Source organism: Cydia splendana, chromosome 1, assembly GCF_910591565.1.
Source record: "Cydia splendana chromosome 1, ilCydSple1.2, whole genome shotgun sequence".
Lineage (NCBI taxonomy): Eukaryota > Metazoa > Arthropoda > Insecta > Lepidoptera > Tortricidae > Cydia > Cydia splendana.
This window is the reverse complement of record NC_085960.1, coordinates 20277296-20349384: the sequence shown is the minus strand read 5'-3', so window position 1 is coordinate 20349384 and position 72089 is coordinate 20277296. Positions and strand designations below refer to the sequence as shown.

Below are 72089 nucleotides of genomic sequence, written 5' to 3'. Positions count from 1 at the left end.
TACATCAAATGGCTCAAAGAAATGCGGAGTACGCTACTAGAGGAAGCTTTCCAAATGCATCGATGAAGATGCATGAGACTTCTGTTAAATATTTAACAAAAGCCTGCTTGCTTGTGAGAGCTATGTCATATGCAAAAGGTAGGAAATTCATTTTAGATGTGCAGGTAATATCTAGGTAGCAATCGGCAATAAGTAGCTATCCGTATGACGTAGTAAATATGTGATTAAACTGATTAATGTAAAATTAATGCAAATTTAAACACCTATTGAACTATTATACCATCACAATTTTTGGAGTGAAAACTTCTTTAGCGGCGCTGTGCACTTTTTGAGGTGCGGAAAAAATGTTAAACTCGAGACAGCGTAAGGCGTAAGGCGTAAGGTGTAACCCTCTCTTTCTACCGCGCGGCGAAAATGTATGCCTGAGCCTGCTGTTTCGTTTAGGCGGCGCAGGGCGCTTGCGTGACGTTACGTGTGTCGGACAATGTCATTGTGTTTTTCATTTTTGATTTAAATGCCATCTAGTGAGTTTCCCTCAAACTGGTATTAATATAACTGTAGTACTCACAGTGATGTGCTTAGGGGTTTCAAGTAAAGCGACGAAATAACGCTAGATGGCGTTAACCTCAATTATACATAGTGCTGCAGACATTTTGCACTAGATGACGCTGTTATTAATATTTTGAGTTACAATGTCGTTGAGTTTTCACTTCTGCCGGCACTCCCGGAGTGCAACCCGTTGTTTTTTTTAAACAATAATAATATGTGCTAAAATTATTTCCGTTGTAACTTGTATCATTTTAAGCACAGCCCAAATATTTTTATATGTTTTTAAATGGTGACGTTAAATAGTCAAACCTTGGACGCGGCTCCCGTGTCTTTTTACTGCCAGGTGAGTAATTTGCATGTATCATCACGCGCGTTACAGACATATTATGATATTAAACAAAACTGTGTTTTGTGAAAATTATTCCGTTAGTTATACCTATGTGCATATCTACAAAATAGTTAAAATTATAAACAATTACTAAGTATACAACTAAGTGAAAATTTATAAATTCTGCTAGGTTATTGTAAAGACCTTTTTTATTACGTTTTTGTTTCATTGAAGTAAAAAAAAGAAAACATTTGACTTGGTTTTAAATATTATATCTGTCCTATCCCTTTTTTGATGTGATATGGTTTAGCATCGCAAATAAGGACTCCGGCTCACAAAGAAAGGCCGATTATGATAAAGTTTTATATGCATTAAATCACCTTGTAACCAAAACAAACTATTGTATTATTTATAGGTATATCAACTAAAACCACATACTAAATAAAATATAATCTCTCCGTGTTCCTACGTCAAAGATGATAGTTGTGATTCCAAACAACTGAACAACAATTAACTTAAAACATTTTTTTGTTTTCCGTCCGGAGATGATATAAGTATTATAATTTTGTGCAAATTTCTACATGAACGGAGAATAACGTCACGCGCAAAGACCCTAGAGTACGTCATGAAGCTCGTGAGTTTGTAAACGTACAGCCTGAAATACCAGGCGTTCCTCCTCTTAATTAATTAATACGTTTAGAAAAACATAGTTAGTAGGTACGTTTCAAAGTATTTTGTTGTACTCGCCCTATCGTTTCGTTTTCCATAAAGGTGACGTTCGGATAATGACTGCAGCTACGTTACTGCTTCGGCATTACTGATGCGTACTGTCACTGTACATTTTCTGAATAAAATGAGTGACGGATTGAAAGTTTTAATCGTAGCAGTATGTGGCTAAAGAACGTCATAAATTGTATCAAAGAAATTGACAGATACAGCGGCGGCAACGTCTGAACAGTAACGTCTGAGCAGTAATGCCGATCAAATGTCACCTTGGCATACCTAATTTTATTCCGGCTCATTTCCCTATTAGATTTCAAAAGTTTATTCCCATCCGAATGAAAGCATAAAACATGTATTTCATCATTAAACCAAATTTAATAAGCAAGCTAAAATTTTTGATCATTACTTAGTTTCATTAACAGATTTCATATTTACATTAAGTTCTTGACACACATACACGTACCACTCAACATCCTAAGTTCTATTCGATGTTTATTAAATAGAAAATATTGTTAAAATGAATAAGTTCGTGAGTGTCTAGATACAACAGTGACCCGGTTTGTTAACGCTTTCTTTAACAACTTAAGATGTAACGTCGGTAAATCAAGGTAATTGAATAAAATTCGCCTTAGACCCGTCTATAAATGTGAGTTAATATGTGTTCAAAACGCGAAAGTTTAAAATATGTAGGCTTAGTTTGAGACATTAAAAAAAATATTGTTATTGTATAATGAAAAAACATATATATTTTTTACAGCCGTGTGCTCTCAGAATAATTTGACGCGATTATCGGCAGAGTGTATTCCGGACGCAGCCCATTCGTTCCTCGGACGTTATCTCGTGGGTCGCACGTCACAAGTTCGTTTGTCACCCGCGCTGTCTCTCCCGTTACTCTGTCTTGACATTGTAAGCGATTTGGAGGATTTATCTTTAGACTGACTGCAGGTATTCTGGGACGTGTGAGATCTTTCAATGCTGTTGATAGGACTTAGGTAGGTACTTTCCTATTTAAAATAGGTTTTATTTTGGCAATTTTTCTTTTAAGATTAAAGCTGACATATTCGGCACTTTCACTCTTACTTCCCCTTAATATTAAAATGCCTTAAAGGTAAAGCTACCTATTTGAAGTTTCAATGAGACGCATTCCGACTCTGTCATCCGTACATTTGGGATAACTGAATGTAATTTTTTAGGGTTCCGTACCCAAAGGGTAAAACGGGACCCTATTACTAAGACTCCGCTGTCCGTCCGTCCGTCCGTCCGTCTGTCACCAGGCTGTATCTCGTGATCTGTGATAGGTAGACAGCTGAAATTTTCACAGATGATGTATTTCTGTTGCCGCTATAACAACAAAATAAAAACAGAATAATACAAAGATATAAGTGGGGCTCCCATACAACAAACGTGATTTTTGACCGAAGTTAAGCAACGTCGGGCGGGGTCAGTACTTGGATGGGTGACCGTTTTAATAGATAATGGTACGGAACCTGCAAATATTTATTTACCGCCACTGTAATCAATTTGACATATACTCACAAATAAAAACACTTTGACTTTGACTTTGACTTTGAACCCTTCGTGTGCGAGTCCGACTCGCACTTGGCCGGTTTTTTATGTTACTCGATAGTGATTTACAAAACATAATTAATTGTGTGTTTCTTTTCTAAAGACCTAAAGTCTAAAGATCTTTCTAGGTAGTCAATAGGTATTAAATATGTAACATTATTGATGTGGCTATTTCATCATATTCGAATGTTTGCCTTCAATTTATTATTCACGAAGAAAATAATATATTATATTCTTCGCCGTCGACACCTTGCATTGTTCACTTGAAAATAGTATTCGTCGAGTGTCTGAAGGCTGAAATGTTGTAAATGTACCAGTGTATGTCTCTGACAGTGCCGGTTATGAATTTCTCATTCATCCTGGCCTCTTTTCATTTGAGTGAAATGCCAGAGTTGCAGTAATGAAAATGAATTTAACTTACTGCAATATTGAAAAGCAAAAAGATAACATTATTATTTCTATAGCGTACAGTATATGTTATATATGCGGTTGTATTTTATTACGTTTATGCTCGAATAAAATGATATTTCAAAATTGTAGGTATAAGTACCTAAGTATAATTGTACGTTCTATACCGGTTTCAGTTATATTATGAATCAAAATATAAGTAAGTACCTACCTATTTACAGCCTAAGATGTATTAGTTATATTTTAATACCCTACAGTCTTTTGTTTTTTATAATGATTGTAACGATTTTTGTTCTCTTGGAGTCATTCAAGAGGACAAACATTATTTGTAATAATGTGCTTAAAAAGCGTGTTACGAAATCTTATGAAAGGGACTAGGAATATAATCTTATCAATAATGAGTAGAAATTAAACAAAATAAAGCTAAATCAGAACCCTAACATTGACAGTTGTCTTGTCAAACAGTGTGATTTAAAAGTTCCGTACATGTTCTTATTTTTGTTACGCTTACCACCCACCAGCCAGTACCACCTGGAGGGAAAGTACTCTAAATAATGGAGATAGCAAATTTCACTTAAAAGAAACATTCCTTTATTTTCGAAAAAAAAAAACAGGGATCGAACCGGCTAAAATTAAATAAAAAAAACAACAGCTTGTAGGTACTTTTATGGCACGAATCAATAAGGACAATCATATGGATCGAATCTCTCTAATAACCATGGTAAATTAAATAAAAGGTGACCGAAGAGCTGGCGGCTACCTCGCACAACGTATCAGCATTGCGATACAGCGAGGAAATGCCGCCAGCATCCTAGGTACAATGCCTCAAGGGCCTATTTTAGATTTAAGCTAGTTATTAATTTATTTCAGTAATACCACTGTATATATATTGTTTGTAAATAAATGATTCTCATTGGACCCTGTTGTTGGTTATATAAGTTTATTTTTTTAACAAAGTTATTTTGAGTAACTTTTAATAATAGCGTGTTGTGATGAATAGTCAAAAATTTGTATTGCGAACCTCAGTTCTCAAGTCGTTTACAGTTGCATATGCTTTTTTATAAATTTGATTCCTGCCTTAAAAGTACAGGTTGTTGTTTTTTTTTTTAATTTTAGCCGGTTCGAGTCCTGGGTGAAAGAAGAGTATTTTTAAAAATCTTAAAATGCAGTTTTGTTTCTTTTTGAAAATAAAGGAATGTTTCTTTAAAGTGAAATTTGCTGTCTCCAATATTCAGAGTACTTTCCCTCCAGGTGATATTAGAATATTCCACCCTGTATGGTTGTCTTCCCAAAAAATACAAGGCTTCAAAATATTAGTAGGACATTTCGTGCAAAAACCTACTTCCAAGAAACATTGTCACTTGGTTATGCATGCACGACTCGTTTCTAACAAAAGGTGTCACATTTCAGACAAAAAGGCTCGGCGGTGGTGCACGTACGCTCTTGCAGCTCTAAACTTTGAGATAAAGATGCGGTCTTACGTGTTGGGTAGAAAAATTTGAGGTGTTCCTTTGAGGAGGGGAGTTTATGCAGGGTTTGCCGTAAATTGGCCCAGTTATACTGACACGTGTTAGCTGAATAAGTAATGGTGAATGTGGCCGTGGTAAGCGTTTTATTTTTTTATGTTAAGCATATTATATGAATATGGTAATATGCCTTGCTTTCGAAATTACAAGTGTGAAAATAAAGAAAGTTTACGTTTAGTTAAGTAAATGTTACATAAAAACTTAAATGTGGCCTTCCACCAAAGAAAGGTTCTGATAAAAAAAAATACCATTACAAAAATTCTGATAGAATTCTCTGGTGAAAACCCAGAAATTAAAACCTGATTAAATCTACTCAAAAAAATACCCAAATTAGTCTGACACGTTTGCTCTTTGGAATTAAATACCTACCTAATAAACATCTCTATACGTTTTTTAATTAGTTTGACTGAATTGAGTCCCAAACATTCGACGCAGTCGTGCCGAACGACTTGCAAACCTCCAACTGATGAGTTCTACGTGACCTGTATGTGAAAAGAAAATGAAGCTGACTACAAAATATGCACGCGCTATGTGGATTTCAAGGATTGTATCAGATCGGATTATTACGTATTATTTTAAATCCAAAATCTAAATAAATCTACCCTAGGCTAAAATAAACTTTAACAGATTTTGAGTCTTTTAATCCAACACCCATGCAGAGATTTGCATTACCGCATGTAAAGTAAGTTATCCAGGACTTCGACATTGATTTTGACATGTCATGCAGCTTTGCTACACATGATAGTTGCCGGCTGTACTTATTTATGCAAAATGATAAATTCAATATCTGTCGTTGATAAAATATGCAGTAGGCAGTGTAACTGATGTCGACTGTAGCTTGTTGCTATTGGAACGATAATACTACAATTTTGCCGTGGGCAATGTCACTGGTGATGTACATGAGTGTACCTATGTAGGCAAAAGGTGAACAGTGTCATAATGGTGTAGTTTCTTGTTAGCTATGCTATGGTAGAATTTTGTTCTCGTTGTGTCCTCTAGTAATACATATTATCTCAGTGCATCTAAGACCTAGACGGCATTTGCAAGCTACGTTTAAGCTACCCTTTGAAGGATTGAATCCGAGCTCAAAGGGACCGTAGTCATCGAAATAGCTTAGAAGATTAGCAAGCGATCACCGCCGCGCCAACTACATGTATGGGAAACAGAAACACACGATATCCTTCGAAAATCTACCTCTTAAATTTAATGTCAATCAATGTTCTGCAGTCTTGTCTCTTTCACTTGTATCAAATACTACTGTTGTAAGGAAGAGACAGACAGAAGTAAGGTTCAGTTTTAAATGTGTATGCGATGCGTGTTATGCACAAGCTATAAAGGTCCTTTGTAGAAAAACTTAAAATAAATCGATTTCTAGGTACCTACTGTAAATTTATTGTTGAATATTATGTATTTTACTGAAGATTTTAGTTATTTACAACTAAAGTAGATGTTATTTTAATTTTGTAATAAACTACTTAATGCAGTCGATCTTTTATTAAAACGTCAAAAATATTTAACCTTAATCAAATAATAATATTTGATTAAAATTAAATAAGTACTATTACTCGTACAGTGATTAGGGCTCGTACAGTGATTAGGGCTCGTCCAGAAATCATGTGATCGTTTACAGTGTATGTTAAGACATCACGTGTAATTTTTTTACAGATCGGGAAAGTCAAAATCAACGAAATTACTCAACAATTTTCTCATGTTTACACAAAATAAATATTATTCATCGTACCAACTTTTATTACGTTAGGTACTGCTGTTCTTTGATTACCTAACTTACTTAACATCTTGATTGCATGTTGTTGTAGTAGGTATTCATATTGATATTTTGTTACACAATGTTCTTACACATAAGCAAACTTCACACCGAAACTAGCACATTGAATATGACCTTCGTTGTGATTAATGACGCGCATGCCATTCCTCAGCTCTCATGCCCACACACTGAGATGTATCTCGCAAATTAACTTTTTCCTGAATTGTTACTTGCTTTTATACAATCGTTATATCTTTGAAACAAAAAGCGTTTCCTGATCTTTTTTATGCGTCATTACCAAATTTCTACAAGAACAGAAAAAGTAGACAATTGTCTACTTTTTCTGTGATTGATATGATATGATATGAGGTATAATTTCCCGCGCTACACACAATAGGTATTTTTCATCACATTTACATTCAAGTAATTACAATTAAAAAATACAAATGCTAATAACAGTATAGAAATAATAAATATTGGACCACCACTTTTAAGACGTAAGTACATAGATGGTAGATATTGCATAGAAATACAAAAATTTGGTAGTTGTGATGAAAAAAATAACTACTTAATTTATAATCCAACTTACATTTCCGATATGATATTTTTTGTAAAATACGAGTAAGTACCTAATTCCCTCTAATTTTCGATCCGCACTAACAGTCTCGAAGAAAAGGATTGTATGTATACCTACTTGTAGTTGCGCCTTATGCACCGTGAGCGCACTTTTCATGATGTAAAAAAATGTATTAATTTAAGTAAATGTTTTCGTGTTCCCAGGCAACGCATTTTCACAAAATAATTTTATAAACGAGTAATAAAAATCTAGACACACGGTACCGTGTCAAGAATTTAGTTTAAATTTGGCATAGTGATAGTTTAAGTCCCGGGGAAGGACATAGGACAGTTTTTATGTCAGAAGTCATCACTAAAGAGGGTAAAAAGGGGGGTGGAAATGAGAAAATTAATGAAGTGCCTGTTAATTGGTGTAAACAATTAAGCATATTATGCTCGAATTGCTATTAGTTTATATCCAGGCGCTGTACTTACTCTATCTGCTGGTACTAATTCCACGCAGACGAAGTCGCGGGCAAAAGCTAGTAATATTATAAAGGCGAAAGTGTGTCTGTCTGTCTGTTACCTCTTCACGCTTAAGCCGCTGAACCGATTTAGTTGAAATTTAGTATAGAGATAGTTGGAGTCCCGGGGAAGTACATAGGATAGTTTTTATGTCGGAAATCATCCCTGAAGAGAGTGCAAAGGGGGTTGGAACTGAAAGAGTTAATGAGTTGCCTAATAATTAAGTAAGCAATGCGCGAATTGAATGATTGCTATTAGCATTATCCAGGCGCTATACCTACTTTAGTTGCTGTCACTAATTCGACGCAGACGAAGTCGCGGGCAATAGCTAGTATTTTATGTAGGTAGGCATTCTACCTTCAACGTATATAATTAGACACTTCCCTAAGTTTGTTTGATAGGTGACAACTAATTAGTTCTACATATGTCGCTACTACGTGAGTATGTACACCCTTATGAAGTTTAGTGTGCAACAAGAAACTTTGAAGTGTGCATATTTGCTATGTATAAATACATATACTTACGTATGTCTCTTCACTGCCAAGTTAATATATTTTGATCTCACGTGCTTATGAAGCCTGATTCAACGCATTCAAATGCATATTGTAGAATTTCCATGAGCTTAAATATATCTAAGCTAATATTATTAGCTCACTTTGAGATATACCTACTTTAAAAACAGGCATATCTTAAACAACTTGTTTAGTGACATATAAATTTTACAGTTTAAAAAATAGTCCTAATTTGCTGTTTGAACCTATTTATGATTAGGGTGATTATTATTAATAAAATAGGCACATTAGATCAAAATTACAATCCCTCTTTGAACCAATACAGCTAGGTTTCGGCACGAAAGGTGGGTGCGAGGCAGCCGTCCATGCCCTAAGGACCTACCTTTCACTCGATGATTGCGAAATTGTTGTCAAAATTGACGTTAAAAATGCTTTTAATTCGGTTAGTAGAGACACCTTGCTGACAGAAGTTAAGGACAAAATTCCGGAACTATACAATTACCTTTTCTTTTGCTATTCAGACTCATCTAAATTAATGTACAAGTCACATGAATTATCTTCTGAGGTTGGCTGTCAGCAGGGTGACCCTCTCGGGCCAGCAATTTTTAGTTTGGCTATAAATCCAATTATCAAAAATTTAAAATCAAAATTCAATGTGTGGTACTTAGATGACGGAACCCTAGGAGGCGACGTGAATTCTGTGCTCTCTGATTTGTCTTTTATTAAGAGTAGTTTCGAAAATATTGGTTTAGAACTGAATTTCAGTAAATGCGAACTCTTTATTCAAAAATCTTCTTGTACTTTGACCAACTTACAACCCAAATTTGACGATCTGACTCCCAATATCAAATCAGTAGACAAGTATAGTATTGCCTCCTGGGTTCTCCTATATTCGAAGAATCTTTTCCCGATTATATTTCTAACTCCATAACTAAATTCAAAAGTCACACAGATCGCTTACTCGAAATTAGCCCTCATTATGCTCTTGTGATTCTTAAATTCTGCCTTTTTGTCCCTAAATTTACGTATGTGCTCCGCTGTTGTCCTTTCTGGAAACATCAAAATTTATTGTCGCCCATAGATGATTTGATCAAAATTAGTTTAGAGACGATTCTAAACATTCAGCTAAGTGAGCCATCCTGGTCTCAAGCGTCCCTCCCTATTCGGTTTGGAGGTTTAGCAAAATTTCCAGTGTGGCTTCCCCAGCCTTTTTGGCGTCCACTCATAGCACGTCTGGTCTCATAGGAAATATCTTAAGGGCTTTGCCCACAAACTGTGAGATCGCGGGCTTTGGGGACGCCAAAAATGCTTTTAAAATTGCTTGCCCAGGCAAACAATTTCCAGACAACCCAAATTTACAAAGGAGTTGGGATAATGTTTACTGTGATTTAACTTACAATACTCTCCTAAACAACTGTACAGGTCCAGACCGCGCGAGGCTTTTGGCGGTCGGAGCCCGGGAAGCCGGTTACTGGCTACATGCCCATCCTTCGCCCAATACTGGTACTTTCTTGGATCTGGCCTCCCTTAGACTGGCGACTGGTTTGCGACTCGGGGTTTCGGTGTGTACGCCACACGTATGCTCTTGTGGCACGGACGTGGACCGACTGGGACACCACGGATTATCTTGTCAAAAAAGTGCAGGCCGTTTTTCGAGACATGCGTCGCTTAATGACATAGTCCGTCGGTCTCTTGCCACCATCAATGTGCCTGATCTTCTTGAGCCGACTGGCATTATCAGAGATGATGGCAAGAGGCCCGATGGGGTGTCTTTAGTTCCTTGGAGCTTGGGACGAATGTTAGTGTGGGATGCTACCTGCGTAGACACACTGGCACCGTCCCACCTCCAACGGACTACTGTAAAAGCGGGCGGAGCGGCGGAAAGCGCCGAAATTCTAAAACGTAACAAATACAAGAGCCTCGGTAGAGAGTACCATTTTGTACCAATTGGAGTTGAAACTCTAGGTCCATGGGGTCCCAGCGCGCATAAGTTGTTCGCAGAAATTGCGAAGCGTCTGGTTGACGTAACTGGTGACCGAAGAGCTGGCGGCTACCTCGCACAACGTATCAGCATTGCGATACAGCGAGGAAATGCCGCCAGCATCCTTGGTACAATGCCTCAAGGGCCTATTTTAGATTTAAGCTAGTTATTAATTTCGTTTAGTAGTACCACTGTATATATATTGTATGTAAATAAATGATATAAAAAATAAATAGGTACCTTGTATGTACAAATAGTACTTTAATTACGCATTATGTCTTATTCCTATTTAATATTTTTTACATATGATTAGTCGTCACGTCGTAAGTGTCGCCCTTGTAAACAAGCAAAATATATTATCTATGGTCAGGGGCCAGTTTCTCAAAAGCTCTTTTGATAAACAGGGCACAGTCTTTAATTTTATTGTTAAACTATTCAGGGTTCAAGTTAATTTGGCTGTTCAGTGTAACACTATAAAATCTCTAATAAAAACAAAAACTTTAAATTAAATGATTCGACAATTAAAGTCCGTGACTGTATCTACTAGGTACTGTATACTTAATATGAACAACTCAAAGTAAACATTAAACTTCCTCCTAAATTTATTTCCATTTGCTTGTGCCTGCGGGTTGCGTACGCAAAATATATGATCACAGAGAAGCCCAATTAAAAAAAAACTTTTCAGTCCGTCATTTTGATGCAAGCCGTGTTAATTGGCCTGGTATTTGGCGAATACTCAATCAATTTGTTTTTTTTATTTTATTATTGTTTTTAAAATTATGTTGAAACATAATTTATAATTCACTTGGTACCTCCTTTATTTTGGTCGCTTTGAGAACGAAGCTTGTTGAAATTATTTTGACATCAAACAATTGAGTTGATTGAATAAATTAAGGCTAACATTTTAAATTTATATACTGGCAAATATACCGAGTGCCCTACTGTTTCTCAGACAAACAGTAACCGACGTCCCGCTTTATAACACTTTGTTATTTAAATCGGTTAAAAAATAACTGTCATTCTAAAGTGAATAGCTACTTATGCAGTTATGTTATTTTTTAATATTGGCATACTCCAGACTCTTTACATACTTACAAATATACTTATGCATTTATATTGAATGACTTACTTATGTTAGACTAATAAACGTTTTTATTTGCGAGTCACGCGGTCATAGTTATATAACAATACGAAGTAATAAGACGAAAGTGGAGGGCCCGCGCGAAATCGCCTTTTCATACAAACGTAGTTCTCATTTTCCTCTCTGGATATTAACATCATTGAAAATATTTTTACACAATTTGTTGTATATCAACTACAGCTATCCCTCTATATTTGTGTTTTTCAAATTTTTTATTATTACAAAAGAAGAGCATTTAAAAACTCGAAACTCTTTGATTAATTTATGAATGAAATCAGTATTTCATTCATAATTTTTACAATAATGAAAACATCGAAAAAAGTCAAACAAAACTTTAAAAAAGGATGATAGAGTCTGTGCGAAAAGAGAAGAGTCGTGGAATGTAAGGAAGCGCATACATTCTATGACTCTTCTCTTTCCGCACAGACTATTTACTATATTTGAATTAATGGCAAACTCCAGACACCTTGCATACAAATACATACCTTCTTTCAATGCAAAATATACGAGAGGCTGCTCTGTACTAATCTACTTTAAGTTAGGTACTCGTACTTTTATTTCACACACTCAGAATTCAAAGGGAATCCGCAATTAATCTAGCAATGTTTATATGGCGTGCAAATAACGATGGAACGATATGTGCAAACATACGCTATTTACATATTGCTTTTAATTAGTTATGAGCAAAACCAAGTTCGCGCTTTATGAACAACTTGCTTTCACAATTCTTTAAGTGTCAACTAAAAATAACTTAATTTCTTGAAATATTTATATTAGTTTCGACGTAAGGTTGTCTTCCTATAAAAGACTTACTACATGTATGTATATTTTATTGCGATATTTATGACAGACAGAATAACCTTTATTTATGTTCCGAGTAATATGATAGTCTTTTTTAATGAAGTACCTACATCCATTTTTTGTCCAAATATTTCAAAAGTAGAGGCCCGTTCAAGTTCATATAATGCCGGCCGAACAGTGGCACTAACGAACATGTGCACAAACGCGATTTGCGAACCAACGAACTGGCCTACTAATACTTCGCAGTGCCCGTAAGGTCCGTCTTTAAGACGTAATATATAAGTCAATGGTTTTGCCTTCGTTCACGATAAATTAATAATAAATTACGACCTGTTCACTTATTAGTGTTCCGTAGTCAAGAATGAATAAATATCGTCACAAATATACATATTTCTAATTGTTTTTCAACACAAAAATGTAAGTACATTTACGAAATCGGAAGTCTCAAGCTTGTCCCTAGCCTACTAGTATAGTTATCTGTAATATTTAGTAGTCGTTATTATTCCGGTCAGGCATTGTTAAAAATCTGTCGCTGCCGGTCTTGGTCACGTAGTATTGTGGGTTCGAGTCATTCGTCAGGCTTACCTAGCTCCTTATTGTCACAGCTTTGAAATAGGATTGAAGCAGTATTTTTTCAGCAAAGATCTAATCTGAATAAATTATATATCTATTGTACGTCTATATCTGAAACAATCTTTCAAAAATTCACCATATGAAATATCCTGATCCCCTATAAAATATTTTAAATCCGCCAGGTTATTTGCTGTGAAATAAAGATCAATATAGGATGATGTAAAGTTTTTATTCTACCCCTATGTGATATGATGAAAAGGTTAGTGTCAACTGGTTTCACGCTACAAAACCCCATTGAAATATTCCTATATTAGTTATTTCAAATAGCCTGCACATAACTCTAAGCAGCTATTAACTGAAACTATAACCGTTGTGCCAGTTTGTGTACATGCAGCTAATTTATGGCACGTAAACATTACATATTGACATCGGAATAACCGCATCCAATAATTGTATCGGCTGATGATAATGCTTATCGTTAATATTGAATGATTTGCTAGAACATCAATTGATGCCTACCACATACATTCAACTTTTCAGTATACAAAATAACGATAAAATATATATTTTTAAAAAGTGCTACAATGCTACAAAAACTTCTGTCTAAACGCATTGTACCTTTTAAAAACAAATGGTACTTAAAAGTAATGCAAATAAAAGAACTGCAAATTGTTCATAACTTAGATACATACCTACTGAAAGAGCGCGCTTAAATGACTACTCACTTTTCTCAAATTACTTACATCTTAGCATACATAGAAATGCCGGGACTCATAGCTACAGTATTTGGAGCACCAAGGCCGCATGGATCAGGTGATAGCCAGCGTGACAAATGACGTCCGAATATGAGGGCCGTGGTCGACAATGATAATGTCGACGGTTATAAATGGGTAGCTGCAGCAAATGGCGTGATCTGCGCTAGTTTGTAGCACGGAGAGTATTGCAGTAGTTCTATGCGTTGTTATTACTACAACAGTAGTATATAATCCCATCAAAAACATAATTGTGAAATGAGAGCCAAGTTCAATATGAAGAATTTGCGTCGTTGTTGACTTCGCCGGAAGAAGAATTGAGGTCTATTTGGGTGCCAAGTTCTAGTTCGCATGAGATGTAATTAAAGTTCAGGATTTGACTTGGCTAGTTTATACGTACACGCTATATTAAGTATATTTGTTTATGTTATTTTTCTAATATTTAGTTTGTTAGTATCGTCGGTTAGCGTTCGGCCTTCGCAATTAAAATACTTGGACCATTATTTTGTGTTTAAAGACTAATCTCCTGCAGCTCGGCGTTCGTGCCTCTGCCGGACTCTTTGAGCCTTCGGCCTTCACATTTTATTTTAAGATACTTTCAGGAATCATGCGAAGGTCGGACGCCCCGGGCCTTTCGTTCTAAATATGCGGGGCTCGGCCTTCGGTCATCGATTCAGATTGTAATTTTATTCTTTGTCTGAGTACTAACCTCCTGCAGCTCGATCTTCGGCCTCGCCGCAGGTAGGCACGCCTCTTCGTGACGTTTTAGGCCTTCGGCGTCTACACGTTTTGGGTCTAGACCACGATTCACATTAACCATTGCGGCTGTGTCCCTAAGACAGCCTAACCGCGATTCGTCGTGCACCGCAGCTCCGGACGAAGATACGGAGCAAACCGCACCATCGGACCGTCGCCGCCGAACGCGAATTCGTCGCTCCGTACTCTCGTTAAACATTCAAAACTAATCTGCACGTATCTTAAACCAGGGTTATTAAATTTACCAGGAAAAACTCGTGCCTTGACAAGAAATTGCTAAACGAAATTCAATTTCCGATACACAACAAATTTAAAAAAGGGACCGTGCCTTTCCCGCATTATCCATGCTTAACATTAATGTAGAATCTATTCTGGGTTGAATGGTGATTCTTTGGCATCTATTATAAGGTTCGGTCAGAAAGCTTTATAAAGATGACAAAGATGTCGTCGATTTATGTTCGCAAACACTGCGGTCAAAATGTACCTACTTCAAGTAGTCTCTTCCTTGTAACAAAATATGTAATATTAACAAAAACATTGAACTGTGAGTTTTTAAATACTTAAGTACAGGTTAATTTATATAATCAATAGTATTTTTTCCCAATTATTTGTATCGATTCAAAAGTTCTTAACAAGGTGTCATGAGTTCAGCCGGCCTAGCCATGGTGAGAATCGCTTGCGCTGCGACAACGAAACGCTTTGTGTCTCTCTATCACTCTTCCATATTTGTGCAACAGTGACAGCGAGGAGGAGCGTGTTAGGTTGACGGTGACCAAACAGCGTGCAGCCCGCGGAGCCGAGCGACTGAAGCGAGCGTGCCGCGTCAGCGACAACTAGTTTTCGCTGAAATATATATTTTTTTAATTAGCAAAACTAGTATTCACCAAGGTCTTGCGGTAAACTAGCTTTAACTAAAAACTGGTTTGTGCGGTAACATAGCATTATAGGTAGACACATACCTACACCGCTGCATCTTATTGCTCTTCGAATACGCCCTAACACTCGAGAGTATTACATGTTTGCATGATCTCCATGTTTGAGGAAACTTCGTCAAATGGGGTTGACGTAGTAAATACAAGATCATTTCGCAGCGAGTAGGCACTCGGTGTACGTCAAGTATTATTGGCGAGATTGGATAAGATGAGATACGTAATCCATACTTCCATACTAATATTATAAATTATTATGGCGCAAAATTATCGGTACCTAAATAAACATCAAAGTATAAAATTAAAATTACTTGCAGCCAAACATATAGAACCCTCTTCTTTTTAAATTTAACAAAAATATAACAACTGTATACACAGCAGATGCTTAGCACAACCGCAACAGCTGAGCAAACTTAGCCGTATTTAGCTTCATATGCCGAGTTCCTAACGACTTTCGACAAATAGTGAGCACTAGGATATGGGTCAACTAAACACTAGCCAAATCTTAGTCGAGTCTTATAATTACCAAGCGAGTGTTTGACTTTGTTTTACCATCGTGATGTTTGAATAAGGTTGAGTTATTTTATATTGAAATTAAGTAAAGGTTTTATTCTTAGTGCGTAAGTAAGTTCTATAGTACATTAAAGTATGAGTAAGGGACAATTTGCTTTTGCTATGTCACTCTTAAAAAAAATGTTAATAATATATATATAATAATAATAAAAATATGTCTTGTACGAGTTCGTTTAACTCGGGCACCGAGGGTTCCGAACAAACTTTCAATTATCTCATGCAACTATAAACCATGAAAGATTTTTGACAAAAAGTATACTAAGTATAATTGTGTACAATGCCATTCTATCGGAAAAGCGGCGACCTATTGTATGTACAAATGTAGTGCATAATTGTTTCCCATTTTCGCGGAAACTTTCGTATTTGTCATGCTACTTCAGTCAACCATCTCGTTAAGCCGCAATTGGAAAAAAAAATGTAAATCATTATAAAAAGGTAAGCTATTGTAATATAACATTTCAGTAACTACCTAAGCATATTTATTACCAAAACGACCTCAAGGACGATGAAGGGATTATGCTTGTATATTAATAAATACGTTTTGCCACATTAATCTTAGTGGACGTAAGCTCTTTTGTATCAAATGGCTCGCATATGGACCCTTCGCCGCTAATACCGTGATGGGGACTATTTATCATAATAATTTTCTCACTTGCACGAGAAAGGACGCGCTTCATTAGGCGGAGATTAATACATCCAAGGATGAGAGGAAATGTTATAATACAACCGTGCACTCACATATTGGGCGACGGGAAACTCGGGCAAGAAATTGCATTGAAAGATTAATTCACTAAATAAATACATATGTTACAGACTGATGTAGTGCATAATCCTTTGCCATCGTATTGTCTCGGAATCGCTCGTATTTGTCATGCTAATTTAGTCAACCTCAGTACTTTTTTTAGCTATGTAATGTACTTACTTTATCTTTCGGTTTATATAATCTTGTTTACGGTAACATAACAGCAGCGACTAAAACAATGGCTGTGTATTTCAAAACTACTTTTCTTAGTCTTCATTATAATAATATTAATGTAGGTATAAATGTTGCTAGTGGTTTCAACTTGCAGGAATAGTTTGAATTTAGTTAAAGATGGCGGACTTGTGAGTGAATTCTTCCGCCAGTAAATGCACGACCGCTGCACTGGCAAACTTAGATCTACTTACACAAATCTAGACCGTACCTTCCATGTACCTAAGCTGCAAAATGTAACTTAATTTACATAGCTTAAGGTATACTTTTGAATGCTCAGTCTACTAAAACAGGTAAATGAACGTTTTGCTTTGACTTGTTTTTGTGAAGGAATGACAAAAGAACGCAATATATCGTTGTATTACTTAAGTATTATCTGAAAACGCATTGTAAACCGAAAGGTCGATGACTCGACATATGAATAACTAATAGATAAATAAATAAATATTAGGGGGACATCTTACACAGATCAACCTAGCCCCAAACTAAGCAAAGCTTGTACTATGCCTGCTAGGCGACGATATACATACTTATATAGATAAATACATACTTATATACATAGAAAACACCCATGACTCAGGAACAAATATTTGTGTTCATCACACAAATAAATGCCCTAACCGGGATTCGAACCCAGGACCATCGGCTTCGCAGGCAGGGTCACTACCCACTAGCCCAGATCGGTCGTCGATAATAAAGAACATAATATGTTGAACGCTGAATAGTACGTCTAGTGTCCTAAATATTCAGAAATTTCCTCGAGTCCGTTTGGGTAACCATACCTGTCTCTAAATCCATCCTCTGTCCCACCGCTGACATACTCACAACCTCTTAACTCCTGATCACTGAACCCACCGATCTGGAACCCCCTACTCCCCAACTGCTAAACCCCGACCCCTCAAAGACCCCTTACCCCTAACCCCTGAACTTTCAACCTCCGACCCCTTAATTCCCAACTTTCCGACCCCTCAGTCCCCAACCCATCAACTCATAGTCCCCACAGCCTTCAGCCCCACAGCTCCTCAAACCCTGACCCGCCAAGCTCTAACCCGTAATCCCCAGGTTCCCCAACCTCAGACCCCTCTCAACTCAAAACACCTTTTGCCATCACTAGTTTTCTAAAAGTTACTTGGCAAAAACTACTTTAGACAAAATGTTCAAAAAAATATTTTAGGTAAAACTATTATGCTAAAATCTTTTACCCATCACTTATTTCGATGGGAGCCACTAGGCGAAATTCTTTTGGATTGAATGCAATACCAACGAATAAATGGTGAAATATTATTGTTGGTTTTGTATAGCAGGCCAACTTGAGACCCGAGAACTGGGAGAGTAACGGAATATTAATTTTCTACGAGTTTAGTTTCATGTTATATAGGAAAATTATAACATCTATTACAAATAGTATTTATTTTTATTTGAAAATGTATAACAAACCAATTTTTTCCCGTAATCCTACCTACTCCGCAATCTTGCATTTTATGAGCGCGATCATGGTTCCTACACACTTAATTTTTATATCAAAATATGTGTACTTAGGTATATTTTTCTTATTTCAATTCAAACAAACTTCGTCAAATATTAAATTACTTACATCTATTTGTAGGCTTTTACTTTTTAGGTAGTTTTGGTTTAATTTGTTTAGTTCTTAGTAACATTTATATTTATTGGTCCTAATTAGTTTTTAGGTCTAATTAAGTACTTATCTGAATAATTAATAAAAATAGAAAACTTACCTACATATTATTATTAAATATTTTTTCGATTCCAGTGTTACTTCGTCACTGTAGTTTATTGCTCGAAACTTTACTTATGTAAGCTACATTGCTGACATCAGACGCGGTCAAGTTAAAGACTAAGTTGCGCCCAGAGGAGCACTGTCACGTATTTAGTGAGTATTGCTTTGCTACTATTGATCCTTTTGTCTACTGACTTAAGTTTGAAACCTAAAGTTTATTTGATTGGTGTAAGGTTTCAATACATGTAGAATATGTACTTATACTAAGACAGTTATGTACACTTCAAGAGCAATATTTGCAAGACTTGCAGTGCCGCCTTAAATAGTTTCATAGGTACAAGTAGGTTTCGGTACATACACATTCTTATTTCTATAGTAAGAAAGGTGTGTTACGATATATTTTTGGCCACTTTAATCGTCACTATCTATTTGATGCTAACTGTAACTACAGCAGCTGCTCTGCTAGCCTGATGCCGCCCAGTGTGTAATTAAGTACCAACGTACAATCAGTTTCAATGAAACTTGAACCTTTCTTAAAAAATACAAAAATAGAATTTATTTTGTCTTTTTAAATTTTCCCAATTAACAATACAACCAGATTCAAACTTCTTTAGGAAATTTTTTGCATGGTGGGCGACGAAGTAAAAACAGAAATATGGCTGGATTGTATTATTTCAACAATCTACCCACACAGATCTATCTTTACTTAGTCAAGTTCCAAGTCAACACGAATCCTTATCAGAACATGATACCGAATATGCCCGTAAACGGACCTCCACTATATTTGTTACACCCTGTATAAATATCTAGACTACTATTAGTCTAGATATTATAACAGATTGGGATATTTTTGATTTTTGATTCTAAAGGTTTAAAAGAAAAAAATTAAATTGTGTGATTGCTTACACTAATTTGTTAATTAGCACTCAAATCAAAAAATAACCCCGGAACAGTTCCTTTAACCACGTAGCCCATTCAATACACACACGCTTGATTACATTTGCCGGTTAATACCTTCTGTAAGATATGTTAAGTGGGTTCAGAAAACGGAGTTTTTTAACAGCCGTAGCTCTTTTTTGGGTCACAATACGGCTGCCATACTTTCAATTAGCAATCTTGAGGGCTTTTTCTAAGGAGTTCCGCGATTCGAATCCTAAGTTTTTGACTTTTGCTCGATAGAAAACAATCACGAACATAGGTCTAAAATGGACTTTAAAGATTCGCAACAATTTGTGCACAAAAGATAAAAATATGAAAACTGCTTCTAATAACGCGCAATTTTATGCTTGAGGGAATTCCGCGATTACTTTTTTTTTTAATTTAACATTAAATAAATAAGTTCAAAAACATGATATCAGCGGTCCCGTGCACGCAACTTCTTTGATCAGATGCCCGCTGGGCTCGGATCAGAGCAGACGTACGGCTTATCGCAATTTAATGACATTTCGTTTTGGCAGTTATTTCGACATTAATTCTTAAACGTATACGAAAAAGTATACCAGTAGACAATTTGTATTAAAAAAAATAGGGTAATTAATTATCATCACGTGGAGCTCGAGTCTCATTTTAAATTTGATTTGTTGTTGTTTACGGGGCATAATGGTTGAAAAACGTAGTAAACTATCTTAAAACACCACGATTACGATATCATTTAAGTAATTTGCTCCTTGAAACCCCGCTTAAAATGAAAAAAGTTTGAAGGCTCATATTTACTGATTGGAATAAATTTTCGTTATGCTGGTATTAAATATTACGTCATTTTAAAAACGTACCCATGTGACTTCTGTACGTCAATGAATTGTGATGACAATTTTGTGATCTTGTATTTATGTTAGAGAACTTTTGATCTTCAAATATTACCTATTAATACGGAACGTTATGTAAATATTTCGTGTACTACTTGAAAATCTTGCAGTGGTACACCTATTTTGTTGCTGATGGATCCGTCTCTAGATGTATAATGCGGTTACGTGCTGTTCTGCAAACCTTCATGAAAACAAGAATAAATAAAGGTCTATGGTCTAGCCTCAGTCCTAGCGAGTTTTTACGGCTTTTGAGACCGAGATATACTTACCTACGAGGCTTGCAATACCGCTGCGGCCTGGTTTGTATTTTTTGTCTATGTATTGAATGTTATACAAATTTACTATCAAATAAAACAATGTTTTTAGTTCAGTGATATTCTGTGCATATTTAATTGTTTTTTATACCACGTCGATGACAAACGAGAATACGGTCTGTCTGATGGTAAGCAGTCTCCGTAGCCTATGGATGCCTGCAACTCCAGAGGTGTTACATGCGCGTTGCCGAGCCTAACACTCCGCAGCCTCGTTGATAACTGGCGACGTTACTCACCGGCAGGAACACAACACTATGAGTATGGTATGGTGTTATTTTGGCTGCGGTTTTCTGTAAGGTTGGGCTCTGCTCTAGATCTGTAATGACATCCGCTGTGCTGTGCCCTAACACAGTACAAAATAAGAATAGTATTTATTTGAAAGAAAAAACCCATGGTATAATAATATACTCCGCCTGGTACTCTATTCCGAGATTCGCGTATGACCTAACTGACACGGGCCTACGTCATCATGCTGTTTACAGGTTCTCAAACAGTAAAATGTGGGAGAATTTTAACGGCATTCATTTTAAGTTATTCATGTAGAAACATAGTAAAATAAAACAAATCTAATGTATTAAATTAAACTTTATTTATCTGTACAAGACAAACGTTTGAAAAACTAATTCACAGTTACACATTAATTACCAAGCTTACGACGTGAAAAGTTTGGAAAACACTGCGACTGCTGACACTGAGCGAGAAGGAAATAACAATTGACACGCGTTCGACAAGGATGACGGTCAGGGCATGAAGTTATCTAGATCCGAATTGTCAAATGTGACAGCGCTATCCTGTGTTGCCAGTAATGTAAACAGAATTACCCGAACGTCTGAAATTTCTTTCGTGATTCGGAAGATATTGCTAACGAATAATTAAAAATGACGTGTTATTGTAAAATTTAAGATAAAATACATATAAATGAAAATTATAAAATTATAAAGAAATATTTTAACTTATTAACCATAGGTATAATGTACCCATGTAACATGTTATGTTGAAATAGAGTGGCAATGTTATTGTGACGTAGGCCCGTGTCACTCTGGGAATAGAAGACCATGTTTTATTAGACCATGAAAAAACCTATATGTATTTGATTACACAAACGGGTTTACCGCGATATAATATCATTGTTTGTACCTTTAATTCCGACGTTACAGCTGAGTTGCACCAGCTGTGGTCAGTGTGGTGGTGTGGTCGGAATTAAAGATAAAAACAATGAAGTTATATCGCGGTAGACCCGTTTGTGTAATCAAATATGTATACAAAATGCAAGAGTTTGAAGTGTTATATAAGAAAAAACCTCTTGTTAACAAATATCAGTATCCTGTGGCCCCACATTTAAATACAATTTAAATTTTGATAATAGCATTTTACCAAAATTTAAATTGTGCATGATGCACAGGCGTTTTACACATTGTCGTATAGAAAATTTGGCGTAGCTGTACAGTCAGATGCAGAGAAAATCAATCCGCCACCAAGATGAAATTTCCACCCTGGCAGGAGCTGCCAGGACTTTATTTATTGATAAAGATAAAGATATGTTTATTTCCAAAACTGTAGTGATGAACATAGGTGGACAGTAGTTTTGGATGATTTTGGTGGACGTACATTTCACTTGAAGAAGCATGCAAATTTTTCTTATTAGCTAGTAGGAGATCCGGTATATTATGATCGACCTTCACCGATACGTCTGACGGATGAAACATATATTTTATGAAAGAAAATATGTTCCAGAACAGGTCAAGGCTATTTTTAATTGATTTTTGAAAACAAAAATTTTCTTCAAATTTCACCGACTTGTCTTGACGAACGAAATAAGTTCCTATAGAAAGTATACAACTTCTACAACATGAATCAACTAGGTTGCCTATCTTTTTCCGGTCATTATTATGTGGTTGCCGAGTTTAAACAGGTGAGTTTATATAGATAATTGCACTCATATGTCTGATGCTTAAATTATAGGTATATCAAAATGATGGTAATTTTATTGCGAATACAGTGGTATAGGGTTACTCGCAAAAATCTGGTCACAAATAAGGGTTTCCAGGATTTTAAACAAAATAAGAGGGGAAGACTTGTAGCGATACCGTAAAACGGGGTGAAAAGACACGATTTTCAACTTCAAAGACGATTTTCGCCAATAATCCAATTTTTTTTTAAATCAGCAATCAATTTTGCATTTGCAAAACCATATTTTAACCACCCAATTCAGAGAAAAACAAAGAAAATGACCTGTTTCTCCATATTCTTAAAACGGGGTCGATAGACACAAGAAAGGTAATATTAAGTATTACTTATGTCATAGGCATCATATTTGGTTGATATGATACTCTATTGGCAAATAGTATTAATAATATGTATGTGTTAAACAGTTATTTAATTCATATATATTTTTTCGTGACCCCTTTATCACGTAAAATGGCGTGTTGATAGTTTTATAGCAAAAAAATGCTTCTTTATAAAGAAAATTGGTGATATTATTTATTATTTAAGTATGTACTATAGACATTATATTACCCGGTTAGCTAACTTTTACTTTGTTTATGTCACTACATTTACCGCTAGAACTAAGTTCAGACTGACTTAATTTCTTACCTTGGCATCGGTAAGGCCTTACTTTAGAAAAATAATCTATCTTTTAAGCAGTTTGGTGTCAATGTAGATAATAAATAGTCTACTATATACATATTCCAAAAAATATAATTTTAGAGATGTACGTTTTTAAATATAACAACTTGAAAGAAAAAGTACAAACATTCTCTATTCACCCCGCGATTTTTGGTGAACCCGTTTTACGGTAACTCATAAACGACTTAACTGATCAAGATTGTTTTAATTTTATTTGAATGAGTTTTTTAAGCATTATTTTGCGATTTTTTTCATAACTTTTGGATCGATGGTTCAAAAGTTAGAAGGAAAAACCTTGCTCTTTCTTACTAAAAGATTATTTCTGAAATGTTTCACTTTATCAAAAAATGTTGTTTAAAGATCCGTATTTATTTTTAAAGACCTATTCAACGACGTTCCACACTATAGGGTTGAAATGGTAAAAAAAAATCACATACATTTTGTTTCTTTTAAAACGGTTATTTCCGAAAATATTCACTTTATCAAAAAATGACATTTAAAACTCCTATTAATTTTAAAAACGACAACGACATGTTACACTATAGGGTAAAATCGAAAAAAATGGTCACATACATTTTTATTCGTTTCATACCTATGTATGTTGTGAGATGTCGTTTGATAGGTCTTGTAAAATGAATATGGTTTCTTAAAAAAACATTTATTTATAAAGTGAACATTCTCGAAAATAATCGCTCTAACGAAACAAAATGTATGTGATTTTTTTTATCGTTTCAACCTTTAGTGTACGGTGTTGCATTGAATAGGCCTTTCAAACTAAATACGGGTCTTTAAACAGTGTAATTACACTTTAGTGCTTAAAAACGTCATTCAAATAAAATTAAAACAGACTTGATCAGTTAAGCCGTTTATGAGTTATCTCTAAAAGTCTTTTTATTTTATTGAAAATCCTGGCTAGGTACCCTTATTTGTGACCAGATTTTCGCAAGCAACCCTATACCACTGTATTCGCAATAAAATTACCATTATTTTGATATATAATTCAACCGTCAGACAGATGAGAGCAATTATCGATATAAACTCACCTGTTTAAACACGGCAACCATGTGATTGCCGTGTTTAAATAGGTCACTATTATGTAATAGTGACCGGAAAAAGATAGGCAACCTAGTTGATTCATGTTGTATAGGTTGTATACTTTCCATCGGAACTTATTTCGTTCATCAGAGAAGTCGGTGAAATTTGAAGAAAAAATGGTTTTTCTTTTCAAACATTAATTAAAAATAGCCTTGACCATATTCTGGAACATATTTTCTTTCATAAAATATAAGTTTCATCCGTCAGACGTATCGGTGAAAGTCGACCATTATATACCGGATCTTAGACCATAACTAAATATATACAAAATCAAGCTAAGGTAAGTTATATAATAATAACATCATTGGAATACACATATGACTTCGTTGAAATTGTCATTGAATTGATTTTGCGCCTTATCGAAAGCCATATACCTACTTTTACCTAAATAACGTTTTACATCTGACGACTTCTGTATTTATTCGGTTTATTTAGTACGCGTATCTCAACAACAATCAAATGAATTCGATTATTTACATGTACCTACGTCACGTTTGACATTAACAGACAAGGAAAGCAAGATAAAAATGTATTGTTTCTCTTTCTTCTTTCAATGGAACAGTTTTACGTTCCTCAAAGGAGCCCAGTGGTTAACACTAAACTCATAATGCTCTCATTTGAATCTTAAAAAAAAACAGGATGGGTCACTGACCTGTCCCAGTAAAGTGAGGTAGTGTGCGTGAAGTGTGCTTGTGTGTGAAATGGGGTAATTTGACAGAATCTGAAATTTTTCCTCGGGTATACCTCGCCTTAATGACATTTATTCATACACAGTAAATGAACCATCGAACGTATACTATACATAGGTGTCTAAGTGTGGGTACTACATGTCATGTGCATACATCGAAATGATCCTCTTTTTTCAAAAAGCTCTTAAGTTTAGAAATGATGGGAAAAATTCACTTCATTTATTTTATACATTCAGTGTTCCGGGTTTTGTGGGCCACAAGCACGAGTGACTCTACGCACTCAGCTAAATGAACCCAGCTATGAGCAACGCGGGTACAAGTAGGTTCATATTATGCGAGTAAATACTGCAATAGACGATATGGGTACACAATACACATTATAACACTTTAAACTCTCGCGTTTTGTACACATATTTAATTACACAAACGGGTCTACCGCGATATAATTTCATTGTTTTATCTTTAATTCCGACAGTTCAGCTGAGTTGCACCAGCTGTGGTCTTTCCGTGACCACAGCTGGTGCAACTCAGCTGAAACGTCGGAATTAAAGGTAAAAACAATGAAATTATATCGCGGTAGACCCGTTTGTGTAATTAAATACAATACACATTACTTAGGTACTATACTTTATTGTATTGTAGAGCTATAAAAACATGGATACATGATGGAATGTTTTAATACAAAAATCAAAAAATATAATAAAAATACCCTTTTAAAAATGAAAATGCTTCAAGATTTGCTATTCATATTTTTTGGCAACCCTATTAGGTACCTAAATATGTGTACCTGTTCGAACTTATTCGACATCGATGCGGTGTAACAAATCAGTGGCAGTCCAATATCTTAAATAATAAATAAACCCGCCTACTAAGCCCCGTCTGGTTATTGTTATTGTGTTATTCCTAAAGGGGCCCACTGATTAACAGTCCGCCGGACGGTATCGGCCTGTCAGTTGTTCGGAACTGTCAAAATTTTGTTCTAACTGACAGGCCGATACCGTCCGGCGGACTGTAAATCAGTGGGCCCCTTTATATTTATTCCTCATCTCACAAATTTTCCAACGAGATGTGGTCAGCTGATAGTTTTACTTACTTTCAATTTATATAATGCATATACATATATAATATAACAGTTCTGTTATACTGACAGACACCTCACAGCCTTCTTTAATCTATAACGCAATACTAAATGTGACCAGTTTATAATTTTAGGTATGCCCAAATCCACCTCCTTATTTGATTGTAAACAACTAAATAGGTACAACATGCAACTAAATTTGCATCATAACGGACAAGGGTTCAAAGGCAGATTTAATCCACTAACTAGGCAATCAGTAAAGCTAATAAATAATTGGAGCACCAAGCTGACACAAAGTCGGAACAAACTTGAAGATTATTGGCTAGTTTGAAGCACGATTTATTGGACGTCTGCAGTAGAAGTCAAAGTAGTTACAAAGCTTAAACACTAGAACAACAAAGTTAACATAAATATAATATAATGCTACGTTTACATGCTGGGCCAACGTAGGCCAATCTAAGGGACGCGGCTATGAAAAGTACCTTTATTATCGGCCATAGAGTAGAATGAAAATTTAAAAGTGAGATGGATGTAGGTGTGGTTTTTAAGGGACAAACGGATCCCGCGTACGCAACACGTGAAAAGCGTTATAAAATGTTAACCCTGAAATTTATATGCTTGGAAACATACTTGTCATACGCAACGAAACGCATGGCGATTATGTTTCCAAGCATTCAAATTTCAGGGTTCAGATTGTTATAACATGCCAACAGACTAATATCACAAAGGACTATACATATCTTTAGATGTCAATGATGAGCGCTCAGTTCCGGAAAATAAATAATTATAATATGTATGTCATTGTCATTACGTGGTACATCTCTTCCCTACTTTCACAACAGACCTTGCTTATCTAAGCCAGATGGACCTAGAGGTCAGACACAATAATGCTTAATAAACACGACTCCCGCACGTGCGTAATAAAAGTCTTCTAACCATGGAAATATTGTATTCCGGTTGATATATTGGTTGGCGAATGCGTGTACCGTCCAATCTAGGTGATTTACAGTACCAATAATCTTCGGTGTCACGCCGACCCGTCAGGTAAGCGTAGCCAGCAGCTATTGTCATATGGATGAACTCTATTACATAGATACTGAATAAGTGCATATTTTTTTCTAAAATATATTCTATATGTTTGGTTAGGAAGTTATGTGTGCATAAGATGGTGAAAATATATACGCAACTTTCGCATTGTAAGATAGTGATTGTGAAAGACTGTATTTACATTCTTTCCGCACAGACTCTATAAAGTAAATAAACAATACACTCTCAATAATAGTAAAGTGATGTGAGCCATGGTGATGTTTGAACTAATTGTCACTCTAGAATCTAGATGTTGAGCTACCTATTAAGATATTATATTAATAACACCTGATCTAATTCCATGTCCAGCGCTCTGCCAGAAGGCCAGGTGCAGCGGCTGACGACGCCCAGACGGCAAAGTGCCGAAAATACGCATTTCTGAAAAATAGTTACGAATTTGCGGCACTGGCGGTCGAGACTTTTGGGCCTTGGTCGTCAGACACCAAAACCTTAATAAAGGATATTTCCCGAAAACTTCTTGGGGTGTCTGGCGACCTACGAGCTGGGTCATATTTTGTACAAAGGCTGAGCTTAACCATACAGCGGGGAAATGCGGCCAGTGTGCCTATGCCCCAGGTGACATTAGGTTTCGTCAAAAATTCATAAAGTACCTATGTAAACATTGTAAATATATGTATATTGTAATTAAAGAAACACCTGAACAAAGCAAAAAGTAAATAGAGTTAGACCAAGTAAATTCTGCAGCGATTTTGATAGCACAGTGCGAGTGTTATTTTAAACGTCAAACTTCTAAGAAATTATGACGTATGACACTTGCACTGCGTATGGTATCAAAATTGCTGCAGTTTATTCTTGGTCTAACTCTAATATATCTCGATAGAGTTTATATTTAGAGAATAACGTTTCTTGTCCGTTCGCATTCAAAGCAAAGTTTTTAAAATATACAAGCAGCACGTTAGGCAATTTAGGCGTACCTAATCCTCAATCAAATTAAAAAAAAAAGTCGTAGCGTTTACGCCTAAGCTTGTTGTCTAAGAGTTTCCCAGCTTGCAAGCACGCGGCAAAAAATGGCGGATTAAGGTCAGACAAACAATAGAGCAAAGAAAAGTGTCGCGTAGCGCTTGTTTTGCTTGGCCTGGAGTCAAATGCTGCATTTACGAAATTAGACTCGCTTTTGTCCTCCAAAAATATTATTCGATGTCCCCCTTTCGCTGCCTTTTTTAGTGCAATCGAAATGAATATGGAACTTAATAACTCAAATAACTTTATTTTATTATGCTTGAAGGTAAATACAAAAAAAATATAAGTAAATATTATCATTAATTATACATGATATTTTTTTTTGTCATCGACTAGGGTATTTTTTACAATATCGATGTATAAATAAAATTCAAAACAATACAAAATGCTTATAAACATAAAATAACCTAACCTAAAATAAAATTATTGTTGGTATAGTTTTAAACTTAATAAAGGATGTATTTTTACGGTTTTATACCTCGAAACAAATAAAGAATAATTATATTATTTTTCCGTATGCATCCTACCCTACTGCACCTTAATATCAAGTACTCAGGCCTGCAGTATCTTGATGCCTTAAAACAATAAAACCTCTTAGCAAGCACGAGATACGACCGTTTATGCTGGCATTTACCGTCGAAAATTTATTAAAAATAAGTTTTTGGCAAAAATTTAATTTTTGGTCCAAGCTTTTATCGCCGACTGTACTTTTCTTTCCACAGGCAACTAATACTCATCGAGACAATTCTAAAAACCCCAAACACAATTAGGTTTCGTTGTTTTATCACAGAGTTCCTATGGCCACCTCCGGTCTCCATCATCAGACCAGCTCGATGACACCATAATATTGCATTGTCACCCGACTTACGTATGTATACAAAATTTCAGCTCAATCGGAAACCGGGAGCTGGATCAAATTTAACTTGCAAGATTTGATTACACACAGACAACGGTCAGGTGAAACTAAATAAAAGCTTGTTAAAAAGTATTATTATATCGACAAAATATAATAATAAAATACAGATATTTCACACGATGTTTTTTTAGGTAAAGACATAATTACGGTTCCCATTATTATATTTTCTTAAAAAAAGACATCTTGGTCACACAAACGAGCGTGAGCGGGTTGTAATTATTTAATTGAAACCAAAAATCGTAAAATATCCTGTTTGTTTTTGATTCAATTTGCCTTTGATTAGGAAATAATTCCTAAGTACCGGCATTTTACGTACCTACCTATTCTTATCATAGTGATGTTGTTTTAAAACATGAAAGCTTTAGAGTCGTAAGAATGAGAAGTAAAATATTAATTAATTAATTAATTTAACCTTTATTGCACACTATTAAAATCCTTGCAGTAAAAAGGCGGACTTAATGCTATAAGGCATTCTCTAGTAGGTATGCTAGTATTAATTTCGTTAAATCTGCAGTGGAGGAAGCTAAATTTATTTTTGATGAATGTGGAGTTACTTATCTAAATAAAACCTGTACATTAAAATGTCTATGTACCAAAATTACTTCTGTTGCATTTATTTATTTAATCTTTATTGCACATAAGGAAATACACTGTACAAAAGGCGAACTTAATTCCATAAGGCATTCTCTACCAGTCAACCTTTAGGCAAAGCAGATAAGTTGTAGGCAATGACAAAATCAATGTTAATACCTATGTAATATTGATACAAAGTATTACTGCAATGCAATGTTGCACAGCAACGCTGCAGAAGCGCAGCGGGTACGGTCTGAACCCGAGTGAACTTTAAGGTGGATAATGCTTGTGCGAATTTCACACAACTTCCGTGACATATTGTCTCGTAAGTATCCTGATATTTGGGCTATGTATAATTATCCTTTTGTTTTCGCATAAATCAATTATAAAACAAAACCATTTAAAAATGTAATGCGATGTGGCCAGCACCCTTGCTGTAAGGTAAACCGTGCATTGTAGTGAGGGAAGTAGTGTCACCCAATGTATGGGACGTGCAAATTTTGGTATCGGATGAATTCACTTGGCACAGATGTAGTATACGTAAAGCTAAGCCAATCCAGCCCGGTAGCTATCCGCCACCCCCTGGTGGGTAGGCAGGGGGGCATCCAAAGTTACACGCCGCCGCGCTTTAGGTAAAAAATCATATCGGCTTCTATTTACCTACCACCTCGAGTTTAGTATCATTTCCAGATAAATCGGGCATGAGGAATTCATTTTTGAGACATTTAATGTACAGTTTAATAAAAAAAACTAAAAATATTGACGCTCGAATCAAAATCGGTTTGCTATATTTTTTATTCAACTATTACTATTATCAGCCGAAACTACAAATGCTAGAAAGTTAAAATTTGCACACCAGGTTACATTTATAATGTGTACAAGAGATAAGAAGCGATATATAAAAATTCAACCCCTAAGGGGGTTAAAAAGGGGATGATAGTTTGTATGGGGTTCATGTTTTATTTTAAGCTAGGAATTTCAAACTTCGTTAAAAGATATATTATTGAAATACAAGAAAACTAATTTCAGCGTTTTTGAAAATTCATCCCCTAAGGTGGCGAAATATGGGTTGAAAATTTGTATGGAGTTCAAATTTTTTTTCGAGTGTGGGGCTTGAAACTTTTTATATGCGCATATTATTAGAATACAAGAAAAGTAATTTCAGCGTTTTTAAAAATTCATCCTCTAACGGGGTTAAAAAGGAGTTGAAAGCTTGAATCGATTACAAATTACTTTGACTACCCCCCCTGCCTACCTGCCAGGGGGTGGCGGATGTCTACCGAGCTCAATGAGCTTAGCTTTACGTACATTACATCTGTGCTAAGTGAATTCATCCGATACCAAAATTTGCACCTTATGATAGGAAGTAGTGCTTCCGGTACTATTCCTGGTTTACTCGGGTGATTCCGAAATTCGGATAATTCCGAAATTCAGATGAAAATCACCCAAAATTCCATCAAAATAAAAGTCTCTTTTCGGAATTATCCGACAGTTTTCGACATTCGGAAATACCCGAATACACCTTACCACATATGACATAGGTTCGGAGCGATACCAAGAAAATGCGTGATGAAAAGCCTAAAGGTCTCATTGTACCTACTAAGCAGGGTGCCTAGATTTTTTGGAGGGTAAACTGAGTTTAAATAAGTACAGTGACATGGCTCACTTAAAAGTGTTCGGTGAATAATTTCATAACAGTGTGAGGTAACATTGCGTTGATATAAAGATACTAGAAAGAACAACATATTTATTAAATTACTAAAATAAGTGCTCATTAAACAAAGTTTTTACGGAGCACTAAAAGGAATTTTGACAATTTTAACTTTATCACACTAACGCTTTGAAAACTTAAGTATCAGTACTGCTAGCAACAGGTTTCAGGGAGTCCGGCGCCTGGCTGCACGCCTTACCGTCTGTGTATACTGGTACTTTCCTGGAACCGCACACTCTGCGCGTTGCGGCCTGCCTGCGACCCGGCGTCCGGGTCTGCCACGGGCTCTCCTGCCAAAGGAACTCCAGCGCTTCTCTAGACACGGCGCGCTTAACGAAATTCTCCGCCGGTCTTTTACCAGCGTCAACGTATCAGGTCTACTCGAGCCTCCTGATATTGGAAGAGACTGGACGGAATGTCACTAATTCTGTGGAAGATGGGATGGGCGCTGGTATAGGACGCCACATGTGTAGAGTTGTAGACACCCTAGCCCCGTCTTATCTCCACGACACATTACAACTGCAAAAGCCGGCGCGGCGGCAAAGGTGGGCGAGAAATTAACAAAGACCAAATATACGGGTCTCGGCCCCGCATAAGATTTCGTACCTACCTACCTTTTGGCGTCGAGACCCTTGGTCCGCGGGTCTACACTATTTTAGAATGATCTAAAAGAATAGCAGACGCCACCTGTGATCGTAGAGCTAGCCTCGCACAAAGAATAAGTTTTGCGATACAGCAAGGAAATTCTGCCAGCATCTTCGGCACCATGCATCAGAGGGATAGCTTTTAGTTATTATTTTTTTGATTAGTTTTGTTTATTTTTAGATTTAGATTTCATGTACTCAATATTTCAATAACTACTTATTTTAGTATCATAATAAATGTAATAATTACACTTATAATATATTATGAGAATATAGTTATATGCTTATAATATATATTGCACTTATATTAATTTAGGTGGGACAGTATTTTTTTTATCTTAGACCGTTATAATATTTCGAACTACCTACTAGGTAGGTACATTGCGCAATGGTTACAAGATTGCATTAAGTTTGCACCATAGCACATATTTTGCGATAGGTTTCTTCCAGTAGAAATGTATAATCTTGAGGGCCAGCATTTCATATCGGAGTCGAGCACGCCTTGGCATTCCCCGAACCTCCAGGGAGTAGGCGGGTACGTGACGAGCTTTGACTCCTGAAATATTTCTACTATTCATCGTCGCGAGTATTAAAATTCGCGTTATGCGGCCGCTTTATCTCACTTTATTTTTTGAGGTCAGTGATGTTTTATAAACAGTTGTGAAAGATTCATTCCCTTGGTAATGGATTTATTTAAACTGTCATGAAAGATAGAGTTTGAGACTTAAATTTTTTAGAACAATTGACAAAAGGCTTAATTGACATATTATGACAATTTTATGCCATTTTATAAAGCGTTAATAAAAATTAAGGTTTAGATTTCTTATACATACTAACCCTGTTATGGTTTTATTGCTTAGCTTTTTAGCTGCTTAGCTTAGGTTTTAGTGTGGCTACAGTACTAGATATTAACATCACAAGTTAATAGCCTCTTTCCCTCTTAATTTTGTCTCTTAATTTAAAACTCATACATTGAAAATACTATAAACTCTACTCTCTCACACTTCTGTTGCACTTGGTTCACGGAGGTATACAGTTTTGCTTCCTTGAAACGCAAGATCGTCTAAGTCGTCTTGCTCAAACGTCAAGAGTGAGATCGCGTGTGTATGTATTTGTCATCTATGTATTTGCTTCTGAACACGCCCTTTTATGGAACGGCCTGCTTTCAAATTACTTAAGAGCAATTTCAAATTTTCTCAAATAGACCAATTTAGAAATTAAATTACACGGCTAGTGGTTGGATTATAAATAACAAATTGCGCTAATTGGTTGACGATAACAACAGACCCTGTTGGAAGGAAATACCCCCAAAGTTATTGTTTAATCCTCGGCTCTGCTAAAATTTTATTCCGCTGTACAGACTTTATGCTAATTTTGCCGGTCAATTATGAGATTAAGTCGGGTGTGAATTACTGGGAAAGAAAAAAGGTAGTTCCGGCTTGTTGTTCCGGTGATTACGTTCTGTGGGAACATCCCCTGACGACGGGCTCTTTATCCTACCTTCAACGGCCGGCGGTTTCGCAATTTAGCTGGTACGGGTAATGAGAAAAGTGTACCGAGAAGCGTGTTCGTGGTATGTACTACGACGCATGCGCGCTGCGCTTACCGCGACAAGCCCCGCAGTCCGCCGGTAACGCCACGGGACCCGCCCGCGCCGATCGCTTCCCCCGCGACCCCGCCACTTGTCAAAATAACTAATTGATTTATACCCCCAAACATTAGCCAAGTAGAAAGCGAACTTCACACTTTGAACCCGAGTCCGCAGCAATTTATACCGGAAAGTTTTGACGGAGCACAATAATATGTTGAGAATTAGTCAACGCAGTGAACTCTCGATTAAGTTGGTGATAAGTTTCAAACGTATGTCGTAGGCGGGAACGGTTGCTCATGTGCGATTAGCTTTAAGTCGCCGCCGAGCGGCAATCTGTCACGGTAAAGTGACAGACGAATGAGTGATCGTAAATATTAGGCGCTTCTTTGTAGTATTTCGCTGCCGAGTCACGATGACATACCCGGCCTAATGGATTCTCCTGGTATAAATAAAATGGTCCTAATCTGAAGAATTGCTGTTCTGTCGCGGCATCTTAATTAGTTTTGCCTGTGACTTGTCATTGCTTCTTTCCATTATCTAAATTAGATAAATATTGCCAAACATTTTACTTTGAGCACTTACACGACATTCATCTGAAGTTCCGTAATAGCCGTCGTTAAACGCAGCTCAGTACGTTTTTAATCAAGTAAGTACGAATCTTTCATTATTACTATCTACTTACGCTGTACGTTTAGCAACCGTTCACCTTTAACGATGTTTATGCAAACTAGATCCAGTTGTAAACTTTAATCTTTATGTAGGTACTTACTGCTATTTTTTTTGAGCATTGCGTTCATTCGAAATGAGCACTTTAAGCAAATTAAAAGATGATAAATATTTTGAATACCTAGAGCTTTATATACGTACTCAAAATTAATAAAAATAAAATTGCTTATAATGCTATATGTATATGAATAGAAAAGTTAAATTATAACAAGGTTCGAAAACCTGTATTTATAGGCTAGGTATGTATACCTATGTATATTTGACAAGGTAATTTTAATTTAGAACTCCCTTCTGGGGGAAATTTACAGTGCGCTACGTTTACAGGTAGGTATAAATAGGGATGTTTCCTCAACTTAAAATAAATTATTTCACACTGTGCACGACATGAAGCACCAGATAATTATTAGAAATACATTGATTGCAGTTATTTTTAAACACAATTTCTATTTAATAAATCGGATAGAAATATAATAAGTAGGTGAGTTGATGGTGACGTCACTATACTTGTTTTCATTAAATTCCTTATTACCAAATCGTTTTGACAGTTCTAAATAAGAAGCTGATTTGACTAGTAGGAAAGTAGCCTATTCTATCTATTTTTAATCTACTAGTAGTTGAACCGGCTCCACACGACTAATAGAGAGTTTTGGAATCATTTAGACATTCGGACACGTTTGAGTGAAACACATCCGGCATTTCAATGAAGGCCAACAGAAACGATCAATATACCACCTACCAATCACTTTTTAGGAATCTGTAGTCAATTAGGAAGTCTTATAGTTTCGCCATGTCTATCTGTCCATCTATCCATCACAAAGTTGGCAATTAGAATCAATACTTTAAGAATTATCATATAATTACCTATACATTAATTAATTAATCTCATACATCGAATAACTACCAACATACGCCGATAAAATGACAAAATAAACTCTGTGAAAAATTTGGGTTCCTCCCCTACACATGTAAACTGACGATGTTTTTTTTTATGTTTCATTTCTATGGTGTGGGATGCCCGTGGGTAGGTCAATAAATATTTCTTTTAACGTAATTAATTTCCGGAGCAATCTCTCCAAAAGTGCAAAACTGTCCTCACCCCTCGAAAAAATACATGACATATTTGATATTATTATTGAAATTTGTTTTAAACATTATCGGTTGAGACATTTCTGATTTATAATGTATCATTTACGTGTCAGTATAAAACTAGACTAAATGAGTACCTATACAAAAATGAGCTTAGACCTAGACCTACTAAGAATGTCTTCCAGTTACTTATACCTATCGGGGCTACGATAACAATAAATCAATACTCCTGTCAGATTAAGAGACGATTCGGAAGATTGAATACGATCAGCACATCGAAGTTTCAAGCAGTTCTGATGGGACATAACTCAGAAAAAGTTTCCAAACACGAATATAATTTTGTTCCGTCGGTCGACCTACATACTTCAAAGCTCAATAAGACGCGCTCCCTCCCTTCATATGGCGAGCTACCAAGATTAATCATACAATCTAAATACATCCCTTAAATATGACGCATCAATGAAACACACTTGTAACATTTATGGAAGAGTTTTTTTATGACGGATCTCATAAGAAAGTAACTTCGCGTTGCCTGCGGGGACCGAGTCAATCTTAAACGATACGAACCGGAAAAAACTCGGAGATGCTATGCTACGTTGTTTATCCCTTAGAGAACTCTTATTTAAAGATGAAGAATATATGAACTTGTTTGCTTTCAATCTGATAGCAGGCATGTTACGAGTTTTGTTCTTAAGAATTAGTAGCACTGTCATGTACATTTATATTGACTACTATGTGTATACCAAAAACATCACGGCTGTACTACCTAAATATATAAAGCTTAACTTCCAATTACGACTACATTGCCATGAAAACTGGACGTCGGTGAGAACATTTCTCCAAGAAGACCATAATAACTATATTTATTTAAAATTTAGTGTTGCTTATTTGGTTCGTTTGAAACCCAGAACTCCCTATGATGTAAGAGTATCGTCTTGGGTCATTCTACATTCGTCACAATCGTCGGTGGCTTTCAATGTAGAATGAGTGACGAAAGCCGTATTATGCTGAGGCGAGCCCATTTCGTGGTAAACTTTAACGCTTACCAACTTTATTAATATTTGTAGTTTTTAGTTATACTCTTGTATGTAATCTTAGTTTTAAGTTTATCACGAATAAAATGCTTGATTCTGATTCTGAAAGCAGAATAGGACTAATTTAAGAACTTGACGAAAAACGAATGGGACGACCCAAGACGATACCGATGTAAGTACTGTGTTGACAGCGAGTGACCTATATTTAAGCTTATCGACATTTAATGCGGAACAGGTTTTGACCTTGAGACTTTTGTCAACTTTCAACCAGAATTGTCACTATTGAGCATTGACAGATATCCATAAGAAATCCAGATCATATTCATGACCAGTTATTAAAACAGAATAAACCTCCTGTACTATTTTTAATAATTATAGTAACTTCACCCTTGTGCGGATTGATTTATGAATTAATGATAAGTTTAGGATACATTTATATTTGTCATTTACAATATATACCTCTGTGAATTAACTTTTTCTTGTCACTCGTTGTCATGGTTACGGTCTACTCACCCTTTGAACCCTAATTGTATGGCATTTAAATTAACCAAACATTTGTTTAGGGGTAGTTGTAAGCTCCTTCCACAATGGGCAATCAATCAAGCACGATAATATACCGTGGTACAAAAGGTATTCTACGAGTAACAAACTGTGCTATTATTGTCGCCTGGCTGACGGAACATAATAACAAAGAAATAGTCCATTCACTTACTTAATAATTCTAGTCGTTTCGGAGAAAATTGGTTGTGATAGACCGATGAAGAGATTACACGAGTTATCCTATACTTAGTATACATAGGGTTCCGTTTTTAGGGTTCCGTATCCAAAGGGTATCAAGGGGACCCTATTACTAACTAAGACTCCGCTGTTCGTCTGTCTGTCTGTCACCAGGCTGTATCTCATGAACCGTGACAGTTGAAATTTTCACAGATGACGTATTTCTGTTGCCGCTATAACAACAAATACTAAAAAGTACGGAAGCCTCGGTGGGCGAGTCCGACTCGCACTAAACTTGTCAGGTAAACCGTTTTGTTTCTTATGAGGTACCTACGGAAATCTAGAAACTGAAGAATCATATTTTTTTTGCTTAAATTGATCCTTAAAATTTCCTTAATCATGATAAAATGTCTGGTTAATTTAATGAAATGTCACCTGAAGCGTTAACTTGTAGCGTAACAATAGAACGTCACCACACAGCGATATCATCGAAATGATCCCAAAGGAGGTTCATTGGCCAGACAGGAGAATTCCTAAGAACTTATGTGGATCATTTAGCGGGCTTACGTTTGCATGAATCAAAAAATCAAAAAATCAAAATCAAAATATACTTTATTCATGTAGGCCTAGCAACGAGCTCTTATGAATCGTAATTAATCTTAATCTAATTATCAGAGCAATTTATTGATGTTAATATTATTCCATAATAAAATTGGATTATTATACATATTAAATTTAACACTACGAATTACACAAAAGGATCGTCAAACATTAAAAAGATTGTATAAAAAAATACTAGTCTAGAATTTCTAGAATAAAATCTAAATGTCAAAAAAAAAAGCATAAGTAACAAAAGAAGTAGATAGTATTACATCGGAATATCCATTTCCTCATCAATAATCAAATATACCTAATAAATAAATAATCATTTCGAATAACAATTAATCCCACGTTGTATTATCATTCATGTAGTCTTGTGTGGTATAATAAGCTTTAGAAATAAGTTTACGCTTTACATAATTCTTAAATTTATTAATAGATAATTCAGTAATATGGTTTGGAAGTTTATTATAAAATCTTACACAATTACCCATGAATGATTTTATAATTTTATGGAGCCGAGTGAAGGGCACTGCGAGCTTATGTTTATTTCTAGTATTAATATTATGAATTTCACAATTTTTCCTAAAATTTACAATATTTTTATGTACATACAGAATATTCTCATAAATGTATTGACAGTGCACTGTCATTATGTCAATTTCCTTAAATTTATCTCTAAGTGAGTCTCTATGGTTCATTTTGTATATTGCTCGAATAGCCCTCTTCTGCAGAACAAAAATGGTATTTATCTCTGAAGCACCGCCCCACAGTAAAATACCATATGCCATAATGCTATGGAAGTAACTAAAATATACTAATCGAGCTGTTTTCACATCAGTTAACTGACGGATTTTGCTCACTGCAAAAGCTGCAGAGCTCAGTCTATTCGAAAGAGTAGCAATATGGGGACCCCACTGGAGTTTAGAATCTAAAGTTATACCAAGAAAAACTGTACTATCAACTAATTCCAATTCCTCATCCTTCACAATGAAACTTGTTGGCACATGCCTTACGTTACTACTAGTGACAAACTTAATACATTTAGTCTTTTTCTCATTTAACAATAAATTATTAACATTGAACCAATTTACTACTTTTGAAATAGCATTGTTTACATCATTGTAAGCTTGGTGCTGTCGTTTGACATTGAAAATAAGTGAGGTGTCGTCTGCAAACAATACTATATCATGGTGGGTCTTAACAAGGAATGGCAAGTCATTTATGTAGATAAGGAACAGGAAAGGCCCCAATATTGACCCCTGTGGTACACCCATAGAGACTAACGACCCAGGTGATCGCTGTCCATTCACATCGACCCTTTGTATTCTACTATTTAAGTAGGACTTAAGTAAATTCAGTGCCGATCCTCTAACTCCGTAATAATGAAGTTTCCTGATTAATGTTTCATGACAAACACAGTCGAAGGCCTTAGATAAATCACAGAAGACACCTAAAGCATCTAGTGACTCCTCCCAGGCATCGAAAATATGCTTAATTAGCTCAACACCAGCATCGGTTGTTGAGCGACCCCGTGTAAAACCAAACTGCTTATTATGCATCAAATTATTAACGTTAAAATGTCGTACTAATTAAGAAAGAACTATTTTTTCAAAAATCTTGCTAAATGTTGGTAGCACAGATATCGGTATAAAGTTAGTGGGGTCAGAGCTGCTACCAGATTTAAATAAAGGAATTACTTTACTATGTTTCATTAGATCAGGAAACTCGCCGCAATCAACACTGTTGTTAAATATAACTACCAAGTCAGGCGCTACAATTTCTACTAAGGATTTGACAGCATAGACAGAGACTCCCCAGAGGTCATTAGTTTTTTTGACATAAATTGATTTAAACGCCTTTATTACATCTGAGGTACAAACATGTTCAAAATGAAGGTCTCCACAACACTCTGGAGCGTTATGTTTTAATAATGTAACAGTAGATGAGGGTGATGAATTTAAATCCTTAGTTGTGGATACTGGTACCTCGGTGAAAAATTTTTCAAATTCTGTAGCTACTTCTAAATTGGAATCTATAATTTTGTTATCAATGTTTAGTTTAAGTTCTTTAATTGTGTGTTTCGAGCGACCAGTCTCCACATTTATAACTTTCCAGGTTGCTTTAACAATGTCGGAACTACTTTTTATTTTCTGACTTAGATAATTTAGCTTAGCTATATGACAATCTACTTTAGACTTCTTCGAATACTCCTTCACATGTTCTTTAAATTCATCACTCTGATTAAACCGCCGTTCCTCATATAAGGCATACAGTTCACGTCTTCTTTGATGTAAGTCCGCAGTAGCCCACTCACTAAAAACTGATGCACCACTAACTACGACCGATTTTGAGGTGAATATCGCATTATAATGATCCATAAAAGTGTGAAAGAATGAATTATATATACTATTAGGACTCATATCGGAAGACAAAAAGGGTAGCGCCTGAACTAAACTTAGCTTCATTCTTTCCACGCGGTCCGAGGTTACTGGTACAAAAGTTATTTGTTTTCTCATGGTATTTTTCCTTAATGCCTCAAATACCATTAATTGACCTAAGTGGTCTGATTCTAAATTGCTGATAACTTTTTTAGCAATAGGTAAAATATCTGTGAAAATATTATCTATACAGGTTGCACTAGTAGCAGTCACTCTAGTGGGCTCCATAAACATGTGGTTGAGATTACAAGATTTAAAAAGATTCAATAATCTACAAGACATTGTTGAATTTTCCATAATATTTACATTAAAGTCACCGCATATAAGCAATTTCTTACTAGAAGATGATATTTTAAGTAGGGCAGATTCCATTATGTTTTCAAATAATTCAAAATTACTTAATGGCGGCCTATACACACAGACAACAATAAATTGCTCTAATTCTACTGCACTTAGTTCTATAGTCCGTTCCTTACGTTCCTTAAATTTTAACTGACTATTTAATATAATTAATGACCCACCATGTATGGAACTATGAGTTTACATTTAAAATTATTTTTTTAAATTAGCTAATGAATCTGAAGCTTTGCATTTGAACTATATAAATTTTAACTGATTAACTTAGTTTTCAAATAGAACAATAAGACTGTGACAGTCTTTTTGAACACGAGTTGTAGAAATGTATATCTATATGAAAATATATATGTGTCTCTTTTCCAGGGTGACAAATAACATTGGCGCGTTGTTTCATCCGCTACTATTGATTCTGTCTGTATCTACCTATACTTAAGGATGACTCACGCTAGACCGGGCCGTAACTGGGCCTGAGGGTCCGACATGTCATTTTCTACGACGGCTGATCGGTGATCATGTGGTGCTTTCCATAGAAAACGAAGCGCCGGAACGAAGCGACCCGGTCTAGCGTGAGTCATCCTTTAAAATGAAATCAAAAGAACTGCCGCAACATAGTTTCTTTTAACACAATAATTGTGGAAGCCAGTTTTCTTGAGTACAAAACACATGCTTAGTAACCGAAGCTTCAAGCAAAAAGTTAATTTATTTTTTGTTTGTACCTAAGCACTTACAACTTGTGCTTATGGCTTTGGTCCAAATTGAGCAAACTACGGAGCTGTGTTCGTTCTCACACAATTGGGAAAGTAAAACGAAGCTAAAATTAGAGCGCAGTATTCCTAAAGAATAGTACTTAATGAACGTTGACTAGAAACAAAATGTTTCAAACATTTTCATTAAAATCTTTGATTAAGTAAACTTATGAAATATTGTGAAGACGTAACTTTTTTATGCCATACGTACATTACGTACCTACCTACATAATGTACTAACATTCATAATGGTCACTCGGTATAATTCTAATCTGATATAAATACCTAAGTTACTTACTCCGTTGGCTCTGCGACCCAAAATGAGACTTTGCCTCCGACACAAGACAGCGCCACTTTTCTTGGTCCTGTGCGACCTCTCGCCGATAGAAATACCTATCATGTATAATTAAACTAGCAATGATAAATTATTTCTTTTGATACCTAGGTTTCATGACTTTAAGACAACGCTCAATGATATTATTTATTTTGTTTGAAAACGTCATAAATCCTAAATCGTGTTCTTTTGTCATTGATGTTCACTGTAACAATAGAATGACCTGTGTAACATCATCAATAAAATGGTTAGACTCAACGAGCGGTCATCCTTGTATCATTGTGGTTGGTGTAAATTGAATAAAAGGCTACCTTGAAACTGAAATGACGTAATTGCCGGTTAAAGGAAAGTGTACCTTAAATGTGACCTGTGTAGATTGATTACATATTGACCACATTGTCTGTTGTCACATTTTGATGTGTAAAACCACGTGCAAGGACTGTTATAAAGCTTGGACTCGATGTCAATTGTTACATCCAGTCCTAATGGAGCAATCATCCCATACTTTTCCACAAAATGAGGGATCCAAAAAGATGTTCAGGTAAATTACACGTAGCCTATTGAAAGCGTTCCAAATAAGGGGTAGTGCATTAAACAAGGGTCGGCTGGTTTTTGTATTTGTTAATAATGACAAAATGCTCTTTGTTAAATTCCAGTTGCCTATTAAAAACATATAAGTCTTTAGTAGAGAAAATTAAAAAATATACGAAAATGTAATGTTTTTTTCGAGTATTTGACAACTACCCGACGGGCCTCGAGGTCAGAATTTAATAAAAGTATCTCGTCGTTATTAACATAATTATGAAAAAACCAGTCGACCCTTATTTAATACAACGAAAAATAGTAGCAATTAAATGGGCTAACAGGCGTAAAATGAGGCTTCGATTGTCATACATTTTGTGAGACAAATTGTAAGAGAAGTTCTGAGTAGAAAAGCAATGTGTTTATCTAAAGCCCAATTTTATTTTAGTGTTCATCTAGTAAAAGGGGTGTGCCAAATGTCAATTTGTCTGTCCTTTCGTGACGAAAATGCTATAATTTAGCACTGGTAAGATACAACGTATCAATCAAGTCGATGAAGGGGTGCTTCAGAAAAAACGTTGAGTGTTAAATAACTATATAGGTATTAATGACGGCAGAGAAAACTTTATGTAGGTAATAATCGCACCGTGAGTTTAAAGAATCTCACAACTAAAGGCTGTAATTAAATAGAAATAACTAAACATTTATTTGCAACATATCTAAATCAAAAGAGCATTTTGAAACTTTGCTTTGCTGTGTTTACCGAGTGCAGCCTAAATGACGTAATTCTTATAAAAGAAAACGTATAAAGCACAATCAACACAAAGACCCGGACTGTGTGTCGCAGCCAATTACCCAGCCGCAGTAAAACACTTGAGAATAAAACTTCCTTCATAAACAGTGCATGCTGTATTAGTTTTCATACATTTTCCGTTTCATTTTATTTTTATGGTTTGGCGTCACAACAAAGATGCAGCGTATATCATATTTATTCTTAGCAATAGGTACATTAAAGGGCAAGTGATACCAAAATTAGGTCAAATGACGTCTATTCATAAGATATCTAATTTACTAAGTACTCGCTCACTATACTCGGTTAATATTCTGTACTCAGTTGAGTCAAGAGCTCCATAGAGAAAAGTACCTATGTAATTTTAATCTGGTCTACATATATGAAGCCCTAATTCCAACAATCAAGTTACCTACAATAAAAAACGGTCAATTGCGAGTCGGACTAGCGTTCCAAGGGTTCCGTACGTTACTCAATTTTAAACAATGTATTTTTTTATGTGGAACGTGAATGAAATGTCTTTAAAAAACCCGTCGGTCGGGGTCGGATCAAAAACTAAGTAGTTAAGTCCAACTCACGATTGACTGCACATTTTTAATAGGTTTTCCTGTCATCTATATGTAGAACTATTATGTGTATTTTTTTTTCAAAATTTTAGACCCAGTAGTTTCGGAGATAAAGGGGGGAGGGGAATGGTCGGACAGACAGACAGACAGACGCACGAGTGATCCTATAAGGGTTCCGTTTTTTTCCTTTTGAGGTACGGAATCCTAAAAATAAGACTTCTGCATTATTACTGCCTTTATCAATATTTATTCACAAAGCCGCAAGCAAGGTCTGACTTGAATTAACTCTGATTTTGATTAGTGCTTGACGTGTCGTGATTCGAAATTATTCAGTGCTTTGAGCTGAAATAATACTTGGTAAACGTAGGTAGAATACCTAGCATATATATGTATATCTATATAGCAAGTATTATTCTTGAGCTACATATACTTTAAATATGTAGATTGAAATAACAAAGGATTACCATTCATAAACGGTGAACTGTATTGGTTGTTTAATGTCGGTAATAGACTATTATTTTGTTACCTACGTTTTAAATTCTGCGATCTGTTTCCGAAATAATACTGATCTGTAAGTGTCAAAAGTGACATTTCTTCAACCTAAAACGTCACTTTAGACACTGATAGATCAGTACCATATCGGAAACAGATGGAATAACTAAAACTCTAATTAGACTAAACTAAATAATTAATGCTACCTATCTGTTGCTTTACTGAAGAGAAACATGAGGATCTGAAATGTGTTATATTAATTCCGTCTCTATTTAACATAGTTCCTCACATATAGACACAGAACAAATAAACTGACTTTGTTAGAGTTACCGGAACCCGGTCTCCGAAACAGTTTAATGTACTTCAGGTACCTACATTGCCCTGTTTGTGACAGGCATTACGGGGCAATTTCGTTTACAGCCCACATAAAGGAATGTCTTTTTATCACAGCTCAGCTTAACTACATGAACATATAGTGGAGCCGCGGGACAACGATATAAAAGCTGGGCGTTTGCGATTTCGTGTTACAGTTACGAAAGGTAACCATGTAAATTAATGATACAGTAAATGACACACTTGACACAAATTAAAGTTGAACTGTATTAAAACTAAAATTAATATAAAAACGGCCACTTTTTGTAAATTAGAGGTAAAAAACATGTATTCAATTAAACTAATACGTAAATACGATCGATGTACTTACTTTTAATATTTGTCCTGACGTTTCGAATGTGACATTATTATTGGACGCAGGCGACTTTGGTTTGTTTCAGAAAATCAAAATCACCAGAACTAAGTACACATATTCAAAGGAATAGATATTTTTGAATGAATTGTGAATTCATACAACACCGTTCTTTATGTGACTTCCCAGTATTCAAATATCTTTTCAGTTTCAGGCATGAAACATTTAATTGCTCGTATGCTTTCATGTGAAATAGCATGACAATAAAACTCCGTGCAGATGTAATAATATATAAAGTCCCACAATTTGAGAGAATTATGTTCTGTTATTTGAAATATAGAAATAAATTCAGAATTTCAATCGTAAATAAAATAAAAGATAAAGTAATATAAATAAACTGAAGAGGGAAAACAACCAATTAACGACTTATTTCCACTTCTAATTTTGGGATTGAAAAACTCGGACCACACGCATTTAGTACCAAATGATGGTAATAAAACAATTTCCAGCTTGCTGGAAATTAATTCTTCAAAACGCTTTTTTTGGATCTAATTTAATTTATCTATTTTTCATGTCATTATTTTTATAAATCGATTAGCAGACGGTTTTGCTTAGTACAAAATTATTACAGCTCCTTAAAAAAACGCTTGAGTTTGCAACTGGATCGATTATCAATGCTGGTTTGTTGTTACTTAATTTTAAGAACATATTTATTTCAGAAAAACAGGGTTCCGTTCCGTTACAAGTTTGAGTGTTAAGGCATCAATTATATCTGAATCGGTACCTAAATATGTACATAACGAATACGTTTTTTTACATTTAATTATATTAACGGGTCTACTGCTATATAAATTCATTACTTTTACTTTAAATCTGACGTTTCTCTCACAAAAGACTGACGTCCCTGCAAAATGACAAAGGAAATAATATTGGTAAACAACACTAAACTATCGGAATTGGTTTGTATAAATGTTCGGGGTAATCAATAAAATGAAACTACCCATTTTTGTTTAATGTTTATTGCCTACGGCACGACACACAACACAAACAATATCCACGCACAGAGCCTCTACCATCAGTTTTAACATTGACATAACGCTCACGTCTACGTAATTTACTTTCTGTACATCTCGCTTGCACTATTGCTCGCATATGCGAGTACGAGCGAGATGCATATAAAGTAAATTACGTAGACGTGAGCGTATATGTCAATGTCAAAACTGATGGTAGACGTACTGGTCCGAAGATCCTCCTGGTTTCAATATTGGGATTTAAGGTTAAAATAATGAATTTATATCACGGTAGAACCCTTAACATCATAAAATATGTGTACAAAATGCGAGGTCTTGAAATTATATGGAATATATTTTTGCATCTAAAATAAAATGAAAATTTTACGTTAAAAAATCAATTTCACAAATGGTATTTTACTCGTATTTTGCAAGAACAGTGACAACAATAAAATTATTCCGAATGTTTTGAAATGTGCAAATGCATCTTATTATACTAAAAGTACCTAAAAGTAATACTGTATTCAAATTTAAAACCATTTACCGTTAGCAAATTCCCATATTAAAGCTGTAGCATTTTTCAGCACGCCACCGGAATGGGCCAGACTGGGACGAAATCCGTTTTATTGCTATCTCTTCTACATGGCTTCCTCTTCCTCATTGGTACGTATGTGTGACACTGGCATTACCCTGAATAATCATGAATTATGAGTGTTATCGGTATGCGAGTAACCATTGCTACGAAGCGGGTGTAGAGGCTAGGGGAAGGGGGATACATATCTATGTAGCCTTTTGTTTTTAGATCGCATAAGGGTAATACTGAGAATTCATCATTGAATGAAGAATTTACTACGTCCTCTGTTAAATTACTTTGAATTTAATTATGTTAAGGTTTTATTTGAAAAAAAGAAAAAAACCGGTGTTTCAGATCATAGAAAAGTGATGGTATAATTCATCACATTGGATATATGTAAAGTGAATTAGCTAGCGACTACTGATCACATCTTTTGTTACTGCCTGATTTATTTTTCTTAGTTAACACATTCAATACCACTAAGTGCTACGGGTTACGCTCGTAGCGCGTAGCCACGGTTTCGTCGTATGTAGCGCGTAGTCGCTACGAACAGTGTACCCGACAGTCGGGTTCTTGGTGTTGAATGTGTTAATAAGTTCCATTAACGTTGATGACTATTTTTATCAACACACATATCATAAACCCTTTATGATGCGTTCAAATCCGCAAATTAAGGCCAGCATAAAGATAATAAACTGTTTTGTGATAAAAGTTTTCTTTTACCGCCATTTGACGTTCAGTTTATCTTGTGGCGAATATTATTTTGGCTTGTTATTTATAAACAAACTGCCACACTCACACCGCTTTTGTGTAAAATGAGCGATTAACTATGGATCCATCAATCAGTGTATAATGAGCGAGCGATATTTCGCAAACGCTACCTGATATCCGCAAAGCAACGCTGCAATGCCGGTCGAAACGTGCGGCTCCTGCCTGATAATCATGGTCGCGTTATTATCACCTGTCATGTCATGCGTCACTTTCGCACTTACATACCTGTTAGAACGTGACAGCTATGGTGACAAATGATAAAGAGCCGGCCATCTTAGCCCTTCTGAACACATAATAGAGAGCTTACCTATAATATGGTTAGATGAAGTTGTGTGTTAAATTTACTTCAAATAAATATTTTAAAAATGTCATTTATATAACAAAAAATGTACCTCCATTGACATTCTTCTGTCTGTACTATATCAAAACTTATAGATATTTAATAGAGTTGCAATATATGCCAAATTTTTGGATTGATGCTCCCATATATAACCAAATAATAAATTGACTTGGTAATAATATTCATTAAAGTACATTTAAAATTTGCCACTTTTTCAACTACAAGACTTGCCTTCTTCTACTATACGTGTTACGTTATTGATGAGATGTTTTTATTTCTGTCTGTCTAGTACTATTTGTGTTTGACGGACAAATCTAACACTATATATTTATGGCGCTGTTTGTAGACACATCTGTGTTTATTTTTGTCCATACATTGACAGATTTGTTCGACAGGCACATAAAGATCTGATATACAACATAATTATCCACGTATATCCCTTATGGATATACCTAATGAGTGTTACAATTTTATTGTCGGTATAGTATACAAATTATTTATTGAAGAATGTCTATTCATTAAATATTTTATATCTTATATTGTGTTCATCAATATATTAAGCTTAACTGCCCTATTCGAACTTTAAGATACGTCAATTAATAGATCTAGAAACGATATGGATTAGATGTGTCAGTGTCAAAAGTGACGATTTAGTTTGAAGAAACGTCACATTTGACACTGACAGCCCTATTCGAACAATGAGATCCGTCAAATACTAGATATTGAAACGATATGGATTGGATATGTCAGTGTCAAACAAGTGTCATAATTGACGTTTCTTCCAACAAAAACGTCACTTTTGACACTTGTTTGACACTGACATATCTAATCCATATCGTTTCAATATCTAGTATTTGACGTATCTCATTGTTCGAATACGGCTGTGATATATCTCATCCATATCGTTTCTAGATCTATTAACTGACGTATGTTAAAGTTCGAATTGGGCCGTTAGTCGACATATCAGGCTCGTACATACACTCAATTGAACGTTCCAGACGCACGAACATCAAAAGGCAAAATATTTGTAACATGAAACGAAAGAAAATCCTAAACGTAATGGCACATTATTAACTGTTAACCCAGGCAATAAAGGCGTTCTTTCTTGCTCCGTTGCCAAATAAATGTACGCTAACAGTTCGCCTCAACGAAATGACGTTCGCTCTCGTAAATCATAAATACGGAATTCTTTGTATACATCTTGTTATGTATATTTATTCATATTCGGTCCGCTGCTTTTGAATGAGTGGGGTGAAGCAGGCTGTACCATAAGATGCGATGTAGTAGCTGGCTTTTGTCTCCTAAAAGACTCCCTTCAAAGTGAGCCATTAATTTTTAAAAGAGGCGGTTTTAGTTCAGTTCAGAGTCATTACGAGCTTTACGACTTTAAACCTTAACATGGCGCGGGGCTTAAAATTGTTTAAAGTTCGTTGTTAATTTAGTATGACGATTAAATGTTAGGTGTTAGGCTTAGCAATAGCTTAGAATTCGTTTTATAGAGATTAAGCTAAGTAATCTAAGTATCTGTATTAACTTCCATGTCATTAAAAGAATGTGTAAAACATTTATCTTTTAAAAACGTATCTTATAATAATATATTTAAGTTCTTACATTAAATAATTCAGTTCACGCCTAATAATATACATGAAATAATTTGTTGATAAGATCTCTACCTTAATTCCCTACTGCTCGACCGACCCCTAATGATATAAGAGTCTGACAGTGCTAACTCTACACAGACTTGTAAAGAATTACAAAGTGTGGTATACCTAGACTGATTGGTCAGCATAAACGTCAAATTTCTATGAAAAAAACCTTTATTTTGACACTGCCATACTTTGTCACTTCAAATTAGGTGCATTAGCTTAAATTATCAATTTCAAAACAACAAAAAAATTATATTTGACTCATACTCGTAGGCCTAACTCAGGGTTTGTGTTCATTGGTCTCATTATCTAGATTTTTCTGAAATGTTTACTAATAACACAGAATACAGAAAACACCTTAATAAATTTTATGCGTAAATGTACAGATAATGTAACCTTCACGTAATATAAAATCTAATTATAATAATTGCTACCTACTACTGTTGCCAAAACGTGTTCTCAGAGAAGTAAAAGGATGTAAGAGTGTAGGTCGTATTAATTACCATTAACATAATATTTAATCCAACAGCTGGCTCTGGAACAGATGGTCCGACAGAGAACACTACAGTAGACATATCTTCTCAACGCTTTCGGGCAGAGTTTCTGCAAGAATGGCAAGGATCTGCTGATGCTCCTTACTTCGATCCTAGCACTCCAAGAAACATAACTGGACTAGTTGGACATCCCGTCAGATTATTGTGCCGAGTCAAGAATTTACAGAACAGGACTGTGAGTAAATATTTGGTAAAACAATGAGTCGTACTTGAGTCCTAATAATATGTTACAAGGTTGCCTCAGGTGCCCGATCTTTTACACTTAATCCTAAGGATTAGATATTTAACATGAAGCATGAACTCAAAATATGTATGTTGCCAGCTCTGATTTAAAACGTGTTAGTTGAATGGACGCTGTGAAGCATAGCCAATATTGTAGGAATGAAGGGAGTTGAAACAGCTTACATTTTTTTATATATCATTTGAAATTAGAACACCTGCAAGTGTCCTTATGATGGTAAAGTAAAGTAAAATAATGTAGTATGTTTTTTCTTTTTAATAAATGAAATTATGTGTAGACACCAACTTACTGTGATAGATTTTATCGCGTTGCGTATAAAATAGTTACGTTCTTATAGTTATTCAATTATTTTAATAAAAAAATTACTCGTTTTTAACTAGATAGATGCAATGTAATAACACGTACAATGGCGTTAACTTCCTGTAACTAAACATTCACCAAATTTGTGTTTTCTAACACCACTCAGGATGTCCATTCAGGCGTTAGAGAGGAGCCGGTAATCTAATTTCTGGATTTCGATTAAGTCTGTTGACCCTCTTTTACCGTTGCATTGATCTTTTTGTTTGTTTCACATTAAAAGTCACTTTGATATACATGTATAGTAAGCTGCGAAATTGCATGGAGAAATTATGAATTATGAATTCATTGATAAAGTTGCAAAATTGAAATGAACAGCGTTTGCATGAAAAAAGTGCCATTTGGTTAAATTGAACTCCTTAACTCCAAAGTAGAATTTATATTTGTATGATAAAATAATTCACTTCTCTTATTATTTCACGTAATAAACGAAATCCTCCTAATCTATACAAATACAAAAAAAGTATAGTACAGGGGTTGCTCTTACAGAAGAATTATTTAATAAAGACAAGTGGTTTACAAATGCCTGAACTAGGATTCTCCGTGTTTCAGGCAGCGAAGGACAATAGTAATTATTTTTAATCATTTACTTAATTATAATAAATACCGTATTGTTAATTATGGGGACAACTTTACTTAGCCGTTTTTTTTGGTATTATATTTTTATTTCAAAATTACACATCTTTAATTAGTGCTTTAATAAGGTACACATTTCGTCCTGGGAGCTCGACGTAAAGCATAATATGGTTTGGACGAAATTAAACCAATCCTCTCGAGTAACAATAACGACTGCCGACAAATAAGTACTACAAGAAAAATTGCGGTTTGCGAACAAGACAATATCACACAAAAAAAACCTACTATGTAAACAGCAATTACACATGATTCGTATAATAGTGAAACATCTGGACATAGTCTAAGCATTTCTTTCCGTTAAAAAAAAAGTTTAGGATCTGTGCATGGTGGCCTTTTAGAGAATATGGCATGTTACTTACGACAACTCTGACTTTGACATCTAATGTAACTATCATGGAGCGTTTCTATCGACCCGCTCTAGCGATGGATCAACGCCATGAATGTCCGTTAGGCTTTTGTTTGTAGCTTATTCTTCTAGCTGTCTCCGTCATTTCGCTTGCATCAGAAATTGAAGGGATTCCAAAACGTGGGGTGAAAAATAAATGTGGTGAATTTTTATTTTTACATAAAAACGATGTAAAAATAAAAATTCACCACATTTATTCCGCAGCTGCTCAATTGAACAATCATGAAGATGACACTTAGATAACATGTTTTGGCAGCCTATTAACCTGTTGTTACTTTAAATCGTACCAAAGAGTCGGTGAAATAGTCTCAAATTCAGCTCGATACTGTATTTGCCGGATACTGTATTTGCTATACGGTATTAAAAGCATCATAAAGTCCCTAAAATAAAAAAAATGTCAAACCTTCTTAAATCAGAAATAGCTTAAAAATACCCCCAGATCAAACTCTTAGAACATAGTAATACAAAATAATACACATGCCAACAGTTAGACCATGTTTTATCTGTCCCTATAATTAACGATATGGTCTTTAGTACACAATAAAAGTATTATCACCTTAACAAAATAAGTAGGTGCTATGGAGGGGCATTAAAAGTAGCGTGCTTAAGAAGCTCAAACTAGATGAACTTGTACCTACTCAATATATATTTTTTGTTTACCTGCTCTCATAGCGATCGTTTCACGGAAGTGCGCACTTAAGCATCACCATTGATAGCACGTAGACCAGTAAAATGCCTCATCACGTCCCATTTTATAGAATCCCAAATGAAACCCAGGATGTAATGTGTATTTTTCTGACAAAAATTTATACAGGTTTTACCTGACCGATTTTGAATTCTTATCTATTATTTAAAGTTGACTGGTTAAATGGAAAAGTTGTATTTCACAATAAAACCTGAATTAAAACTCACAACTTGAATATAAAACTAAAACAGACTACGATTAAAATAACTAAGTTAAAAATACCTATCAACATTTTGTACTCTTGGTACCCCAATCACGCAGGCAGCGTTAATTTTAAATTGTTAAGTGATAAAGGCTTATACCTAACGTTTAACGGGCACGAATAACAAGTTTCATAAATAAATCTTGAAAGTATTCTGAGAATCAAAATACAGGGACAAACAAAACAAAATTGTATTAAAATGAAGCCGATACTTTATTAAAATGGGTTCACACACCAGGATTTAACTCACCAGGGTTGCTTCTGTTGTTCCTCAACATTGCTTCGATTCCCATTATTATTTTAATGATTTTTAAAGTAGTTACTGTGTAATTAGTACTGACTCTAGCGAATTATTTCAGTGAAACGGGACGAGTAGCTAACTAAAGTGTCATTCTATGGAACTTGCTATGTAAACAAAATTCTCTAGTAAATTCATCATTTTTGACAGTTTCAATATGGCGGTTTGTTTACACAGTTAGCAAGTTCCATAGAATGACACTTTAGTTAAACAAGGTGAAACGTGACTAACATGTACCTATTTAAATAAATATAGGGTCGATAGGTACCCGGGTAAATATGCCTAGCACGCTGTTGCTTAATCGAAATCCACAAACCTATTTAAATGTAATTATTCATCAAAACGTAATTTAATTTACACTCAATAAACCCAATCAAAGAGTACATGGCAAAACATCACTGAAATGAATACGTACGTAGGTACCTAATGTAAAACTGGTGTTAAGCGAACGAAGTTTTGCATTTAGTTAAAACTAAATACTAGGCAACATTTTAGAATGGAAAGTTCCATTTTAAAGTTGGAAATGCGCACCGCTCCACTTTCCTAGCTGGGATCTTAGCGAGTCTGAAATTATTCTACTTCCATCCTTATCCTTTAAATTTATGCATAGCAATAGGTACCTGTGTTATGTAAGGGTAATGATATTTTCACTTATGACTCACAGGTGTCATGGGTGCGTCACCGTGATATCCACCTGCTGACGGTGGGGCGCTACACGTACACATCGGACCAGCGGTTTGAGGCGCAGCACAAGCCGCGGTCCGAGGAGTGGGCACTGCGCATCCGCTCCCCGCAGCGACGCGACTCCGGCCAGTACGAGTGCCAGATCTCCACTACGCCACCCATTGGGCATGCAGTCTTTCTTAACATCGTAGGTAAGATCCACTCCAAGCAATTGAGGAGGTGGAGCGTAGCACTCGAGGCCAATAATAATAGGTATAATTTGAGGTATATTTAACAAATAAATTTGAACGGTATCTTGTCTGGAGAAGCCCAAAGCTCTTTCATTTAATACCACACACGAAAGGTTTTGTATCATCCAAAAAAATGACGTCATAACTCCTCTCCTTTGTTTTTTTTTTGCTGCTACGGGTCAAATTAATTCAAATGGCGTAAAGATCAATCGCACCGATTTTCATGCTTTTAACACAATGTGCAGCGTTTTTCGGCCGACCGCAGGCACTACAATACCTATTGTAATGTGCCCATTACAAGCATTCCTCAACACCCTGTGACAGGAGGGGACTGGAGTAACGCAAATTTAATACTCTTCCCAATACGTATATATTATGTTAATATTTTTATCTGGTGTTGCTTTTGTAAACTTGAGTATTAAGTATTAGGCTTCATGAAATAATTTTGTACTTATCTTGTATTTTTCCGATAACGAAAATAAAATAACGAATTATCGTACATTTTCAATACAATAGAAGAAATGTTGAAAACTCGTTTCAAATACAGAAATCCAAAATGTTCAGTGATATTATTTTATTAACGATGATGTTTTATGAGCACCTAGATATTTGTTAATTATTTTTACTCCATATTACCCCACCGTACCATCCCCCAGTTACTTTGTAATCAAACATAAATAAATATAAATCTACGACATGATTAAATCCCGTTTACTTATAATTTCAGAAAATTGTTAATAGTTTAATTAAATATAAGTAGGTAAGTACGATACGAATTTTCTTTTTGTACAGAGCCTGAAACAACGATTTCAAGTGGCGCCGAACTGTTTCTTCAAGCCGACTCCACCATCAACCTCACGTGCACTGTGCGACATACGCCCGAACCCCCGTCATCAATTACTTGGACTCACGCAGACCAGGTCTTTATAAATATGATATGAATACTGAATACTGAAAAAAGGAAAAACCGGAACTTTATATGATCACTCGTGCGTCTGTCTGTCACAGCCTATTTTCTCGGAAACTACTGGACCAATTAAGTTGAAATTTGGTACACATATGCAAATTAGTGACCCAAAGACATGTAATGTAAACAAATGAATTTTAAACATGGGGGCCACTTTTTGGGGGTAAATTAGAAAGTTAAAAAATAAAGGTTTTCAAACTATATTGTGTTATATATCAAATGAAAGAGCTCATTTTGAGAATTTCAAACAAATTTTTTTTTGTAATTTCATTATAAATAATTTAGAACTTATTTAAGAAAATAGGCAAAAAATTACCATTCCCCCCTTTATCTCTGAAACTACTGAGTCTAAAATTTTGAAAAAAAAAATGTAATACTTCATTACCCATAGATGACAGAAAAACCTATAAGAAATGTGCAGTCAAGCGTGAGTCGGACAAATTTTACTTAGTTTTTGATCCGACCCCTACGGGTTTTTTAAAGGCGTATTTCACTCGCGTTTCACATATAAAAAATACATAGTTTAAAATTGGGTAATGTACGGAACCCTTGGAACGCGAGTCCGACTCGCACTTGGCCGGTTTTGTTTAAACAAAAACTTAAGTCGCCTTAAAATGGTACATTTCAAAGGCCGGTCCACCTTAAGTTAATAACGTATCCCGAACAACAGATTATTAAGAATTTTGTTTTCTTACCTAATTTTAGAATACTCCTATTACATATAATTTTATTTCCAATTTTATTTTATTAAAGAAGGACAAAATAAAATAGGCATCAATCATAATGTAAAGGTAGTATTAATCCAATAAATAGGTTCATAAATCTATAATATTATTTATATAACTACAACAGATTTAGCTCTTTGTAGACTTTATCCACCACTCTTAGGATTCTAGGTAACTCACGATCACATAATCATCATATACATAGACATATAACTACTGTAGTAAACTTATGTATTCCCCTCGTAGGTGGTTCTGAGAGAGATTACTTTGAAACTAAGAGGGATTTAATCTTAACTCAGTTACAGTAACTTGCTATATTAAAACAAAACTTGACTACGCTGTTCAAATTTAATTGCACAAACTTTTAAATGTTTTCATAACATCGTCCTTTGTCGTTAATTATAATTTCAAACCAAATTATAACTGTGTGTTCATAATCATCAAGGAACTTGAATACACAGCGTGGTAAACGAAGAAGGTGGTGAAATACATCTATTCAATAAATGCAGTTAGCGAAATATTTGCGTTCATACGATGTGAACGCGGACATCTCAGTAATCCCCACTGTACTCGTATTATCGTGTAACAAGAATGTATTATTAAATGACGTCATATCAGTGGCATCCGTCATGGCTTAGTGCTGTAAATACCACGATATGAAATATGACATAAATTTTTACAATGCACGTTATACATTTCCAAGACATGACGTAGCAGCGTACCACACATCGAATTTGTATCGTTTATTTATATTTTAGCCCCTTATTTAATACACAACCATCACTCATAAAAATACTTAGTAAAAACATGTTTGCAAGAGTATTCGTCCTGATTTCCGGATCTTAATTACAACTGTTCAATATACCTGCGGTGGCAGCATGGTTGCATTTTTATCGCTTGTCACTATGCGTGTCACTTTCGCACTAATGTATTTGTTAGAACTTGACAGGCGTTGTGACAGGCGATAAAAATGCGACCGTGCTACTGCCGCTGAAAGCTAAAACAATAATCATAGATTTAATATAAAATATAAAATTATATCAATACATAATTTACTAACAATTAAACCACCTCATTTTCTTCTACATAGAAGATCATAGGGCGGCTGATGGATACTTTTTATCAGCAACTTTTGATATGCCAGCCATAAATCCCGCGCTTAACGCAACTATAGGTAGCCTCCGGAAGGATTGGAAATTCTATTCTAAGTTCTTTGGATCATTGACTTTTGAACTTTACTTGTGAAATTCTTGCGAGCAACTTTAGGTGTTAAATTGAAAAAGAGGGTTGTGAAATAGTATAGTGACTGAGTGAGTAGCGCCGCGATTCGGGAAATGAATTAGAGATTCCAAAAAATAAAAAGGTACCTTATGGCGGCTGGCGCTTAAGTCGCATAGCGCCGCAATAATATTATTGAGGCGCCATAAAGTACCTTTTTCCGTGGAACGTCACATATCTTTACTATTTCATCTCTAGTGAATCTCTAATTCATTTCCCGAATCGCGCCGTTCTAGGGTTTATTTATCGTTAATATCTACTACCTATCTATCTAGTATCTAGGTAATACTCCAAGGTATAATACTTGCTAAAAGAAAGTAATATAGTACAGAAAATTCTTCTAAAACTGTATTTACTATTTTATTTATAATTTTTGTCATAGTTAATATCATAATAAGTCCTTAGATTATGATGGTTGCACTTGTCTACGTGACAGCTAAAGTCAGTATCTTTCAATAATGATATGTAGAAAGTGCCATTTTTTTTGTCACGGGCATAAAACCAGCCATCTTATGCCGGTTTTCGTTTCCTATCAAAGATAAACTAAATATATCTTAGCAATAGATACAAAAAAAACATTAAATATTTAGTAAGTAACCAACTCGAATTTCTCTCAGTTAGGCACTAAATATAATACAAAAGTGCGCCACTCTCAGACGTTTATAAAATATGAGGTTTTGTGTTGTTGCCAAAACGAGATTATATTTCTTAGATAGAAATACATTAGTTACAAACTGCGATTTAAAAGGCTGTTTTTTCAACTCACTATATGGTTGGCACAAGACTTTTCTTTTTGGTTTTAATTTTAAATGTCTTGTGTGACAGGGTGCGTAGCCAACGTACAATCGTTAACGCTCCGTGGCGAACAAAACACAACTCTCACTGTCGCACTAGTTAAGTGTGGAAGAGTGATAGAGAGAGATGACTAGCAGGCCTATTCGGATTTCGAGATAATCACAAGATCTTGAGACGATTTAGAAATCAACTAGATCTACATTAGATATCGACTAGATCTGACTAGGATATCTAAGTCATAACTTGTCGAAATCGTTCAAGAGGACCTCCGGAATCGCGGAAACGTCAAATTAGACATATTTATCTTACTAATATCTTTAAATTATCCGTATCGTAACTTGTTGAAATCTAATTCATTTTCCGAATCGAGCCGTACGATACGCTACGAAGCGTTAACGATTGGCACGTTGGCTACTCGCCCAGGGGTGCTACACACGTCTACGCTTTCGTCGACGCATACGTGCTGCACACGCAAGAGGTGTGGCTCGGCCTTAATTATTTTATAAATTTAACATTCGATGGCATGGTAGAAAACCTTGATGAGTCTAAAAATTTTAGTAATAGTATAATTTGCATTTAAATTTTGAATTCCAAAATAAGTTAATTATATATATATATATATATACATATATATATATACGTGTAAATTACGTGTTTAAATGTCAAGAGTCATATTATTTCGAACTCATAAACTCTTTTATTATGAGTTTACACTTACCCAATACCCAAAGTGTTTCATGAACAGGTTATAAATTTCGACTCTGCACGCGGAGGTATCTCCCTGGTCACCGAGAAAGGCATGAAAAGCACGAGCCGTCTGCTGGTGCAGCGGGCGAGGGGCGCCGATGCCGGGCTGTACACGTGTGGGCCTAACAACGCGCCTCCTGCCTCCACTCGAGTCCATGTGTTGTCTGGTGAGCTAATATATAGAAATGCATTAAAAAAACTCATCTACTGGTGTTGGTGCTAGTCCAATACAGATAGACTACGCCACAGTTATGTAGTACAAGTTAAGTAATGCGTTCCAGAGACTATTAGTAATAATGAGCTAAGTATGTATAAGTACGTATTAATATTGACAATTATAGTGATTGGAATTCAATGAAAAGAGATAAAAATATTTACTTATAGCATCTAGATCTCAAGATTGCAAATTACACGCTCACTACAGTTTCCACGCTCGTTTTAGTTTGACCAAAAGCTCGTTTCAGTGAAGTCCCTTTTTTGATGGCCCTTAGCATACTTAATTCGATTACCGCTTATTTCCGGACCTCAAATATCCAAATGTATGCTTAAATGCTACATCAAATTTAAACGTCCGGTGGGGACTTACATAATGACTTAAGAACCTTAGAGACTAGTTTTATGCGAATGAAATGATTAAAGAATATTATTATACAATATACTTGGCAGTAGGTATCGTATATTGTGAATATTATAGATTATTCATATTTGTTGAATTTCCCAAGTCGGATCATTTGTTTGGAGTTTTATACTTTCTTCTTTTTTATCACAAGTAACTAGGTATATTAATAAGTGCAGAACAACATTAAGAAATATTTAATAACCAGATTAATTAATTTTTAGCTGCCAGCGAAACTCCGCCGCTATTTATTCAACAAATCTGCCAAACCGTTCGTTTTACATCCAACCAATTTAGTTAAAAGGACTGGACTTTTTAATCTAATGAAAAAACGTACAGAACTCCTATTTAATATTTGCCTAGCATTTTTTGTTTTCATTTGCATGTCATATTTTTCGACTACCATCTTCACGATTATTCTATTTCAAATGGTAGTATAAGTAAATAGTTGGAAAAATGAGCAAAACTTTTAAATTATTTTTTTCTCTCGTCAATAACCATAAACTTTAAAGATTAGTTTTGCCCGTGTGTTCTTCGAATCGACTAATATGAACTTAATTTTATGTATAAATATGGATTACGATATTTCCGGCATTTATTTATTTAAACTTTATTGCACAATGCATCAAGTACAAATGGCGGACTCAATGCCAGAAGACATTACTCTACCAGTCAACCAAGGACTGAGCCAAGAGATTGGCATACGGCATGCGTTAACAATAAAAATAAAAGCATTCCATTTAATTTCCCTGGGTACGGGTTTGGTTTATAAATTGGACAGTTAGCCTTAACAACCGAATGTGAAAATATGGAAAAAAAAATGGTAATAAAATAAAATGGTGGGGTGATTATACCCCAGCATTTAAGTGAATGGGGTATTTATACCCCAGCATTTAAGTGAATGGGGTAATTATACCCCAGCATTTTATTCTAAGCAAAATAAATGAGGATGTTTATAAACCATAATTAAAACTACCTGACGGACAACAGATTGACCAAATTAATTTTATTTAAATCAATACTTGAATAGAAACCCGAATACAATTAGAAAATTAAACTTGTTATTCGGTCTTGCAAGATCCTCTGGACAGGAGCTACCTAAGAATTATCCAGGGGATTATCTAATCCACCACGCTTGTCTTGTTCGGGTCAAGTTATGAATATTTAACTGAAGGTATTTTGCAGACCTAGCCTTCCGTAGGTACTGTTAATACGGTTTTACAAATACAGGCTTTAGCATAAAGATAAATGTTGTATTGTACTATAGTTTGTTTTTCTAGCATTAGCGATCTTGACATGTCTTTTAATACAAAACGCTTTTTTTTAATTAGTAACTATTACTTCTTTAAAATTAGTAACAATTACTTCTGCTTTCGAGCAGAAGAATATAAATGATCGTATTAGATTATAATTGTTAGATATTTGCTGTGACTTATTTTTAAAACGTGTTTTTCAATAAAAAGACATACTTATCAAGATTCTTTACCTTATTTCTAATGCTAAAAAAATGAACTATAAGGTATTTTTTTTTATATTAGCCAGATGTCTACATGGATAGATTTAACTTCATCAAAGTAATTTAAAAGTCAGAAACTACTAGAGTAAATCTAAGGTGTAATGTTGCAGCCTAGTTGTAGCCGTCCTAAGTGAATTAACATTTCGATCGTTTTAGCCTTGGCCTGCCCGTTATACTAAGTTAAAGCCATTGAAATTTAAACGGAATTATTTAAAAATAGAGTTCATTTTCCTTTGTTTCACATTTTAAGTCAAAACAAATATCTAAGTTTCAGTGTAAACTCAACCTATTCAGGCTTTTCATTCATAACTTGCTAAAAATGGAATATGGCCTGAATAGGGAGTGCAGCACTACCGACTCAGTAAATTCATAGACTAACTTATACATACTCTGCCTTAAACTGTTTTTGACAAGTTTTCACAGACATTAAAATATGACATTGATGCATCAAGGCGGTTTGTTAACAAGGGCTTACCGGTAAACGCGAAAATCGAAATTTAGTTATCTGCCTCTTTATCGCTCGAATATGCAAGAGTGATAGAGAGATTAGATAACGAAATTTCGATTTTCTTGTTTCGCGGTAGGCCATGTGATTGACGTGACATGTGATGTGTCAATGTGGTTTGTTTTCTGTATGTGCCACAAAGGTGCCACCTACGCAGAGCTTTGCCTAATATTCCCTATTAGTACTAAATTTGTATACTTAATTTATGTACTAAATTTTTATTAATTGGTTGATTTGTCCAGTTCATCACGACCCAATCATTACAAGGCATTTTCTATTGTAGCTCCAAACATCTTAGTTCATACATAGTATGGGGTCGAAATATTGACATGAGGAAAATAGGCCAGTCAAAATAGATCCAAAAAAAGCGTTTCGAGGAATTAATTCCCAGCGAGATGGAAATCATTTTAATACCTTAATTTGGTCCTAAATGCGTATAATCTGAGTTTTCTCCATCCCAGGAGGTGTGGATAAATTTTGGGAGCCTTGGGAGATACATTTTACCTTGGATTGACAAAACCACTCGATTTAGAAGAAAACCCACCATCAAAATCAATATCACTACCAGGAAGTGTCAATCAGACACTGGTATAATAAATCGGATTTTAACACGATTTTACAAAAAAAAAATCATTTCGGCGGCCATTTTATATAATGTTTGACTACGAATTCATAGGTATTCAATGTCAATGTATATCATAATTAGAACAAATTTTCCGTCGGACGTACCGCTTTTTGAACTACAAGCAAAAAACTGAAAAAGAGCAAAAATTTTTCTACAACTCCTGGAATTGAGCAAACTCAGGTTACACTAATTTAGAACCAAATGAAGGTATTAAGACGATTTCCAGCTTGCTTGGAATTCATTCCTGGAAAAAAATCTCATTTGCCTGGCCATTAATATCATTAAAAAATTTATAATTTCATATATTTATTACCGTTTTATTAAAAAGCATTTTTTTCTCAGGTGAACATCCAGCAGCGATGCAACAAGGCTGCGCAAAATCGTCTCTTGACAAAATGACAACAATACTGTGCTGTCTTTTGAGCTTCTACTTTCTAAATAAATCGTTTTCTGACGTACAGTTAGGTACTTAACTTCATCTTTATATAAATTCATTTATAATAACTACAAAAAATTACACTAGTTGTTTCTATGTATATATTTTATTCTCATCTATGTGATTTTTATCTGTGAATAGTGTTTTTTTTTTTTCAATTCCAATGCACCATGTAATTTCAACATTTTGTGACTGTTATTAGTATATAAATGTCATTTTATAAGGACTGTAAATAGTAGTTTAATTAATAAATACATCATCGAAAAATAAATACTTAGGTACATTGGAACAAGTTGTAAGTAGTTTTATTGAGACCTAGTGGTATTCCTTTTCCAAGGTAAGCCTTGACTGAAGTATATCATGTATTGATAAATAATTATATGTGTAATTTCATCTAACCTAATGTATGAAGAAGCAGCATTTTCATAGTTTCCGCAGGTTGCGTTTTGAGCATAATATTGCACATTCCCAGTACTGTGCTCTCGGTGTGTTTAAATATAGGTACAAGAGTACTTACGCTACTACTGTCTTGTACAGCGATAGTACACTTATTTATAGACACCATTTTATTGTTTAACGAAAAATGTCTTTATCGTTTTTTAACGATTGAGTGCACGTAATAATTTACCAATCATATTGTGTTGTTACTCAGCTTTTAGTATTACATATGTCGCAGCCATCTGGTTTAGTAAGCCAGCTAATTAGTTGCCTAGGCCGACAGAAAATCACTCAATGTTTAAAAACTTGAAAGTCAGCTCTATGAAAACGACTGGTTCACTCAGCCAAGTGATTTAAAGTGATTTATTTAAAAAGTTAGAGAAATAAAATAATATGTAACCGTAGGTACCGATTAAGTCGCTTAGATTTATTTGGTAGTCACCAATCGAAATGGGTTTTCAAATCGTTTCAAACGCCACAGAAGGATGATCTTTTTAAGCGAATAATTTTATTGTAATAAAAGCGGCCCTGATGAACGTCTTTGGGAGGTCGTTTACTGAAGGCGAAGTGTTTCGCACTAAAATATGGGAGCATTTCTTAAATTTTCAAAGGTAATTACGCAGTTTTAGCGAAAACGGGCCTTTAATGAGATGGTTTAATTTATTTTATCACGCAATTTGTGTGCATTGCCGTACTAAGACTCAGAGCAGGTTATTTTTATGACTTTGTTAGTAGGCGTTAAATTTCTTTTACGAAAATTCTGTGTTATTATGAATGTAGGTATCGCCGGGAGTATTTCCATTAAAAATCTACAACCAAACATGTTGTTTGTATAATACATAGTACTGACATTTTATCCTACTATGGAATGGGGCTTACCATCTTTGACAACAGAGTTGAGGGATTATTTCACAAATTGGGTTCATGGACTGTTGAGATATAACCATAACACAGTGGGTTAATAATATTTATCGGAGGAAAACTAACAGACAAATCGCCTGATAGCAATTACGGCTCGGCCACGACACTGTGTGACTTGCGACGGCGGCAGCGATAGCCCTAGGTTGGAGCGAGACACAGCGATTGGACCTTTTGTTCCCACCTATGGTTGTCGCTGCCGCCGTCGCAAGTCGCTCAATGTCGTGGCCGAGCCGTCACCGTCGCACACCCACAAGACTCAGCTCTTGTGGGTGTCCAATTGTCCATAGGCGACGATGACAGGGTTTTAAGTGCATTGCCGGCATTTAAGATAGGAGTACGCTCTTAAATTGAAGGTTTGAAAATCGTATCGGTCCGGAAATACCGCAGATGACAGTTCATTCTACAGGTGAAAAAAATTGACTATCTTAGAGTAAATCTTAATAAACCTACTTCTAAATGGAGCATTTGAAAATTTTTCATTATTCTCGATTTGGTTGATGTTTACTGTACATAGTTTAAACTTCGAGTAATTCGTAAAATATTTTCCAGTGCCATCACAAAAAAGAATATAAAGTAACAATATTAAATTTAATTAAAATGGCGATTGACTGAAGAATCAGAGATTGAATCTGCGGAAACGGACTTAATGGAAAGCAACGTTACCAATAGCCAAATCATTGGGGCCGGTAATAAACCCTTTTAGGGCAAACCCCATTAATTTCACTAAAAACCTTTGGTGAAGAAATTAATACCGCCGAATTCCTTCGCCAATAACCATTTGTCCAGAAACCTTTGCAATTTAATTATTTCTCGGAGCATTTTAGTTACGTAAGGGAAAGTTGCCGAGTGCCACCTTGATTTCAAAGAGCTATATCAATCGTGCACTTCAACCCGGTAGTGAAATAGCAGTCTAATTTAATTCTGCTGTCTTTGATTAAATTTTGCTCTTCGAAGTAGTTACAGCAATATTGAGCACATTCTTAATCACAAAGGCTAAGAGCTAGTCCCGGAGAACGGTCAACAATTTCAAGAGCAACGAAACCTGTCTACTTAGCTTGCTGTAATAATAATACGCTGTTAACTAGATGCGGGCTTGTTGTAAGACCTTTGTTTTAAAAAATAACTTTGATACGAGGAAGTTGATATAATACCTAATGTTTATACGGTTCACATAAAGTCCTTCTTTCTTAAACAGAAATACTTTTCTTCAATGTTCTAATTGCTGAAACCGTGAGCTATTTTGGTCTAAAAACTAGACTTACGCTTATTCTATTACAAAGCTAAAGTGGTAAAATCGATCACTTATTTTTATTAATTTAATTTTTCATCAAATTATTTAAAAATAACATACAAATAAAAAGGGTTGTGACAATTTCTTAATTGCCCCAACCGTGATATATTTTTGCTATAAATAACTATAGTTCCGTGTTGACTATTATCATGCCAAAGTGATTAAATTGATAATTATTTTTGAAGTGAAAACTTCTTTAGCGGCGCTAGGCACTTTTTGAGGTGGGGAAAAAATTATAAACTCGAGACAGCGTAAGGCGATAGGCGTAAGGTTTAGATGGCCACTCATTTAGATGGCATTTAAATCAATAAAGAAAAACTCAATGATATTACATGAAAAAGGTGGTTCTAATCTTGTACGGGTTGAAATACGAGGATCTCACAGTTACATTCTAACTTTATATCACTCAAATATAATTCAATAAAGCTACATCTTGATGAAATCGCTAATAAAAGTGAACTCTAGTACTGGTGAATAAAACTCAAAATATCATGACCAAATATATTTAGATGCGAGGTCTGCAAGGTAACTTTACAATTTCTATTCGAATTTTAAACAATTAACGCTACAAATTTGAATTTCGAATTTTAAACAAGCTCACTGACCAGCAATTTCGGAACTAAAGTTTTTCAATAGAAAGGTGGATGGGTCAATTATAAAGTTGGTCAAGCAGATCTTGTCAGTAGAAAAAGGCGGCAAATTAGAAAAATGTAGGCGCGAAGGGATATCGTCTCATAGAAAATTTGAATTTCGCGCCTTTTTCTACTGACAAGATTTGCTTGACCATCTATACATAGTGCTGCAGACATTTTGGACCAGTCATTGAGTTTTCACTTCTGTCGGCACTCCCGGAATGCAACCCGTTTTTTTTTATTAATTTCGTTTACGGGCTTTGTTTTTAAATAACCAAAGAATTCGAGTTGTGGCTATTAGTCTAAAATTAGAATGCTAAAACTGAGAATGGCTTAAATTACTCAAACTTGCGAATTTCAAAATATGTAGGTCAATTATTTTGAAGTAGGTAACCAAATGTCACGTTCTCTTAATTATTTATGAGCATTATAATATTTATATTAATAGTGACATCTGTTGAAATTAAATACATATTTTAACTACGTGAATAAATTTCGTAAGTAAGTATTCGTTATGGCATTGTCTTGCCAATTTTCTATTATTCCTCGAGGAAAGCCTTAAACTCATTTATACCCATGGTCACGTCGAAATTAGTAACAACCTTTTCTTTGGTTAGCTTAAATTAATTCACGTTTTTCTAATTAAATAAAGCCACCGAACATAATTGCATTAAGTTTGCAGAACAAATAGAAATCGATAGAAATAAATGACCATTTCTTTTTATTATTTCTTTTCTTTTCTACTGATAACACACACTTTAATTTCCCAATAACAAACAGAAAATTGTACTTCTTCTAAAACCGTATTCAATACTTGCTTCTGCCTGCAACCGCAACTGCGTAGAATGACGAAGATTTATAATATACGATGAACTACGAAGTACTATATATTAGAGATGCAACGGATATTTGTTTGGCCGAATACCGGATATTCGGCCTGCCCATCGGCTGAATATTCGGTATCCGGCCGCCGAATATTCGGCCGTCGGAATTATACCTTATACATTTCGGTTTTTCAGGTGCGCATTGTACAGATTTTGACCAGTTTCGTAGTGAACGTTCGCGCGGACTCATTTCTAGGTTCGAAATGAGTGTGCGCATGTCTGTGAAATGTTTAAATTGTTTTAAAATAATAACGAGTACGATTATGACCGTGACTGTTTCTTAAAGCCAATTTTGTTTACTCCAAAATCAAGCAATGTTACTATCCGGTATCCGGCCGGATAGTAGGTCACTATCCGGTATCCGGCCGCTGCGCGAAGTTGTCACGCAATGCTATTTCTATTTTTTTTAATGGCTAGTTGTATCGTGAAAGAGTATAAAAACTAATACAGAAAAATCAAATAGATTGAAGAGATCTCATATCATCGGTAAGTATGTAATTTCAGATTGCATTAATTTCTTGCTTAAAACAAATATAAAGCGATAATTTTGTTTCATTATGACGTGTGCGCGCATGTACTTAAGCATAGACGTATTAAAGTAGACTGCTCTCTCGCCTCCAAAAAACGTGCTAAAGCTTTGTTTCCCTAGGCCGTCTCTATACAAAATAATACGGCTTAATATGGATGGTGTATTATTTAACTTGGCTAATAAATAAACAAGTTAACCATAGTCATATTTCAAATTTGTCTTCGCTCATCAAATTTTTCCATTTCTAGAGTAAATTTGTAACTTTCAAGCGGATTAACCTGGGACACGACAAGACGAAAGTAACTTCTGCTAAGTCAATTTGGGATTCGAATTTCATGTCTGTCCCGAAGACCGCACGGCTACCTCAAAAATCTCATTAAAACTTAGTAGCTTTCTTAAGTCAGCACGTACTAAGTATAAACATTAATACCGTCATGGGCCCAAATAAATATATTCATCATCATATATCTCTGAATGCTAGAAAATTCTTAAAGGTAATAAATACCAGATAAAGATTAAACTAGCCAGCGCGACATTAAAATGTAGGTATGTTTTTAGTACATATTAATCAATGAAATAAATATTGCCTACATCAAAATGTTATTACTTAATGTGCCCAGCACCAGCAGTGTCATATATATAGGCTGAATTATTATTTCCTTTAGTCATATGTCTTATGTTTTCATAATATGGATATAGATGATGATGATGATGATGATAAAAGTAAAATGTAAAAAGACATCCAAAAATAATACAAAATATATATAAACATAGTATAAAAACGTAACCTAGGGTGTTGCCAGCCGCAGAACAGACAGGGCCCAAGCTGCCGGTGGTCAGGGCCGCAGAGAGCACTAGAGCGTGGCACGGCCATTTTCGAAAGCTGGTGCAGGTGAGTACTCGTACGGTATGGTACTTTGCGGTCGCATAGGTCGCAGACTAGGCACAAGACCGTATAGAAGAGCAAGTGAATAATTCTAGCTACAAGATAATGTCTACTGTGGATGTACGTAGGTACTCGCCGTTAGCTAGATGAGAAGAACCGGGGATGCTATGCCTTGGTGACTCCACGGGACGGTGGCATGAATTTGAGGTTCCATAGCACTTCCCACAGCAGGGTGCTGAGGGGATTCAGAGCTAGGTAGAACCCCAGGGGACTCAGACTGTCAACCTGAAACATTTCTCGGTCGATCCTTACCTATGAAGCTTATGAAGCTGGCCAGGGCGGTCATCCCTACCCCCTGGACGACGTATGACTGTAAAATAGTAATAAAAATATCTTAATAACTTAAACGAAGAGGCATAGCTGGAGCATTCCATTTAACGGTCTAGGTAGCGTTATCCCGTACAAACGTGAATTTTCTGAAGATCAGCAGGTAGAGGAAATTCTTTTTCTGTGACAAAACTGACAAATGGTTATAAATATAACCAGAAAAATAGTCGTCGGTATTAAACGCCGAAAGAAAGTTGTAATACACGAAATCAAATGCGTGTATACTGGACAGCCCGTGGAATAATCCAGCTATGGTTAATAAAATTAAATAATAATATACTTACCTACATCAAATCGGATATTTTTTTTTTCAAAATATCAATATCCAGAGAGGAAGATGGGAACTACGCTATGCTACGATACGCTATGGGCTATTTCTAAATCCAATAAGATGAAATGCTGTCAAGTCAACATTCATCTTTAAAATCACCTCAACCTACAATATATTTTATAAAGAATCATTTATTTACATACAAAATATATACAGTGGTACTACTAAACGAAATAATAACAACCTTAACCCTTAAACAGGTTGTGTATCTATAAGTACCACATAGCAAATGATTTTTTTTTTTGGCGAGCTGAGTAAATACAACGCCCGCAAAATGTCATTGCCGTAAAGTCTATTAAGTGGGTGATATCGGAACGTAAAAAAATTACAGGTGTCAAAACAAATTTCTTTGAAAATTTAGTTGTAAAGTTCAAATCGACAACAAATAACAGTTTTTGTACGTTTCTCCCGCTGTATAAGTTCGCTACGCCCAAAAAAAGTACTGTAAGTATTTTGTTTTGTATTTTTATGGTAGATTATTAGATAATGTATGTGTAGTAAGTCATAACTTACCTTAGTTATTGTTTTCTGATAAAATATTCGATCTAAAAGTTTGTGGTTCGTATGAAACCTCTGCCCGTCTGGGGCACGTTCGGGTGCTTTATAAGTGGCCTCTGCCCTGCAGGGAGTTTACATGACATTTAAGGGTAAGATTCATTACTATGAATGAACCCTCATAGTACAAAAGTAATATATTTTCCTTTGGTTTTTAAATTAAATATTTATTCAACGGTCAATCCATGGTCTAATAGAACATGGTCTTCCATTTCCAGAGTGACACGGGCCTACGTCACAATAACATTGCCACTTTATTTCAACATAACATGTTACATGGGTACATTATACCTATGGTTAATAAGTTAAAATATTTCTTTATAATTTTATAATTTTCATTTATCCCTTCGGTTGGCAGTACCTCCGGTCGAACGGTAGGAGAAATGGCGCGGCCATTTTTTTAAACATGCCCCTAAGTGGCAGAGGCCGCGGGAAGGTTCGGTCATAACAAGCCCGTAATTGGCAGAGACCGTCTCGCGGCATCTGTGCGACGCTGCATTTCGCGCCCAAAATAAAACCGTTAAAACTACGCCTTGCTTGCTCACTCTTGCAAGATGCATTCGTCAATAAACAAGGATGGTATTCCCTAACGGTCAAATTCCCGCGTAAAACAAAGTTTGTTAGAAATGACGTGATGTTCCTGCCCCACCTCGCCCATTACGCGCCGACTGTCGTCGAGCCGCGAACATTCAAACGGAATACGCACTGATAAAAAGTGAAATAAACTGTGTGAATCGTGTTAAATGTATTGTTTTGTAATAAAGACTGCTTTTTCTACAATCAATTGTTTTATTTCGTAATTATACGTATTTTTACATGAAAGTAGAAAAAAATTGGTAATATGAGATTAGAACAAGTCTAGCATAATTCACATAAATGGAATAGAATTTATTGGTATACAATCAAATAACCAATTTTATGCTGAATTCAGTGATATATAGTTTGTATATATCATTCATAGATTTTTTTTGGGAAACGGTCATATTTCTAACACGCGCCAAATTCGCGATGATCACCCGTTGAGGCCCCGCCACCTGACGCATACTTTTCCAAAATGGCCGCGCCACTCAACCGGCTTGCCATGTCTGTCCGTCTCGCGGCCTTCGCCACTTACCGTAGAGACCTCGAGGAGGACAATGCCACTCGAAGGGTTATATGTATTTTAGCTTAAATTTTACAATAACACGTCATTTTTAATTACTCGCTAGCAATATCTTCCGATTCACGAAAGAAATTTCAGACTTTCGGGTAATTCTGTTTATACTACTGGCAACACAGGATAGCGCTGTGCACATTTGACAATTCGGATCTAGATAACTTCATGCCCTGACCGTCATCCTTGTCGAACGCGTGTTAATTGTTATTTCCTTCTCGCTCAGTGTCAGCAGTCGCAGTGTTTTCCAAACTTTTCACGTCGTAAGCTTGGTAATTGATGTGTAACTGTGAATTAGTTTTTTAAACGTTTGTCTTGTATAGATAAATAAAGTTTAATTTAATACATTAGATTTGTTTTATTTTACTATGTTTCTACATGAATAACTTAAAATTAATGCCGTTAAAATAATTTTCACCGTTGGTTAAAATTCTCCCACATTTCAAAGTTTGAGAACCTGTAAACAGCATGATGACGTAGGCGCGTGTCAGTTAGGTCATACGCGAATCTCGGAATGGAGTACCAGGCGGAGTATATTATTATACCATGGGTCAATCTTACGAGCCACGACATCCATGCGAGCCAAGAAAGTGCTGGCAGTTAGTGCAATTTGTGACGCAAGTGTAAATGTGATGTGCACATGACTTGCCCTTAAAACTACTCTGTATGGCTAACAAGGCAGTGGCCATATAAGGATCACGTAGCACCATTGGTCACGAGCAGTGGGCATATAAAAACCACCGCTTTTTTTATTGAATTAGGGGTAATAAAAAATAATCAAGAAATTAATTTTCTTATTAAGCTATTACCTACCCGAATCAGTAATCAAAAGTAAAAAATGCGTCAGGCCTGTTTAATGGTTAAATCTAAAATAGAGGCATTGTACCAAGGGTACTTTTATAAATATAATTATTGTTTTCATTTAACTTTTTATTCAATAGTTAAATATTAGACCAGAATTAATCTTCTTTAAGTGCAATTAAAGTTTAAGTTAGTTCAGACTATAGGTTTTTATTTCAACGCAACGCAGAAAGGATCGTTATTGTGTTACGGAAAATTCCAAAATAAATAAAATATATTATATATATTTTGGAATTTTCCATCTAGAATGCATTTATCATGAAATCAACGAAGCAGGTGTCAAGTCGTCTCGGAGTCAATTTACACCAGAAAATAATACACGATAACTCAAATACTCTCACATGAGTGAAAGAAAATGTTTTCCAACAAGCTCAAAACGGAGTCGACATGATAAATTATGTAATTTGCAACCCGCGTGCCTGGGGCAGCCGCAAAAAAGCGCGGACAAAGTGGTTACAATGAACACAGAAGGACCATTTTCCGAAAAACTTTTTGGACTTGAAAGGCGACTTTTTTTATACACACAAGCAAAGACATATGTAACTCCGTATAAGATGAAAAAAGTCTAAGAAAAAAACGTGCCTCGGAAATCAAGAAAAAGTGATTCTCGGATAGATGGCGCACATACCTTTGGCCTATGGTCGGCTAGATGGCGTTGACGACACCGTTTCATATTTAACAATTTTAACACATAGGTATCAGTGAATGAACATGGGTCAAAATTATATAAAAATAATAAAATCATTTATCCATATATATAACTTTTTCGATAGTTTTATACGTTTTCATTTTGAGTTTTAGTCGTGTGTCGATAGATGGCAGTAAATTTACTGTGACTACAAAATTTACTATGACAGGACCCCTCTATACTATCTATTCTCTTTGACACAAGTAAAGTCTATCGATTTTTACACGCCCTCACTTAATGAAGAAAAGTGACTTACGAAAACATTGCGATCTTGGAACCTAGGATACCTGCGCATATTTAGCTACACATAATTATTTTATTTTATATTTTGTGATTATACAGGTTGATTCAGGAGACGTGAGCAGGACTAATACTGCACATTTCGTAACTGCACATTTCGTATCAGTATTAGTGAGGTTAACGTTAATTTTCTAGTCGTGTTGAAAAAAAAAGTTATTAATTTATTTACGACATGCGTGGTCACCCTAAAATTAGAATACTAAACTACCGATATTCTGTGTCAAATTGAATGTCACCACTGTCATCGCGGTCTGGTTACTTTTGAAAACTCGTATCTCACTCAAGTTTGACAGTTTATTTTCTTCGTAATCAAAAATTAAAGAGGTTTTATGCTTATTAATTAGGTCTTGTAGGGTGACCATGATTGTAGAGGATTAAATTTGCCCTCACCAAAAAGTTAAAAAATAGGAAAAAATCTGGCTGTTTCACCTAAATACGACGGTGATCG

General features: G+C 35.3%; 1 protein-coding gene across 2 annotated transcripts; it reads left to right on the top strand.

Annotated features, from left to right (window-relative positions):
• Positions 1–33476: 33476 nt before the first annotated feature.
• LOC134791476 (uncharacterized) lies at positions 33477–61857 on the top strand. Of its 2 annotated transcripts, none has more exons than XM_063762522.1 (8): positions 33477–34034; positions 34361–34431; positions 46476–46554; positions 49752–49951; positions 53326–53536; positions 54368–54495; positions 58086–58254; positions 61692–61857. In XM_063762522.1, the coding sequence occupies exons 3-8, from the start codon at positions 46488–46490 to the stop codon at positions 61820–61822; spliced, it is 906 nt and encodes a 301-aa protein (XP_063618592.1). In that variant the 5' UTR covers positions 33477–34034; positions 34361–34431; positions 46476–46487; the 3' UTR covers positions 61823–61857. The 2 variants fall into 2 exon arrangements, with proteins under 2 accessions (XP_063618592.1, XP_063618582.1); XM_063762512.1 differs by having other exon boundaries at positions 33478–34262.
• Positions 61858–72089: the final 10232 nt, after the last annotated feature.

Bases quoted from the DNA above. Each gene is read 5' to 3' on its own strand.
- LOC134791476 (XM_063762522.1), top strand. From the start codon at position 46,488: ATGGGCCAGACTGGGACGAAATCCGTTTTATTGCTATCTCTTCTACAT. The intron at 46,555-49,751 runs GTACGTATGTGT...TTAATCCAACAG, and splicing joins TGGCTTCCTCTTCCTCATTG to CTGGCTCTGGAACAGATGGT. The intron at 54,496-58,085 runs GTCTTTATAAAT...TTTCATGAACAG, and splicing joins CTTGGACTCACGCAGACCAG to GTTATAAATTTCGACTCTGC.